Raw genomic sequence first — 58,922 nt, 5'->3', positions numbered from 1 at the left:
AAAGCCAATTCAAAGGAGAAGGAATAATCTTTTAAATCGATATGGCAGCAGCTCTTGGGTATCCACGTTTTGTTTTGTTTTAAGTACTCTGTATGCCCAGGGTGGGGACCAAACTCATGACCCGGAGATCAAGAGTCACATGCTCTACTGACAGCCAGCCAGGTGCCCCTGGGCATCCATATTTTTTTTTAAAGAATGTCCAAAAATTAACTGAGAAAGGCACATAAACATCAGTAAAAAAAACTAAAAAAAACTCGCAAAAAGAAACATAGGAAAAATTGTCTTTATATTTGGCAAACTTTTTTTTTCACAAACATTTCTTGTACACAAGATCAAAAGGATATTCAGTGAAAGAATGGACAAATTCAACTTCATTAAAATTTTAAAATTTTTTCACAAGAAAAATGATTGAAAAGACCAAAACATAACTGGAAGAAATACTGGCAAATATTTAAAATAGAAGACTTTCATCAACAATCCACAGACAAATGTCAAAACTCAGTAATTAAGATGACAAATTATACGAACAGAAATTTCAAAAGATATGATGGCTGGAAATTAACACATGAAAAACATCTAAACATCACATCATTAGGGAAATACAAATTAAAATCACAAGGTGCATTACACACCTATTACACCACTGAAATTAAGAAGCCTGACCATACCAGGTGTGAGTAAGGATATAGAGAAACTGGAACTCTGGTTCTGGTTTTTCTGGTGAGAATGTAAACTGATACCAACATATCAGATTATCCCTTAGTAAGTTAGACATTCATCTACACTGTGACTCAGGAATGCACTGCTACATACTAATTACAAAGCCCTGTAGTCTTTCCCAGGATGCCTTAGGAAGCAATGCAAATGAAGCCAAAATAGGACTAAGAAATATTTTCTGACTTGGGGCGCCTGGGTGGCTCAGTCATTAAGCGTCTGCCTTCGGTTTAGATCATGATCCCAGGGTCCTGGATCAAGCCCCGCATAGGACTCCCTGCTCGGCGGGAACCCTGTTTCCCACATTGGCTGCGCTTATAAGCCACTCCCCCTGCTTGTGTTCCCTCTCTTGCTGTGTCTGTCAAATAAATAAAATCTTTTTTTTTTTAAAGATTTATTTATTTGAGAGCGCGAGAATGAGAGAAAGAGAGTACATGGGGGGGGAGGGTCAGAGGGAGAAGCAGGCTCCTCACCGAGCAGAGAGCCCAATGCAGGACTCGATCCCGGGACTCCGGGATCATGACCTGAGCCGAAGGCAGTCACTTAACCAACTGAGCCACCCTGGCGCCCAATAAAATCTTAAACAAAAAAGAAATATTTTCTGACTTGTACTGTGCCTCTGACATGACACTGACTCACAAAAGCTGTTCACCCCTTCACACTGGCAAACCACAATTCTATCCTAAACCTACCCCCAAAGTGCACATAACCTCCACACTTCAACGTGGCTTAAACAACAAGGTGTTTGTCTACTACTAAGGACTTTCTCTACTGTGAACTTTCTGGCGCCTGATGAAGCAATATCTTCCACTGAAATACTTTCCACATTTGCTGCAAATAGGCTTTTCTCCAGTGTGGACTTTGTGGTGCTGAACAAGTCTATTCTTGAGGCTGAAGGCTTTCCCACATTCATTATACTCAAAGGTTCTTCCTCCAGTTTGGATTCTCTGTGCTCAAGATTTCTTTTGTAAATGGAGGACATCCCACATTCATTACACATATTCAAGGCCTCTCTCCAGCATGAACTTTTTGGTGTTGAATGTGAGCAGATCAATGATCAGTGTCTAAAGAACTTCCCACATTCATTACATTCATATGGCTTTTCTCCAGGGTGAACTCTCTGGTGCTCACTGAATTCAAACCTTTTTATGAAGGTTTACCCACACTTGCTGCATTCATAAAACTTTTCTCTGATGTAGATTCTCTGGTGCAAATCTTTTTTTGTGGATGTAAGATTTCCACATTTACCACGCTGAGATGGCCTTCTCCGTTGTGAACTTTCTGGTGTTTAAGGAGGGTGGAGCTGTGTCTGAAGAACTTCCCACATTGGCTGCACTCATAAGGCTTTTCTCCAGTGTGAATTCTCTGGTGCTCAAGAAGTCTGCTTTTGTAGACAAAGGACTTTTCACATTCGCTGCATTTATAAAGTCTTTCTCCAGTGTGCATTCTCTGGTGTTCAAGAAGTCTCTTTTTATGGATGAAGGACTTCCCACATTCACTGCACTTATGAGGCCTTTCTCCAGTGTGAACTTTCCAGTGATGATTAAGGCTAGATTTGTGTCTCAAGAACTTCCCACATTCGTTACACTCATAAGGCTTTTCTCCAGTATGGATTCTCTGGTGCTCAAGGAGTATTCTTTTGTAGAAGAAGGACTTTTCACATTCATTGCACTTATAGGGCCTTTCTCCAGTGTGGATTCTCTGGTGCTCAAGAAGTCTCCTTTTATGGATGAAGGACTTCCCACATTCACTGCATTTATAAGGCCTTTCTCTAGAGTGAACTTTCCGGTGATGAATAAGGTTGGGTCTGTGTCTAAAGAATTTCCCACATTCGTTACACTCATGAGGCTTTCCTCCAGTGTGGATTCTCTGGTGCCTTATAAGTATTCTTTTGTAGAAGAAAGACTTCCCACATTCACTGCACTTATAAAGCCTTTCTCCAGTGTGGATTCTCTGGTGCTCAAGAAGTCTCTTTTTATAGATGAAAGACTTCCCACATTCACTGCACTTATAAGGCCTTTCTCTAGTATGGATTCTCTGGTGCTCAAGAAGTCTGCTTTTATAGATAAAGGACTTCCCGCAGTCACTGCACTTATGAGGCCTTTCTCCAGTGTGAACTTTCCAGTGTTGGTTAAGACTAGATTTGTACTTAAAGAACCTGCCACACTTGCTACACTCATGAGGCTTTCCTCCAGTGTGGATTCTCTGGTGCTCAAGAAGTCTTTTTTTGGAGACGAAGGATTTTTCACATTGACTGCACTTATGAAGGCTTTCTCCAGTGTGAGCGCTCTGCTGCCCCATGAATTTAACCTTTTTGTGGCAGGCTTGCCCATGTGTGCTGTGCTGCCGTCGCCGAGTGTGAGAAACTGCCCTGCTCCCGCTGCCTCTGTGTGGATGCTCTCCACTGGGGATGGTCTGGTGCTGGAGAAGGCCCAGGCTGCCCAGGGAATAATGCTCAACCTCTCCACAGGTGAAAATATTGTCTGACATGAGGACTTTGCTCTTCATGAACAAAGCCCCGTTCTCCTCCCTTCCAAGGTCCTTCTCTCCATGGTTCTGCTTCTGGTGCTGGTGTAAGTAAGAACTAAACGAGCAGAGTTTTCCACAAGGCCCACAAGTGCATGGTTTCAGTCCAGCACATGTTCCTTCGTGCTCAGCAAGGTACAAGACGCCTTTCTCCGCTAGGACACACACAATGCAGGAATGAGCCTTTGGGATAGACAGGCCTGGGTCTGGAGTCCTGGCCTGTGCCACTCTTTCCATAAAAACACACTGCTCAGAAAAAGCTTCCTCAGCTTTTACCCCATGCCAACAACCTGAGAGCAGAAAAATGCTGGTGAAGTGTATTATAGACTTTGGTGCGACAGGACAGCCCATTACAAATGTGTGTAGGACACAAACAGGACTGAGTCCATGGGTTTGTTTTCAGGACAAAGGAGCCAGGATCAGGTGAAGGAAGGGGACACGGTATAGCACTTGGCCTCTGATGGTTACAGAACAGTGTCTGTGGGGATGGGGGCCTCACAACTAGCAAGAAAGTCGGATACACTGCTGCGCCAGCAAGAGAGGTCTGGTACAACTCACTCCTCTGCCAGGGGTTCTCAGCAGGACCTTGTCTGCTGGTGACAAGTGTGTGCTGTGTAGAATGTGTGTCCCACCCCAGAAAAAGGCAACTGCCTTTTAGCTGGTGGTCCACCATTTAGGGCTATGTGCACACATCTCATGACACACAGTGTAGGCTAATGCTGCAGAACATTGCAGAGAGAAAGAAAGGGGAAAGATGTGAGGGACATAGATGTAGGGGATAGCCTGCAAATACTGACCATGTAGGTGTCTATAATTCCCGACACAGGCAGTACACAAAACAGAAGAGGGCAGAACCTGTGACACAGATCTTCCACAAATGGGAACAGTCAACAAAATAAGGAGGGGCAAAGCTAATCAGAATTGATCGGGCAGGTCCAAGACTCAGAAACCAAACCCTTCTGTGAGAGGCTTCAAGACAGAATATGTTGGGGTTTCATAAAGCCCAGGCCCAGCAAACACAACACCTATGCCAAGAAACCAGGAAAGGAAGCAATGCCCATGGCCCAGCTCTGGGAAGGACAAAGACCCTTGGTAAAAGGAGAAGAGCAGAGCCTCATATAAGGCAATGGTGTGGGAATGAGGGTCCTTACCCAGGGAGGCTATCAGTGCCAAGTTCTCCAGCATCACGGTGTGGTACAGGTGTCTCTGAGCCTCGTCAAGGAGCGCCCACTCCTCCTGGGAGAAGTACACAGCCACATCCTCAAAGGTCACATGGCCCTGTCATGATGAGGGCAGAGCAATGCATAAGTAGCCTCTCTAACCAAGACCCTCGGGCCATGGCCCTCCTCCCCAGCTCCCCAACTCAGAGGAGATACCAGGTCCTGCTCCGCTGGTACCCGCTCTTCCTCACGTCAAACTCCTCACTGTTGCCAGTCATCAGTAGGAACAGATGGGGAGAGAGGCAGTCTTACCTATGCTCTAGGCTGGTGTAGAGAGTCCCTGGCACTCTCTTCACAGTCAGCTCTCCTGGGATCATACTGATCATGCCCCGTATGTCACTTATGTTCAGCCTTCTGGCTTAAGCCCTGAGTACAAGGACACTGAGTGCATCCTCACACTCCCTCCGCATTTGCACAACACAATGGGATCACTCCTCTCTCATGTGCCAGGCCACGACCACTCATCCGTGACATCACTGCCACCTCTGGTCCTTGTCCCAGGCCATCTCTCTAGTTTCCCCATATGTCACTCTGCATGTGGCACCCAGGCAGTGTTTGCCAAATGCAACAGGATCCAGGGCTACCCCAGGGCCTCTGATGGACCCTCCTCCCAGAGGCAGTCCTAGCACTGAGGACTGCCCCACCTGGTCTGGCTCTGTCTTCCAACTTCAGCCACCCTAGCCTGTGTAGGAGTCGGACCCCCCAAACCCTCCTCCTCAGTGTTGCTTGTGCTGTCCCCACACCAGTCACACCCTTCCTCTCTCCACCTCCTCTCAATCAAAGCCCAGCCCCACTTCTCCTACCGCAGCCCAAGAGACTCTCAGCTGACCTCCTTTTCTCTTAAGCTAATCTGTCATCCCATCTGACACGCTTCAGGTTCCAGCAAGAGCTGTCACAAAACTGAACCTGCGGAGGGAGAAAAGTACCACGCCTTACACAGTGTCATCTGATCTCCATTACTGCTCTGCCTTTCGGTAAATCTTGCATCCAGCCCCTGGGAATCCTGTGCCACCACGTGGACTCCCACCTGAGGCCTGTTGCCTCATGCGACCCCCACACACACACACTCATGGTCACTGTACTTCCTCATGTCTTAGTAATGACAGCCATCCCTATCCAGGTGCCCAAGCAAGTGAGCTAGTCCATGGAGAATAACCTCCCCATCCTTCCCCTGTAATGGCATTGCCACCATGATCTGCAGAGTGCACCCTCTTAAATGAGACATGGTCTACATGCCTGCCATCGCTGAGGGGTGTCTTCAAACCTGAACCCCTTCCCTGAAATCTAGATGTTTGCTTCTAGATGCCCACTTGCCACCTCCACTCAAAGGTCCCTGCAATATCTCTGACACAACATGGCAAAAACCTAACTCCTCAGAGTGCTGCTGTTAAGTACTCCTGCTACGGACATTCCATCTCAGCAACAGCACTTCCACACTTCCAGCTAAAGCCAAACATCCTGGAGTAATCCTAGATTCTCTCTCACCCTGTACAGCGGAAAATCATCCCTACTTACAAAATAAACGGAAAATCATCCCTACTTACAAAATAACCTAGAAACAAAACAGTCTTCTCCAACTATGGAGCCAGTGCTATGATCCAGCTACCATTAACCTTTGCCAAAATTGCAGCCTCCACTGGGGTCTCTGCCTCCAACCTCACCCCCACAATCTGTCCTCCACTCTGCAGGCAAAGTAGTCTGATTAGACCTGAGTCAGATCACTTCCCTTCTCTGCTCCAAACCTTCCATGGACCTACTGCCCTCAGCAGACCCAATTCCTCAAGCTGCTACTTGAGGACTGGCTCTTGCCCCTCAATCTCTGTTCCCAGCAGATTTAATGTAGTCCTGCAGTTCACTGAACACTCCCATGTGGACATGCTGGTTCCCCTTATGGACTAGAGAAATGGGACACCTCAACAGAACTTCTGGCCTTGATTAAGGACCCTGCACCTAAGATGACCCCAGGGCTCAGAACAAAGGGCCTGAGGATGTCACTATCTCTTTTATCTATGTGCCAGTACCATGGGGATAGGGATCAGGGCCAGTGAGCACAACCTCCCTGCACTTCTTTTATTTCAATGTGTTCACCATCCTGGAGGCTCCCTGAATCTCACAGCTCAACAATTTTTATACCTCCAGCTCCTCTCCCATCTGGGAGGTGGGGGGGTTGCTAAAAGTTGAAGTGTCTTTAAAACAAAACAAAACAAAAAAAACAAAAAAGACCATTTTATTCATTTTTAAGTAATCTCTATACCCAATGTGGGGCTCAAACTCACGACCCCAAGATCAAGAGTCTCACGCTCTTCCATCTGAGACCGCCAGGCACCCTGAGAGTTTAAACTTCTAATCACCTGGTCTTTCTGGTGACCAGCCCCAACTTGAGGCTATCTAGAAGCCCCACCCCAAGTCACTTCATTAGAATAACTCCTGTGGGATGAAAGGAGACAGTTATGATAACAAAAACCACGCCTAACACCCAGGAAATTCCAAGGGTTTTAGGAGATCTATGGCAAGAGTCCAGACAAAAATCCAAATATATTATATACACACACATTCTGTTACAGAGGTATACTGCTATTCCAATCAATTATTGCTTGCTTGCATAAGTTTAACTGACTAAAGTCATACTGTTCTGAACTTGTACTTCCTGCGAGAGCTGAGGCACCTGTGAGACGTTCATGAACCTGGGCTCCTCCACCAGCCAGGCTGGGCCTTCCCTGGCTCCACAGGGAGTAGACAGTCGGCTGAGTCTTCAGAGCAGAGACTCTCACGTGCCCTCACCCCTCCATCTCCCATCCCAGCAGGGCTCCTGACTCATTACACCTTCCTCTCCCCCACCACCTTAAAGCCCTGGACCACAGGACCCTCCCATCTGTAGGCACTCTTGCCTGCCCTCCAGCCCCAGCCCTCTCTTCCTTCACCTCGGGGCCTATCTCAGAGAAGTGTTCAGATCTTTCCATCCTAAATCTGAGATCCAGGCTTGGTCCTGGTCCAGGACTTAGGCTACTACTATATGGACATCACGGAGCCAGCCTCCGCTGAGTCCAGAGCAGAGATTCCAGCCGCCTGTATGTCACCTCTACTTTGGGAGCTCGGAAACAGTAAGTCCAAAATCCAACTCGTAAGCTCTCCCTGAAACCTGCTCCTCACACCAGTTTCCTCGTCTCAGCGCGTCCAGATATTCAGGCAAAAGACAGACTGCATAGTCTTTGGTCGTGTCCTTTTGCTCACAGCCACCCTCGCTGCAGCAGGAAATCCTTCCGGTTCTACGTCTAAGATCATCAGGAAGCTTACTGTTACATTCCTCCTAGCCGCTGCTCTAGAGGTCCAGACCCCAGCACGACTGTTTCGAGTCTCGCAGCGGTCGCCCTGGCTCCCCTGAGCAGCCTGGAAAGACTGTAGAGCTCCAACCCAGCCCGCGTCCCTCTTCCACTCACGACCCTCCAAGGCCCCCAGAGCCCTCACCCCGACCGCCCGGCGGCTCCCTGCCGACTGGAGTCGGACCCCCGCTCTCCCGAAGGCTCCCGGCTCACGCGCGCCCCCACGGCTTCGCACGTGCTGGTGCCACCCACACGCCTCCCACGGGGGGCCCGAGGTGCGGCCCCGCCCACGAACGCGCCAGGTTCTGGGGACCTGGGCCTGGACTGCAAGGTCCTGAGCAGGAGACCCACCCCCTTGGGTCCGGGGCAGAACACACTCTCTCACCTGCGCCGGGTACCTTGGCCCGGCCGTCACCATAGTCATCGGCGGGCTCGACCGGGCCAGGGGACGCGTGATAATGGCGGAGACCGGCAGGAGGCCCCGAAGGCGGCTCCCCGCAGCCGTGCTCGCGCCGAACCTCAGACCCGCTCCGTGCAGAGCACACGTGCCCTCTTCTGCTCCTCTAGGTTCCAGTTCCCTTCGGCGGACGCAGGGCTACGAGCCCAAGAAGCACGGCATCCACGAGGCACAGGAGGGAAGCCCCGCCCCTGGCCTTTCGGCCTCTTGGGAACGCCCCGGCGTGCGCCCTCATTGGTCAGCGTGATCCGGAAGCTGGGAGCACAGTCTTCTGGGTAACGTAGTTCCTCTCAGCCGTGCCTCGGGGTGTAAGAGCCTCTCCCACCCGTCTGCACATTGAGGATCGGTGGCCCCTATGAAAGAACAAATTAAAACCACATCAGGGGCGCCTGGGTGGCTCAGTCGTTAGGCGTCTGCCTTCGCCTCAGGTCATGGTCCCAGGGTCCTGGGATCGAGCCCCGCATCGAGCCCCGCATCGAGCCCCGCATCGGGCTCCCTGCTCCGCGGGAAGCCCGCTTCTCCCTCTCCCACTCCCCCTGCTTGTGTTCCCTCTCTCGCTGTGTCTCTCTGTCAAATAAATAAATAAATAAAATCTTTAAAAAAAACCACACACATCAAATTAGAGTCAATAAAACCTGTTAACCTTAAAATAAAACTTCCAGTTAGTTCACCAGCCAAAGATGGGCCTATTTCGGGATAAAAGAGAATTGTAATCCAGGACGAACCAACTACGCAAAACCTTAGGTAAAGGACAAAGGAGAGGTACCCACTTTTATGGAGAAAAGAGGTAAGTTGGGAAGGCTGTTATAAACTAAAAGTCCATTGGAATAAACTGGGAGTTCGAAGTAGAGTGGCTTCTCATTGGCTGAGTTGTTGAGTTGGGGAATAAGCAAAGTTTTCTTTCTCCAGCTGGGATAGTAAAGTAGCATCCATCTGTTAGATCAAGTATATCTCTTCCTGTTGGGTCTGCAATGGACTCTAAGTGGTAGTGCATAAGAACTCCCCTTGCCGAAACCTCCTCACTACATTTTAGTGAGGTTTCAGTTATTAATTTTCATATATATGTGTGTGAAGGTGAATTCACTTAGCTGTAAATCAGCAGATGTGATTTAGAAGTTAGTGACTGAACATAGATTGGTTTAGAAGGATCTTCAGCAGGTAAAGCAGGGTTACCTGTCTGGGCTAGGGAAGGAGCAGAGGAGGGGGTGTCAGAGTGGATATCCATCTGACATTTATACAGAATTGATTTCTTAAAAAAACTGAAGTTTATAGTTATTAAATTTAAATTTTTATAATTTTTAAAACATCACTTAATATTGAAAAGAGAAATCTGGGACATAACAGAATAAAAATATGTAACAGAGAGGCGCCTGGGTGGCTCAGTCAGTTAAGCATCCAACTCTTGATCTCAGCTCAGGTCTTGATTTATGAGTTGTGAGTTTAAGCTACCTGTTGGGCTCTGAGCTGGGCATGGAGCCTACTTAAAAAAAAAAATATGTAATAGACCTAGGACAGTGAAGTAAACTAACAAAAAAGGAAAGATTTGTGATCTTTTGGAAGAGACATCATAAAATAAATTTAAATCTTTTTTAAAAAATAAATTTAAATCGGGGCACCTAGGTGGCTCCGATGGTTAAGCGTCTGCCTTCGGCTCAGGTCATGATCCCAGAGTCCTGGGATCGAGGCGCGCATCACGCTCCCTGCTCCTTGGGAGCCTGCTTCTCCCTCTGCCTCTCTCTCTCTGTCTCTCATGAATAAATAAATAAAATCTTTAAAAAAATAAATTTAAATTGAAAACACTTAGGTAAGAAGATGTAGTATGGGAATTAATAAAATTTGCTCATATAAAAGCCCACATTAGAATCTTATAAATCTGAAATTGCTGTGGTTACTGATCATCCAGCCCTTAAAGACTTCAGAAATATAAAGACAATAAAAGATCATGATATTCCCATAATCATAGAGCGTTGGGCAATAAAGGGAGGATCCGAATTAAGTAACTCCTGCTCTTAGAAAGGGGGACATGGGGGCGCCTGGGTGGCTTAGATGGTTAAGTGTCTACCTTCGGCTCAGGTCATGATCTCAGGGTCCTGGGATCGAGTCCCACATCAGGTTCCCTGCTCCATGGGGAGCCTGCTTCTCCCTCTCCCTCTAGTGTTCTCCCTGCTTGTGCTCTCTCGCTCTCTCTGTCAAATAAATAAATAAAATCTTAAAAAAGGGGGACATGAACTTCCCCATCAAACGAATTCTCCAGGGGAGCCTACCTGGCTCAGTTGGTTAAGCATCTGCCTTCAGCTCAGGTCATGATTCCAGGGTCCTGGGATTGAGTCCTGCATTGGGCTCCCTTTTCAGTGGGAAGTCTGCTTCTCCCTCTCCCTCTCCCTGTCCCCCTCCCCCCGCTCATGCTCTCTCTCTTGCTCTTTCTCTCTCAAATAAATAAATAAAATTTTTTTAAAAGAAGATACAAAAATTATTTTAATATAAAAGTTTGTAGTAATTTTCTATAAAAGATTAATGCAAGCCATAAATTTAAAATAAGAAAACAGTGTCTTATTGGCATAATGGCATGGAATTCAAGTTCAAACCTAGCAGAGTAAATTATAAAGGTTACAAAAAAGCACTCACATATTTAGATTCCTCCTGCAAGACTGGGCTATGTTGGTGCTACAGAACATTGGAAAATGGCTGCTTAAAAAAATTGTTCAGGGGAAACAGGGTGTCCAACTGGTTAAACTCAGATTTTCATCTCTGCTCTTAATCATACAGAAAAATTAATTTCAGATAAAGAAGGCTTAACAGGAATAAAAAAATACGTAACTCTTACAAGATCGTGGAAGAAAATATATTTGTGAAATGATAGAACAGGATCTCTCAAGCCAAATATAAAAATTATCAAAACTTATACACAGGGGCACCTGGGTGGCTCAGTTGTTAAGCATCTACCTTTGGCTCAGGTCATGATCCCAGGGTCCTAGGATCGAGCCCCACATTGGGCTCCTTGCTCAGCGGGAAGCCTGCTTCTCCCTCTCCCACTCCCCCTGCTTGTGTTCCCTCCCTCACTGTGTCTCTCTCTGTCAAATACAGAGTAATAAATAAATAAAATCTATAAAAAATAAATAAAATCTTTAAAAAAACCAAATACACAAACTATATGAAAATAACAGGTTTCTATTATCAAAAAACCCATAAAAATTAAAATAACAAGAACACAAGTGAGAAAATATTGAGTCATCTATAATTTTTATTTTTTTTTTAAAGATTTTATTTATTTATTCATGAGAGACAGAGAGAGAAAGAGAGAGGTAGAGGGAGAAGCAGGCTCCCAAGGAGCAGGGAGCCCGATGCGGGACTCGATCCCAGGACCCTGGGACCATGACCTGAGCCGAAGGCAGACGCTTAACCATCTGAGCCACCCAGGCGCCCTCATCTATAATTTTTAGAGTTAATATATAAATAATACATTTAATAAGTCCTACAAATTAACAAGAGAAAGATTTAAAACCAGAGACTGCAAAGCTCTTGCATGCCACTTTAGATTAGAATTACAAAAGGCAAACAATAATTTTTTAAAAATAATCTTATTGGCGGGCGCCTGGGTGGCTCAGTTGGTTAAGCGACTGCCTTCGGCTCAGGTCATGATCCTGGAGTCCCGGGATCAAGTCCCACATCGGGGTCCCTGCTCAGCAGGGAGTCTGCTTCTCCCTCTGACCCTCCCCCCTCTCATGCTCTCTCTCTCAAATAAATAAATAAAATCTTTAAAAAAATAATCTTATTGGCACTCAGGAAAATGCAAAGGACATTTGCCTGGTATGATTTGTACTCCGTCCTGAAATCATACCTTCTCCACAGTCCAGACCCAGGACTCCATTAATCTTTGGAGATTTGTCCATCCTGCCAGGCACCCAGAGCTCCCCTCTAGCCCCTGGCTCAAGTTGGGTGACTAAATGGGACCTAGAAGATGGAAGTTCGAAGGGAAAAACACAGCAGTTGAGTAGACAACACTAGCCCAGGGTGTCTCAACCCGTGACACCACTGAACAAAACTGATCACACAAAGAACCTTGAAGGGGAGGCTTACTGTAACAGCCTAGTGCTCTGTGCCGATCATGACCACTTAAGTGCCTGTAATTCCTGAGACAGGCAAGGTCCAAGCAATATCTAAAAAAGGCAGGAGCAGAAATTGTGATGTGAACAGTCACCTTACAAGGAGGTGCAAAGCTAAATGCACTGGCAGGACAGGCTACAATACTCAGAAACCAAACCCTTCTGTGAGAGGCTTCAAGACAGAATATGTTGGGGTTTCATAAAGCCCAGGCCCAGCAAACACAACACCTATGCCAAGAAACCAGGAAAGGAAGCAATGCCCATGGCCCAGCTCTGGGAAGGACAGAGACCCTTGGAAAAAGGAGAAGAGCAGAGCCTCATATAAGGCAATGGTGTGGGAATGAGGGTCCTTACCCAGGGAGGCTACCAGTGCCAAGTTCTCCAGCATCACGGTGTGGTACAGGTGTCTCTGAGCCTCGTCAAGGAGCGCCCACTCCTCCTGGGAGAAGTACACAGCCACATCCTCAAAGGTCACATGCCCTGTCATGATGAGGGCAGAGCAATGCATAAGTAGCCTCTCTAACCAAGAACCCCAGGCCATGGCTCTCCTCCCCAGCTCCCCAACTCAGAGGAAATACCAGGTCCTGCTCCACTGGTACCCGCTCTTCCTCACATCAAACTCCTCACAGTTGCCAGTCATCAGTAAGAACTGATGGGAAAAGAGATTGTGTCATCTACTTTCTAGACCTGGCATATAAAGTGCCACCACTCTCCTGACAGTCAACTGCCCTGGAGTTCCTCAGATCGTGCCACATACAACCAAACTTGTGCTCACCCTCTGCTCAAATGCTGAGTACAAAGACCCTGTAATCCATTCATACTCTGTCCCCATTTGCACATCACTCTTGGGACTGCACCTGCTCTACCTTCATATCATGGCTGCTAGATCCCCAACACCACAGCCACTTTCTAGCCCATGTCACAGGCATCTCTCTGGCTTCCCCACACTCTGCATGTGGCACCAGGGCAGTGCTTGCCAAATGCAACACATCCAGGGCTACCCCAGGCCTCTGATGGACCCTCCTGCCAGAGGCAGTCCCAGCACTGCTCTGAGGACCACCCCAGCAGGCCTGGCTCCTTGTTGCATCTTCAGCCATCCAGACCTTCCATGGATCTCAGGTAGCTTAAACCCCTCTTCCTTTTCAGTGTTGCCTGTGCTATACCTACCCTAATAATATCTTTTCTTGCCACCTACACTCATTCAACGTCAGCCTCATCTGCTCCCATCACATGCCAATGACTCTCCCAGCAAGTATCATTTGCTCCCAAACTAATCTGTCAGCTTGTCTGAAATTCCTCTGGCTCCATCAAGAGTTACCCTGCCAAAAAAAAACCTGGGCCTGGAGATGGAAGAAAAAACACCAATCCTGGGCTCTGCATCATCTGACTCCCATTACTGCCTTGACTCTGAACAGATGTCATAACTTCGTCCCCTTGGAAGCCTGTGCCAGCAGCCAGCGCTCTCCCCTCTCACTACCACACAGCCATGGTCAGTACTCTCCAGCTTCTGTTAATGAAGACTGCCACCACTATCCGGGTGCCCAAGCAAGACACCCAGTCCTCGGAGAATACCGTCCCCATTCTTCCGCACTGCCACCATAACCTGAAGAGGCCTCCTCTGAAGTACGACATATTCCACATGCCGCCCACCTACTCACAGATATCGTCAATCTCAATCCCTCCTTTAAATTCCACATGTGTTTCTAACTGCCAACCTGACACCTCCTCTCAGGGGTCCCCAGAGTATCTCAGACCCAACATGGGAAAAACCTAACTCCATATGGTGCTTCTGTTAAGTACTCCCACTACTGACTTTCCATCTCAGTACCCAGTGCTTCCACGCTTCAACTGCGAAGGCCAAACATCTTGGGGTCATAACTGACTTTGTTCTCTCATCCCACATAGCAGAAAATTGTCCCTGCTAATAAAACAGATTGAGAAACCAACCTCTTCTCCCAACTTCAAAGCCATTCTTATGATCCAGCTACCATCAACACTCCCCTGTACTGTTGTAGTAGCTTCCCCTGGAGTCTCCTGATTACCTCAGGCTGCCATTCCAGGACTGACTTCTGCCCCCATCCCTCAGTTTTCTGTGCCCAGCAGACATAATAGAGACCTACAGTTCATTCCCTGAACACCCAGCTCATTGTCATCACTAAGCATCTGAACACACTTGTTCGTGTGGCCAGGTAATCTTTCATTTTCTCATACCACTGGTTGAGTATTGCTCCAGAAAGTGAATCCTATCCCCAACCCCATCTCAGATGATGGTTTTTCCATCCTTGCAGGTGCTAAGGCCAAAACCCCGCAGTCATCCAGCTCCCAGAGATCTAGAATCCAACCACCTCCGCCACTTCCATGGCCACTCTTCTGGTCCAGCCACATTCAGCAGTGTTTCAGACTACTGCAATTTTCTCCTTCCTCACCCCCACAATCGGTTCTCCACTCTGAATTCCCCAGAGGACTTGTTAATGATGAGTCAGATCACCTCTCTTTTCTGTTCCAAATCTGTGGCTCCCCAGACCCTCAGAACAGAGGCCGAACTGCTCAGCCAGTAGTTCCAGTACTGAATACTGCCCCCCACTGCCCTCTCCATTCCCACCAGATATAAAGCAGACTTGTGATTCCCTGAACACTATCAACTCAGCCTCATCTCCAAGCATTTGCAGACACTGTTTCCCATCCCAGGGACAATCTTTGGCTTCACATTGTGTTGGTTGCCGGAAATGTGGACTTTATCATATAAGCCCCGGACTGGATTCAGGATTCAAGAATCCAGGCTGAGGAGAGCCCTCAAGGTCCCCAGACCTAGAAGTGGGAGCTAGGAAGGCGAAGAGCCCATGAAACCACCCTCCCTCAAACAGGGACCACGCAGGTGGGGGTCTGGGTGAGGGAGGGCTTGCGGCACGACCCTTGCCTGTGCCAGTTTTGTGTGAACTGAGCAGGGTGGGGCAGGGCGACCTTGGCTGAAGGTCTCAGTTCTGCAAAATGGTAACCCTGCAGTCCTGGGAAAGCTCATCCCAGCCCTCCATCACAGATTTGGTGCAAACTAAGCTCTTTTTCCTTATAGTGCAGTGATGCCCCTTCAAGTTCCCCCTCCACGTCCTGGATCGGAAGTTACTTTGTGTCCCTTTTCCTTCCTTCACTGCCCTAGCTAAAACCTTTAGCAGAGAGGTGCCTGGGTGGCTCAGTTGGTTAAGCGACTGCCTTCGGCCTAGGTCATGATCCCAGGGCCCTGGGATCGAGCCCGGGATCGAGCCCCGCATCAGGATCCGTGCTCGGCGGGAAGCCTGCTTCTCCCTCTCCCACTCCCCCTCCTTGTGTTCCCTCTCTCGCTGTCTCTGTCAAATAAATAAATAAAACCTTTAAAAAAAAAAAAAAAACCTTTAGCAGAATAGCTTCCTCTAGAGAGAACTGGTTTAGCAACATCTCAGAAATTTTAATGTGTTGTGTAATTTTTTGCATAAGGTAGAGTTCATTTGCTTGGACTGGAAGACTTCAGTCTTAGGTCTAGGAACTCTGGATATCTGGCTCTGAGTCTTTGTTGAGATAGGGTGGTGGGACTTATTATGTGCTGTTTAAAGTCCAAAGCTCCCATGGGGGCACCCACGGCCAGTTTGTTTACTGACGGTTTTCAAAATGGCATAATTGATTAGGTATCCTAATTTGACTTTTAGCAGAAGGGATAAAATCCTTGCTGGGAATTCTGACTCAAATTATCCTTCATTTGAAGATGAATATTATCCATGCACAAATAAGGACTCTGCAAAGCTGTGCCTGGGTGACCCATGGTCCCTTTATTTTGCTACAGTATGTCCTTTACATTCCCCCCTCCCCATAGGCTTCTCTCTCTCTCTCTTTTTCAGTCTCAGGTGTAGAATTTAGTGATTCATCACTTACATAGGACATCCAGTGCTCATCACAAGTGCCCTCATTAATACCCATCCCCCACCCCCATCCCCTCCAGGACCTTTTAAGAAAAACCTCACATCCGGATGCTCTGAAGACTTGTGAGTCTTTTCAATTATCCACACACGTGAAATTTTTGCAGTTTGTGATACAGAGAGGTTAATTCATATGATCCTCAACTCTACTTTAAATAATAATGAGAAGGTAGTATTAGGGAGAAGGAAAAATGGGCAGTACTGGGTGGTGGGTGAGGAACCACTGTTGCTATCTGGATGGCTTCTGGCCATTTCTGGTTTGTGGTTGTTCAAGGACTACAGGCTTGAGAAGGAAAGTATAAAAATAGGACCTAGGTTCAGTAGGTGCAGGACTGGGGAGATTAAAATAAATGAATGTCAAAAGATTTTGAAACTTAGGGAAAGTCATTCAAGAATACACAGTCTTGGCTACTTTTCTTTGTTCTAGGGAAAGTGAAGGCAACAGAGAAGCTACTACAGCTGAAGAGTTATGGGTGGTGATCCAGTATGATACTAAAGCTTGTCTTAACTATGCCTCTGATCCAGGTGATTCTTTTTTGTTTGTTTGTTTGAAGATTTTATTTATTTATTTGACAGAGAGAGTGAGAGAGAGCACGAGCAGGGGGAGCTGCAGAGGGAGAGGGAGAAACAGGCTCCCTGCTGACCAGGGGGAGAAGCCACTGAAAAATGTGCCCAGATACACTAGATATAAAATCATCTGTGTGTCTGGCTTGCAGTAGCATGTGCCCTAATGGTTATAGCCCATGTGTTGTGGATAGAGGACAAGAACCAAGGAAAACAATACTTGCCAAATAGTGTCAGAGAATATGTGGGCTTATATGCTTAGTAATAATAGCCCCAATGGCCACAGTGTGTACTTATGAGAAACTCACTGGCATATGCAAACTACAATAGAATTGAGGATGACTACTTCCCATATAATGTCCTAGGGACAATGAGCATTTTAGGGCCCATAAAATGTATTCAGATATCACCTCAGCAATAAGCAAGCTATGGCTGGGGTGCCTCGGTGGCTCAGTCCGTTAAGGGTCACACTCTTGGTTTCAGCTCAGGTCATGATCTCAAGGTTGTGGGATTGAGCACCCTGCCGGTCCTTGAGCTCAGCATGGAGTCTGCTTGAGAGTCTCTCCTTTTCCCTCTGCCCCTCCCCTTGTTCATGTTCTCGCTCTCTCTGTCTCTCTCTCTAAAATAAAAAAGTAAAATCTTTAAAAAAAAAAAATCAGTCTATAGGGTGCCTGGGTGGCTCAGTCGTTAAGCGTCTGCCTTCAGCTCAGGTCATGATCCCAGGGTCCTAGGATCAAGTCCTGCATCGGGCTTCCTGCTCAGCCAGGAGCCTGCTTCTCCCTCTCCCGCTCCCCCTGCTTTCGTTCCCTCTCTAGCTGTCCCTCTTTCTCTGGCAAATAAATAAATAAAATCTTTATAAAAAAAATAAGCAGTCTGTGGCAAAAACAGATGTGTGGCCAAACCATAATTGGCCAAAATGCTCTAAAAGAGCCCTGTGTGAAATTGTCATGGGTCTAGCTGGCCTGAGATAACCAGAATCGGTCTTTACTGAAGAGAAGATACTGAGGAAAAGTATTCATTGGCCATACTGACCACACCGAAGGTATCTGTTTTCCACGAAGAAGAGAAAAGGTTTGTCATCTTCCATGGGGCTGCTGTAACAGATCCCACAAACTAGGTGGCTCAAAATAAATTTGTTCTCTTTAGTTAAAAAAATCAGAAGTCTGAAATCGAGAGGCTGGCAAGGTAGGTTCCTTCTGGAAGCTCTGAGGGAGATTGTTCCATGCCTCTCACCTAGCTTCTGGTGGTTTCCAGAAATCCTTGGTATCCCTTGGCTTGTAGATGCATTCTCTCCAGTTTCTGCATGCATCTTCACGTGGCCTCTTCCCTTGTGTCTCTGAGAATATCAAATCTCTTCTCCTTTCTCTTATGAGGACATCAGTTATTGGACTTAGGGCCCACCCTAAATGCAAAATGATCTCTTCCCAAGATCCTTAATTAAATTATATCTACAAAGACCCTATTGTCAAATAAGTCATTTCCCAGGTATCTGGGATTCAGATTTGGACATAATCTTTTTCAAAAGACACTACTTAACCCTGCTCACAGATGGTGAGCAGCTTGAAAAGATAATACAGCTTCAGAAAAATGGATAAAACAAATTCATCAGATAGTAAGCACACTAGAGAACACAGATGGAAAGAGCATTCACGCTGACCCAAGAGGAACAGTCATATTTGCTTCTCCAGATGGAAGCAGAAGTAGATCAAGGACAATAGCCTGGAATCTTGTCAGCTGAAACAGCCATGTACCAAGCAACTAGGGACCACCTACAAAGCCCAAAGCCTAAAATTACTCATACTAGCCAATCCGAAATTGTTCACCTGGCCTGCCTTGCCTGTCCCCCAGAAACCCAAATAAAGGTGGTACCCTAAACCTTCTCCTTGTTTCTGCTCTTACCTCCTGACCACCCTGGTGTCTTTCCCATGTGGCCCTTTGTGGTATGCTTCCTGTTTCGAGAACATGTGAGTATCATAAACTTTGTTTTCCTGAGCCCCTCCTCTGTCTCCTCATTGACCATTTCTTAAAAGAATGCAAAATAATGAGGAAAAGAATTTTTATACATTTTCAAAGAATCCTTCCTCTAATAACTTACAATTATACCAGAAAAATAGTAACTTTTGTGTAGGGAGATCAGAAGGACAAAGTGAAAAAGTTAACCATAACCAATAACAGGAAAACAGACATTACATGCCTCCTAATACAACACACTGAGAAGGACAAAGCAATACTTCTGTGGTTTCCTTGCCACAAAAATGCCAAAACTCAATTAATCATTAAGAAACCTCATGACACACTAGCCGAGGTAAATTTTACAAAATAATTGGCCTGTACTTTTTAGAAACAACAAGAAAAAACACTTCTGAAGAGTGAGAAACTGTTTCTGATCAATAGAGAATAAAAGCAAATGAGAAATAAATGCAATTCTTGATACTGAACTTGACTCTGGACTGAAAAAATTAGCTGTAAAAGGGCATTCATAGAACTGACAAAATTTAAATATGAACTATGAATTAAATAATACTATTAAAGCAATATTAAATTACTTGGTTTTGAATATTGAACTAGGTTATGTAGGATAATGTCAATTTATATAGGAAATATACACCAAAGGGTTCTTTGGCCAAGGGATACAACGTTCCCAACATACTTTCAAGGTGTTCAAAAAACAATATATATATGTTCACAAATAACACATATGTTCAGAAATTATATATCTACATATGTATACACATACATGAACGTATATGCATATAAGGATATAAGACAGATCTTCTTTAATCTTATAAATAATACCTTTAATCTTTAATTTTATAAATAACATAAATAACAAAAATACTGTTGCAAATATCATAACTCAGGGCTCATTATTAAAATATTCCCATGAGATTAAAACAAAAGGAGGATGGCTGCTCTTTGCCCTCTTAGCATTTTTCTGAAGATCCTATTTTGTGCAATAAGGCAAGAAAATAAATATATAACAATTGGAAAGGAAGAACATGTCTTCCTGCATCATGTAAACTATTTCCTCAGATGTTATCTTCACTATGAGTCCAACTATTGACAGCCAATCACAACTTTAATCCATCTGAAATCCCTGATCTTTTTATCACCTGTACCCTGCTCTTCTTGTTTCTAAAGGACCCATCACCTTCTAATGTACTATGTGACTTAGTAACACAGATGCATTGTTTGTTCCTTTCCATCAACTACAGAGTAAATTCCAGGATTTCTATTTATATTTTGTGCACTGATATATTCCATATGCCTAGAAATGTGCCTGAAACCCATAAACTACACAATAAATGTTTGTTAAAATACTGAACAAATAATCACACCACAATACCCTATTCATTCACACAACTCCGGAAACACTTTCTCCCTCCGCCTACACTGTTTTTTCCTTCAATTTCACTGCCCTCAGTGCTCTCAGGAATGAGAAGGAATTATCTTCTGTAAACAGAGCCCTCAAACTGACTAAGAAATTTGATCAGCCTCTTTCTTTCACTGATTAGATAAAATGGTACTCTTTCACATTCTATTAGAACTAAATTATTTCAAAAGTAGATTCTTCCCATCTGTTTCTGCCACTCTCTTTTAAACAAATTTTTAAAAAGGATTTTATTTTCTTCTGAGCCAAAGTCAGACACTTACCTGACTGAGCCATGCAGGTGTCCCTCTGCCACTCTTAACGGCTTTCCTATTAGCACTTTTAATAGCTTTCAGAAGTTTTTGCAATCCCAAATATTTTTTAGTTATTTTGGGATTAATTAGAATTAATCTCTACTCCCCATGCAGACACTGTCACTGCACTTACAGGTGAAATGATAATCACTTCTTGGCAAGCAGATGAGATCACGGACCAAACCTCTATCTCTGGCATAAGTGTGCTATTGAGATACTTCGCAGATGCTGTGGCGGCAGTCCTTGTCCTGGGGGCAAATCTAAACTGTGTAAATAGCTTTTCTTTTCAGGTAAGTATCATATTCTTAGAAAATACTTATCTCAGGAAATCCAGGATTAGACAGTAGATGGATAGAAAGATGATAGAGAAAGAAAGAAAGGAAGGAAGGGAGGGAGGGAGGGAGGGAGGGAGAGAGAGAGAGAGAGAGAAAGCAAGCAAGCAAGCAAGCAAGCTAAGAAGACCAAACACATAGAAACAGGAAAACATTTGCTGAGGAAACCAGAGGCATGTCGCCAGTCTTGTCAAACTGCCTCAGGGCTGCCCAACATGTCCCCTCTCCTCAGTTAAATTGTTTTGAAACTTCTCTCACTTCTTCGCACGAAACAGAGTGACCAGAACAGCATTCACCCTAAGGGCATCAAAATACAGGGTTGTGAGTACTAACATAATAAAGGCGAGCTCCCACTCTGAGTAGACACCTAGTGTCTGTGTGATAGCTGCTGCTGGTGTGTGTCTGTGCATGTTGTTTTGGTGTTCTGTTCTGTTTTGTTTTAAGCAGGGGTATGCTGTGCTAAATGGAGTCTTCAATGACGTATCTCTAAATTTCTGTCAAGTTCAGGAAGACTGTTCACCGTATTTCTCATTTAGACCAGTGAAGGCTCGTTTATCTGTCATGTACAGAAATGCAAATATTGTGTAAAGATAAACAGGGCAAAAAGATTATGGGGATATGAATAAAAGAATATAATCCTGTAAATGTTATCCTGGAATTTAAACAGATTTTAAAGTGCCTCAGTTGTCTTGTTGTCACCCTAATCTGACACTCTCTACCCTCCAAGGACTGCTCTGTGGATTGATCCGTTCCTGTATTTCTTTATCTCACGATGTTATTCATATGCTTATGCTCACGATGTTTCCTAATTTCTCTCTCTTTTTTTTTAAGATTTTATTTATTTGAGAGAGAGAGAATGAGAGATAGAGAGCACGAGAGGGAAGAGGGTCAGAGGGAGAAGCAGCCTCCCTGCTGAGCAGGGAGCCCGATGCGGGACTCGATCCCGGGACTCCAGGATCATGACCTGAGCCGAAGGCAGTCGCTTAACCAACTAAGCCTCCCAGGCGCCCGGTTTCCTAATTTCTCAATCATGTTGGGAAAAAGACTGAAACAATACTGACCAGTTCAGTATACAAAGATCTCCTGACCTCATCCCCACAACTGTTGAGAACTGCGTGCAGTTGTGCCCTCATTCGATCACCCACAAACTTATAGATGGACATTGGGGTTATTTCTTTTGTTTTTGTTCATTTGGCAGAGTTTTCTTTCTCTCTCTTTCTTCCTTCTATTTTAATGGACTTTACTTTTTCACTGAAATATATTTGACATATAACATTGTGCAAGTTAATGTGTACAACATGTTAATTTGATACATTTATATATTGTAATATGACTGCCATTTAGTGATAATTAGCACCTCTATCATGTTACATATCCTTTCATTTTAGTTATTGGAATAATTAAGTTATAGTCTTTTAGCAAGTTTTATGATTTTCAGAGGCTATTTCTTTTTTAAGATTTTTTTATTTATTCATTCGAGACAGAGATACAGAGAGAGAGAGAGCGTGAGCAGGGGGAGAAGCAGACTCCCCACAGAGCAGGGAGCCCGATGTGGGGCTTGATCCCAGGACCCTGGGATCATGACCTGAGCCGAAGGCAGACGCTTAACCATCTGAGCCACCCAGGTGCCCCTATCAGAGGCTATTTCTAATCCAGTTCGTCAGTGAATTGCCATTGCACACACACACAAGCAGCATAAAATTAATAACCACTTAAAGTGAGAAAATAAGTTTTAGAATAAGTGCTGAAAAGTACTCTGCATAGTGTTGACAAGGCATTTATTTCTGCTTTTTTCCTCTCATTCTTCTGACTTCAATTAAAATCAGCCCCTAGATGTTGATGCAATGGGTTCTGGCAAATTGGAATTGGGCATTATCTTCATCACTCAGACGGGAGTTGGGATCCTAGGAAATTCATCCCTTCTTTGTCTTTATACTTTCTCTTTGCTCACTGGACACAAGTTGAGACCTACAGACTTGATTCTTAATCATCTGGTCCTAGCTAACTCCATGGTCCTTTTTTCCAAAGGGATCCCTCAAACAATGGTAACTTTTGGATCCCGATATTTCCTGAATGATGCTGCCTGTAAACTTACCTTTTATTATTACAGAGTGTGCACTGGGGTTTCCTTCAGCACTATCTGTCTCCTCAATGGCTACCAAGTTATTAAACTGAACCCTAGTATTTGTAGGTGGATGGAGCTCAAGATTAAATCCCCAAAGTTCATTGGCTTCTGCTGCTTCCTCTGCTGGATCCTACATCTCTTGATAAATTCATTTATTTCTGTAATAATGAGTGTTCCACCACATAGCAAAAACCTTAGTGTGGAAAAGTAATGGATACTGTTCCTGGAATAGGGTATTGAGATTTAACATATTATATACAGCCATACATTTTCCCCTTGACTTTATGAGTTTGGGCTTCATGGTATGGGCAAGTAGCTCCATGATCTTCATCCAGCTCAGGCCCAGGCAGCAAGTACAGCACATTCGCAACAACAGCCTTGCCCCCAAAACGTCCCACGAGGCCAAAGCCACAGGAACCATCTTGGTCCTGGCGAGCTCCTTTGTTACTATTTATTCAATCTATGCTATTTTGACTGTTTGGATGACTGTGGTTGCAAATCCAGTGGAAAGTGAACAGCACTATACTCCTCTCATCATGTTTTCCAGCACTGAGTCCTTTTGTGCTCATGGTCAGTGACACTTGAGTCTCTCAGTTCTGCCTTGTCTGTAGGGCAAGGACAAATTGTTTTCCCAATCTGGTTAAAGTGCTGAGTCTGTTTTAACAGCGTTTAATCATTCATTTAAACATTTGTTAACATTTTATTAACTACTGTGTGATAGGAAATTATGACATCATGGCAAATAAGGTCAGGAAAAGCCCATTGTCTTATAACAGAGGTGCTGAACACCATATATTTAAGGTGCTAAAATGAACACCATATATTTAAGTACACAAAGATTACTCATTCTGTGTTAGGATCTTCAAAGGAGAAGTTCAGAGAATTTTGAAATAGTGTAAAAGAGGGGCGCCTGGTTGGTTCAGTTGGCTAAGCATCTGACTTCAGTTCAGGTCATGATATCAGGGTCCTGGGGTTGAACCCCACACATGGGGCTCCCTGCTCAGCAGGGAGTCTGCTTCTCCCTCTCCCTCGCTCTCTGCCCCTCCCCCCCACTCATGCCCTCACTCTCAAAAAAAATGAATAAAATCGTTTTTAGTTTAAAAAGGGGGTGCCTGGGTGGCTCAGTCGTTAAGCGTCTGCCTTCAGCTTAGGTCATGATCCCAGGGTCCTGGGATCGAGTCCCGCATTAGGCTCCCTGCTCAGCAGGAAGCCTGCTTCTCCCTCTCCCACTCCCCCTGCTTGTGTTCCTGCTCTCGCTATCTCTGTGTCAAATAAATAAATAAAATCTTTAAAAAATAAAAAAAAAATAAAAAGTTTAAAAAGGAAGGAAATTTCTAAGTTTAAGGAATTTGGGGGAATCTCTCACCTTGGTCTTACAAAAATACATGCAAGTGTTTTTTAAACATATTTTTGAATCATAATTGAGTTCAGTTCTTTCTGACAGAAACAAATCACCTGGAAAGATCCTATGGAGCCTCAAGTGATTGGAAGAAATCCTGTGTGTTTAGATTGTCAAGAGGTGGGGAGAGCAGCCAACTACGAAATAAGAAAGGATGGTGATGGAGAGTTCTGAGTGAACACTTACAACAGGCCAAGAAAGCTGAACATTTGTTTGCTTGTTTTCAATAACAGGTCAGTATAGGAGTTCAAACTATGAGTAAAAATGTCAGCTCTCCTTATTTAAAATTATTAATAAGAATTTAATTTTAAATTTGCTTGCTTAATTAGTAACTCTTTAAATATTATTACAGTTTAAATTACATCAAAAAGAATAAAATACTTAGGAATACATTTAACCAAGGAGGTGAAAGACCTATACACTGAAATCTATAAGACAATGATGAAAGAAACTGAAGAAATTGATGGAAGAAATTGCCATGTCTATTGATATACCATCTCTTATTTAAAATCATTTTATGGTGTCTATTCCCAGTGATTCTCAGTTCTTCCCTTTTTCTAATTTTTTTGCTTTTTTTGGTTATAGTTCTATCATATATTTTTGTTATACTTAGTGATTTCATAAATTTAGTCTTGTTAGTGTTAATTAATTAAATTAGTGTTAAATGACTTTTTTCTATAAATATCTTGAATTGACTCATCTATATACAAAGTTAAAGTGAATATTCATAGTGACACACTACCCCACTTCTCCCTCCTCATTTCCTCAATCCAAGGAAGGAACGCTGTCTGCAGTTGATGAAGATTCTTCCAAAAAGATGATAATTTAACCACAAATATTGTGCAAGGTCTCTCTTAACTCCCCTCTGCTGGCCTTCCTGCTGAGCAAATTTTTTCTGAATTCCCCTCTCAGAATTTATTACCATGGATCATGTAGGATCTCTGTCGGTGAGGTCAGTGCTTCCACGTCCAACAGCGTCCACTGAGGAAGTAACAGTGGCCCTGAGTCTTTCTTCTTCTTCCCAGCCCTTGACATAATAACATTCCTTTCCTCACACATCACACCAAAGCTGTGATGGTCAGCCAGTGCTCAGCCCACAGGTGAAAGGACAAGGGAAGGATCAGGGAAATTAAGGGGCACATGAAAGAAATGGAGTCAATTGTGGGAATTTAGGGGGTCAGAGGTGGTCATAGAATTAATTGCTGCCATCTCTTTTATCAGTGGCTGTCCTTGGCCCAATATATCACCCTGGGTTTGGGAATTATATTGTGGATTTGGAAATTATTGTGCTGCCTGGACACCATAACTGGGTCTTTGAGAAAAGAAAGGAGTAGATGGAGGATGTGTAAGTGAGGAAGGTGAATATTCAGATATCTGATACTCTACCAACCTTCAGAAGTCAGGCTGGTTTCTAACTCTCTTATATGGTGACACTTCACAATTGATGACTGTAATTGGTAGTCTACTCAACAGACTATATATCCCTGGCTCAGCTCAATGAAAACCGCTTTGTAGTCCTGGAGGTCCTTTCCAAGCCTGAGAAATTCTGCTCTCTCCCATTTAGCATATTTCTAATGCTAGGAACTCTAGTACCCAGTAGGAAATGGAATCACTCTCTGTAATAGAAATTGACCTGATGATACACATTCATTCTTCTTGTGTGTGACTTCACCTTATAAAAGAATCTCCCTGGGGCACCTGGGTGGCTCAGTCGGTTGTCTGCCTTCAACTCAGGTCATGATCCCAGGGTCTCTGGATCGAGCCCTGCATCGGGCTCCCTGCTCTGTGGGAAGCCTGCTTCTCCCTCTCCCACTCTACCTGCTTGTGTTCCCTCTCTCGCTGTGTCTCTCTCTGTCAAATAAATAAATAACATCTAAAAATAAAATAAATACATACATACATACATACATACATAAATAAAAGAATCCCCTATCTCCAGGAGACCTATCTAGGATGGGATCTTGCTGCTTCAAGAAGTAAGATTTTCTTCCTTCCTTTACCTGGGTTAGAGGTTTCATTCTCCACCCTGTACTTTCTCTTGGACCTGCAACGAGCCTTTCAGGAAACATAGGCTGCAATTAACCATCCACAGAGTGCTTTCCTATTCGTAACCACCTTCAGCGTCTTATGTTACTGCACTAATAGCAATAATGATTTTCAGACCCTTCCAGGTATTGTTTTAAAAACTCTATATATTTTTGGGATGGGTTAGCCTGGTGATGATGGGTATTAAAGAGGGCACGTTCTGCGTAGAGCACTGGGTGTTATGCACAAACAATGAATCATGGAACACTGCATCAAAAGCTAATGATGTAATGTATGGTGACTAACATAACAATAAAAAATTTAAAGAAAGAAAGAAGAAAAAAAAACTCTATATATTTTCACTCATTTAATCTTCATTCTTACTTTGCAATCCTTGAACAGCCAAGACACTCAAACCATGTCATTTCAAAAGCACTTAGGCAACTTGCTATCAACACAAATGCTTAGGCTCTTTTTTACCTCAGTGACCGAGGGGCTTCTGTGTTCTTATTCCTCCAGTGATTCTGATGTACCCCTAAGGTTTGAGAACACCTGCACTAGAAGGAAATGCCAAAATTAAAGAACTATCTAGTGTAAGACACAACCATTTGAGATCTGCCTCAGACATGAAGTCACACAGCAGAGAACACCATGTCCCCTGCTCATCAGGTATTGAGGAGGGAAACAAGCACTCCCCCACAAAGAGATTCAGCAACACATTCTAACTCTCCTCTAAAATTGCAGAGCTTTGTTCATATCAGGACACATTTAAGCAAGTTTTCTTGATCTTCCTTGCTCGTCTTGTTATGGAAAAGAAACCTTAATATCCTGGGTATACTTCACCTGATTATATTTTAGGTTTTCACCAGATGTGTCCTGTCTGAGGTTGGGTTTTGTAGAAGCAGAAGCTGGCACAAGGTTCAATGACATGTGATTGATTGAGGAGAAATTATCAGGAAAAATTAAAGGTCAAGGAATGAGCATGAGGCAAGGCAAGGAGTCACACGAGGGTGTGGCCTCATCTGGAATCAACACCAGTCTGATCTCACACACAGCTCTAGAGTGTAAACGGTACCACAGGTGGTCCTAGTTTGAGACATAGGAACACTCCTTTTGTTACAGCAGGTCAAGCAGTGTTTAAATACTTCCTAGCTAAACCGCTTCTATATTTACTTCTCTAAAATATTGGACTTACCTATAACTGCAAAAAGCCATATATGAGACATTTTACTTTGTGTTATTTCTGAGCATTAATTTCTTCTTCTGTCAAGGAGTCTGGATTGCAGAGCTATGAGCATTCTAGAAATCAATCTATCAGTGAATCAAAATGCTGACATTTTTTACAAAAAAAGACCCCTACAGTTCTATATTGAAATTTCTACAGTCTGCCTCATTTGGATGCTTAGTAGATTCAAAAGAGGCTCAAAAGTGAGACCCTCATGTTTCCAAGCTCCTCCATCTGCACGACCACCGCCCCTTCCCATCTCAGTTAAGGACAAATCCATCCTTCCAGCTGGGGCACAACCCTTGAGTCATCCTTGACTAAGCGTGACATATAAGCTGACCAGTGGAGGAGAAGCCACATTCTTATCTAAGGACATGGAGCGGTGTGACCACAATCACGTGCAACTTCTCATTAATAAAGATGTGATATGATGAGAACACTGGGTACCTTCTCACAGTGGATTTTCATTGAATAAATGTGAATGCATAGCATGAGGTAATTAGTAACCTCGTGCATAATTTTGCTAGGAGACTAAAACTGGTAGGCAGTAACTTACTTTTCACAAATGGTTTTCAGAGATAATTTCAATTCCCCTGGTGCATACTCTCATTGCAATTATAGCAAACAGATTGAGATCAAGAAAACCCATTTATCTCTGGGTTCAGACGGTCAGTCTGCACATTCTCTGACCATGACCGTTACAGTCACCATCCCAATAGAAAATGAAATTTGACAAATACCGCTCCTTTTCAAATAGATCTCAGGTTTCATACTACTGAAAGAAATAGGATACACCTTGGAATGTGCAGTAAGAAGTACCCCACTGATGAGACGCTGCTGCTCGCTGGGTTGGATAGGGATACAGTCCGTGAGTATCCGGACAGGAAAACAACGTTTTCTGAGGGAAAAGGAGACACTGCCTTGGCCATGCGATTTAAGGCTGTCTGACAGTTCTGCCCTCTTCCCCCCTCAACCTGCACCCCGGAAGCATTTTCTCTCTCGTCTCTGACCATCACCGAATTCCACAGAATTGACTCTCAAAACTTCAGTCTCCCCGGAACTGAAGAGTAGCAAAGACGGTGCGCATTAGGGCTAACCTTGGAGGGGCGGACTCTCTGCTACCGCCGTCCGCCGCGTCCCTCTGGGAGCCTCAACTTGGGGCACACGTGAAACGATACCGCGCAGCACTTCTAATCGGAGAAGCTGTGCCCCAGAAACGCGGCGGTGCCGATTAAGAAGGGAAGCAGCCTGGCCCCACCCGCAGAGCGTGATGACGTCATCGCCAGAGGCCCTCAGGCAGGCGCCGCGGCTTCTTTGAGGCGCTTTCTGGAGGGAGGCTCTTTGAGACGGCAGGCGAAGCGGCAGCAACCGTATTACCCAGCAGGCTCAGCGGCGAGAGGCGGTAGTGCTGGGCCAATCACAGCACAGGGCTGGGATCCCGCATCACGCGAGACCTACGGCGCCGGCCTCCCGGAGGCCATATCGCGTGTTCCCGGGTCTGTTGGCGAGGTCACGGCTGCGGGACGCTCAGTGGGTTTGAGGCCGCGGGCCAGGGAGGCTTGAGAAGAGGCGTCGTGTCCCCTTTGCACGGAGGCAGGGCTGAGGGTGTGTGGGGCGGGTCAGCAGAGCCCCTGGGCCCGTCCCTGGCCTCCCACTCTTCGCGGCCCTCGGTCCACGCGCAGGGTCCCACGGAGGCAGCGGAGGAGCAGATGGACCCGGCACAGGTGAGTGCATGACCCCTCAGGCCCTGGGGACCCCCAACCACGAGCATAGTGTTGTCCTGGGTCTCATCACTTCCCCTAACTGTGCCGTTGCGTCTGGGGGCCCGCCCTGATACGGAAGGGTTCCCAGCTCCGTCCATCAGTGAGGCGTGCAGGGGTGTCCCAGGCACGTGCACCAGGAGGTGCACATGCGGGGAGCGGAGGCTGAGCTGGACAGACTCGGCAGCTCTCCGTGTCGCCTGGTGGGAACAGAGAGCACCGAGATGGGAGTCAGGTCTGGAATGACAGGCTGAGGAACTGGGCCTCTTTGAGGTTGGTGGGAGCCATGGAGGATGTGGAGGAGAGGAGGGACGTGATTTGTGTCAAGTCTTAATAGGCTTTCTCTAGCTATAGAGTGGAGAGGAGGCAGGGACAGCAGGGGGAGGGCTCCCTGCAACCCCCACATCGTACCTGGAATTCCCCGCCTCACCCACAGCCGCCCTCGCAGCCGAGGCACGTGCCACAGGTGTGCAAAACGAGTTACACAGCCTACAGCCTGGGTTCAGCTCCAGGCTCTGCTGCCGCACCGCAGTGGGATACAGTCAGCTTCCTTGGCTGTGAAATGGGCTAATTGCAGTGTCTTCCCTCTGGGGTCCTGGGGGCAGATGTGGGAGGCAGAGTGTGAAAAGCAGCACAGCACATGCAGGGAATGCCCAGTAAATACCGGTCGTGACCATTCATTTCTGTGATCTCAGGGGTCCAAGGAGGCCTTTGCCCTGGTCTTCTCCCTACGGCGGTGTGGGCGAGAGAGAAATGGGGTTTCTTGGAATCCTCCCGTCCCTGCACCGTCTGAATGAACCGAGCTTCAGGAAAGCCCATTTAACAATGTAGAGACTTCAGGGGCCCTTCTGGCTATGCCCTTCCCAGGGCTGTGAGCTTGAGTAAGTCTGATCAGTGCTTTTGTCTTCCATCTCTCGGGTTCAATGGGCATATTGACATTTCCTCCCCTTGCCTTGAGGGGGTCAGAGAGGGCCTGTGTGTGATGTATGTCCTCCATTGTCCAACACTGCCCAGGTAGCATCACTCTGGACACTGTTCTCAGGGAGCAGAGCCCCTTGTCCTGTGACGATCTTAGGGACTTACCCCAGGGGAATCCTGCCCTGGGGTGTCCCCTGTCTCAGGCTTGTATCCAGCCGAGGACTAGGGGAAGAGAGAGCCTAGGGGCAGACTCACAGTGAGAGCAATATTTTTGGAATCACTGCTTCTCTGCTAGGATGAAAGGGGCCCTCGAGGGGCACCTGGGTGGCTCAGTTGGTTAAACGCCTGCCTTTGGCTCAGGTCATGATCCCGGGGTCCTGGGATTGAACCCCGTGTCAGGTCCCTTTCTCAGCGGGGAACCTGCTTCTCCCTCTCCCTCCGCCTGCTGCTTCCCCTGCTTGTGCTCTTTCTCTCTGTCATACAAATAAATAAAACCTTTAAAAAGAAAGAAAAGGAAAGGGCCCTCAGGCACTGGGAGCCAAGAAGGTTACTGGATTCATCTTTGTATTTGCCGTCTGTTTATTACAAGTAAAGCTGGCTTACCACTTATAAGACGTTTACTTTTATGCGAAAAGTAGATGCATTAAAGATTCAGTGGTGGCAGTGTGCATTTAGATGTAAACACACAACGGACCCCGGGTTTCTCTCCGGTACATGTCCCCCTCCCTTCATTCCAGCCACGCCAGTGCCCGCCTTCAGCAAGGTCATCCCCAGCTTTCCTTCTGAAATGAGCCCATCTCTCTAATCTTGTCCCCTTTTTTCTTGGCCTCAGAACTCTTAAGGCCATCTGCATCACCTTGCTCAGTTATTTAGTCCTTGTTGGGGATCTTTCTCCAACGGGGGCTGTGGTTCCTTTTTGAAGCTCTGTCGCCAGGCGTATAACAGCACCAGAGCTGTAACGGGACCTTGTTAGCTAGTTGGAGAATGAGACTCCCCACAGTGGGCTCTCATCACACTTAGAATCTACGTTCAAACCCTCTCCCCCCATTGCCTGCTGCACCTGTCCCTGCAACTGCTCTGTGTCCACCCACGTATCTTCCTTTCCTTTCTTCCCCATCGGCCCTGCAGCTATGCCATCCTCCACTTGCCAAGCTCTTGCTCACTTGCCAGTTCCCTCTGCCCAGGACACTGTCTCTGGAACTCTGCAGGGCATCCCTGTGCATTCCTCAGGCCTCTGCTCAAATGCCACTTCTTCATCTTTCTAGTTCTAGCTAAAGTACCCCTAGTACGCGCATGCTTGGGAGCTAGCATTTTTGTGCAGAGTGGAGTGCCAGGTTGAGATTTTCCAGGGTGCTTGAGGAGCGAGGAGGAAAAATAATCATAACCAAACAGTGGTAATAGCTGGATTTCACCGAGCCCTTGATTTGCTTTGAGGGACAGTTATTATGTTTCATCTCATTCAGTTCCCATCTCCTCAAAGTTAGGTTCTGTTATCATCCCTGCTTTATAGAAGAGGAACTAGGGGTCAGAGACGTTAAGTTACCTACCCAAGGTCACACAGCTCTTAAGTAGTTGAAACTCACATACTGTCCATTAGCTACCAGAGCCTATGTTCCCAACCACAGTGGGCTGGGGAGGCCTGAGGATTTCACCTATATTAAACTTTGTAAGGTGGGCAGGGCTTTCTCCTGCTGGTGAGCTTGGGAACAAGGAGGGGAAGAGGAGCCATCCCAGACAGGGAACCTCGTGGACAGAGGCAGTGAGGACAGAGTTTAAGGAGGCACGAGAGGGCCTTGTGACTGCCAAGCCCCACCCCCCACCTGCTGAGATGTGTCTTGGGAAGGGGAGCATGTGTGGTCATTTGCTGGATGTTCACCCCGCCCTCACCCAGGACACACATCACAGCCAGTCGGAGGCTGCTGCCTTTGTTCTTATGGCCTCAGTGGCATTGTTCTCACCCACTTGGGTTCCCTGGTCCTTACGGTATTCGTGACTCAGGGACACATGCTGTCAGGACTCAGGAAGGGGAAACTGACTGATAGCTCACCGTGGAATCTCCTGGGGAGTCCGAGAAGGCTGGGGGACCCAAGTGGGTGTGGGGAGCTAGCCCAGGCCCTGGCACTCCCAGGATGAGTGGCGCCCCCTTCAGTGCCTCTCCCATGAGGAGGGTGAGGATGGCTCCCATCCTCTTGTCCATGTCCATGGAAGTGTGGTCAGGGATCTAGAAGCAGATTAACAGCAACAGTCATTAGAAGTGCTTCACCTGGGGCGCCTGGGTGGCTCAGTCGTTAAGCGTCTGCAGCGTCTGCCTTCTGCTCAGGTCATGATCTCAGGGTCCTGGGATCGAGCCCCACATCGGGTTCCCTGCTTGGTGGGGAGTCTGCTTCTCCTTCTCCCTCTGCCACTCCCTCCACCACCTGCTCATGCTCTCCCACCATCTCTCTTTCTTTCAAATAAATAATCTTTATTTAAAAAAAAATAAAAAAGAAGGGCTTCACCTGCAGTAATGGAGGAGTGTGAGGGTTACTACAGACCTGGGCCGGAAGGACCTAGGTTCAAATCCTACCTCTGCTGTGTAGGCTGGGAACTCTCAGGTGACTCACTGTAGCTCCCCGAGCCTCAACTCAGACTGTGATGTGGAGCTGATGATGGCATTTATCTTCATGGTGATAGAAGGATTAATAAATGTACAGAGCACTGTCATGAGCCAGAGACTCTAGTGTTGGCTTTATGAATGTTTTCCCTTGGATTCTCAAATAACCTGATAAAGTGAGAGAATTATTATACTGACAGGGGAGATTGAGGCTCAGAGAAATTAAATGGCTTCCCCAAGGTACACAGCAGGCCAAGTGTTGATTCAAGGGGTTGAATCCAAACTTGGGAGTCTGCTCCAGAGCTGTGGACATTTAATCCCTTTACCACAGCATGTGAAGCCCACAGTCCAGGGCAGGCACATGGGAAGGACCAGGGAGGCTCAGCTTTGGCTGCTGCTGTTCTTATTGTTGGAATTATCATCATGATTATTTCCCCGTTCCTCTGATGTCCCAGACCACTTACCATCTGCTCCCACGTCCGTGTCATTCTCCACTGTTTCCACCATGGAGGGCGTCTCTGTCAGCCATAGCTGCCTCCCCCTTAAGCCCAGCTCAGAGCTCGGCCCTCAAGAAGCCTTAGTGATTCAGGGGGACCTCTGTGCACCTTCACCAGAGACTTAAGTTACAGGCTCTGATCCCACCCAATAGCCATAGAGCACATAATGCTACTGTGTTTGTCTTTCCAGGCACTGCTGACCTTCAAAGATGTGGTTGTCACCTTCACTCAGGAGGAGTGGGAATTATTGGACCTGCCCCAGAGGACACTGTACTGGAAGGTGATGAGGGAGACCTGCAGGCTCCTGGTCTCACTGGGTAAGTCTTCTCCTTGCCTCCATGCAGGGACATGCAGCCTCCTTCTTAGTTTCTTCCTATCTTTTGAGGCCTGGCTGGTGGAAGAGGCCTTTGGAGCAGCATGCCTTCCTCCCCACGGTCCCTGCCATGTTCTGGGCTCACTTCCTCCTGCCTGCTCTCCCTTTGTCTCCATCAGGAATCACCAAGATGGTTGCTCTTCCCTTTTTGACTTGTCAGATTTTTTTTTGTATATTCCTGACTGCAGTTGTATTCTATTGGAGCTTAGCTTTTTAGAAATTTTCTTTAAAGCATCTTTTGATTAAAAGAAATTCATATTTTTTTTAGTCAGATCAATTTATCTTTTGTTTTATGATTACTGCTTTTCATGTCTTGCTAGGAAATCTTCCTCACACCAAGGTCAAATTATATTCTTTTTCTGTTGCTTACTAACCTGGAATTAGCTTTGTGTATGACATGCGGTAGAAATGCAAGAATTTTTTCCTGCATGTAGGTTACCAGTTTTTCAGCTCCACTGGTTATTTAGTCCCTTCTTTTCACACTGATCTGCTGTGCCACCTCTGCAGTCTGTGAAAGCTGTATGTATTCATAAGTCTGTTTCTGAGCACTGTTGCGTCCTGTTGCCAGTTTTCCTTACGTCTATGCCAACACCATGCTGTCTTGATGTCTCTACTTTCATCATAACCCTAATACTGGGAGGGCAAGCCCCATCTCCTTATTATTCTTTCTTCAGTGATATTCTTAGCCTTTAACATATATACAAATTCTAGAATCAACTTGTTGAGTTCATGGAAAATCATGTTATCTGGACTGGTGATGAACTTACAGATAGATTTGAGGAGAGTTGACAACCTTGTTATTAACTTCTCCATTTGTACAGCTTCTCTTTAATATTTGAAGTAAATAATTCAAATTTCTCTACTAGCTTTTGTCTGTGTTTTAGTCACTTAGCTGTTTCTTACACACAGTAGATTTAATATGTCCCCCTGACAAGTCCTGCTCACCCTCAGCCTTGTAGATACTGTCCTGGGAGTGGCAATGGCTGTACTTGCTCTCACCCTTCCGAACTCTGGAGGCTGCACCCTGTCTGCATCTCTAGCCACATCTCCACCAACCTCTCATGCTCTGAAGTTCCCTCAGCATCCAGGATTCTCTCTAGACTCTGCACCTCTGTACACTCTGCCTCCTTTGGCAGCAGGACCCTCTCACTTTCTCTGTGTGGTAACTCTTGCTTCATTAGGACTCAGATCTCAAGACCCCTCCCAGTTGTCTTTCTCTCATTCAGGCTGGGTTAGATGCCCCCTTCCCTGTGTTCCCTGTGACATCCTTTCTTAGAACAAACACAGCACATGGTGTCATCATTTCTCTCCCCTCTGGATAGTAAGGAAGGGATTCTTCTCTGGCCCCTACCCGAAATTCTCCCCAAGGTTGTCCCTTTAAAGATGTCAAGAATTCAAGGACGAGCAAAAAAAAAAACAAAAAACAAAGCTGAGTTTCAGAGATGTGAAAATCCAGCAGGTATCAGTGGCCCTGTTTCCATCTTCCTTTTCCCACTGGCTTGGTGATTTTGTTCCTTCTATGTTGGCATTGTTAATGGGACTTTTTTGTGTATTGGATTCCCTTCAGATGACAAAGCGAAAACCAATACCACAGAGCCTTCTGCTTCTCAGCCAGGCTTGTTTGAGGGATGCTCACCCCACAGGTTACTGACTGAGGACGACTCCAGTGTTTCCACATTGGGAGAAGCCCGGGAACAAGAGAGACCATCAGAAAAACAGGGAGGGTACCCAAGGACAGGGACAGTCCCCTACAAGGAAACCCTCCCTGGAAAGGTGAACCCTGAATGTGATGATTTGGGAACAGGTAAAAATCTGTGCACAAAAGATTTACAGGAGCAAGTCTCTCCAGGAGATGCTCTCCTTGAGTGTGAATCACATAGATCAAGGAGAGACCCCTTGATTCATGGAGGGAAGAAATCCTACAAATGCAAGGAATGTGGGAAAGAGTTTATTAAGAATCACTTCCTTCTTCAACATCAGTGGATTCACACTAGAGTAAAATCCTATAAATGCAAAAAGTGTGGGAAGGCCTTTCTCAGGAAGGCAGATCTCACTGGACACTACAGCATTCACATTAAGAAGAAGCTCTATGAGTGCATCGAGTGTGAGAAGGCCTTCAGCCGCAGGTCACACCTCACAGAACACCAGCGGATTCACACTGGGGAGAAGCCCTATGTGTGCATCGAATGCAGGAAGGCCTTCAGCCGCAGGTCACACCTCACTGAGCACCAGCGGATTCATAGTGGAGAGAAGCCTCATGTGTGCAGTGAATGTGGAAAGGCCTTTGCCCGCCACTCTGATTTTATTCGGCATAATAGAACCCACACTGGAGAAAAACCCTTTGAGTGCAAAGAATGTGGGAAAGCCTTTTGTAACAGCTTTTCTGTAACACGACACATGAGGTGTCATTCTGGGGAGAAGCTCTATGAGTGCAATGAGTGTGGAAAGACCTACAGCTACAGCTCAACCCTCACTACTCATCAAAAGATTCATAGTGGAGTAAAATCCTACAAGTGTAAGAGATGTGGGAAGGTCTTTGACCAGAAGGCAGGCCTCAGTCAACATCAGAGAACTCATACTGAATTCTTCTTAAAGAGACCTTCTTAAAGTAACTGCAGTGGCAAATTGTTTGACCGGAGGGAAAATGTAACTTGGCATCTGAGAGTTCACATCCAAGGCTTCCCTGCATACCGTGTCCTCCTTCATGTGCACAGTTTTGTGCTATGGCTGTGGCATTACCTTTACCTGTGGCTGAGCGCTGACACTACAGAGACTAGAGGCCACTCTCCCAAAACACAACGTGGTTCTCAGCAGAGGGACCTTCTTTCCACACCTGAGAGTGCTTTGCTGTCATGTGGCCTGCAAAGAGACCTGAGCCTCAGTTTGTCCCAAAGCAGACGCGATGTGCTTTGCAGTGGTTGAAGGGCCCTCTTCCCTCATGGTCCATGTCTCTCCATCCAACTTTCTGTGTTTACAGGGGCCTGCTATGCTCTTGCTGGTATGATGGGCAGGAGTCATGAGAACCCCATCCTTTGTGCCCATTACCCCGCATGTGCCCTGTGTCATGGAAATACATGGGTGACTGAGACTTGGGCCTTGCTGTCTAGAAGGGAAAAACACGTGATAATACAGAGGTATGATATAGCAACTCTGCTGCTAGACAGTAATGTGCCTGTAGGCCCTGTGTGGCATAATCAGGGTCAAAACTTAGGCATGGAGGACAGATGTCCTTTGGGAAGAGTGGTCCAGTGACTAAGGGCTTGGGCCCTGGGGACAGTTGGAATTCCAGCACTTCCAAGCTGTGCCTATCACCACCTGGGTGACCTCAGTCATGTCACTTCCCCACAGGCCTCTCTTGTAAAAGTGGGAAGATGAATGTTAAACTGTAAAGCATGGTCAGAGGAGCAGACAGTACCCAAAGGGTAAGATCATGCAGACCCATGAAGGATGGAGGAGCCCCAGCTATGTTCAAAGATAAGAAAGAACATTTTTGGCAAAGGAACAGCATGTTCCAAGACCCTGAGGCAGGCAAGAACTGGCCTTATTAGAGGAAACAGCTGAAGGCCAGTGTGTCTGGAGGAAATGAGTGGTGAGCACTGAGATGGACAGAACAGGGCCAGATGCACAGGGCTTTGTGGGTTTTATTCTGACTGTTCTGGGAGGCTGAGGAAGGGATTCAGCAGGGCAGTGGCATGGTCTTGTCTCTAAATTTGCCCTTGGCTGCTGCGTGGAGAGTGTACTGAAGAGGGAATAATTGATGTGGGAGAGAGAAATGAGGCCACTGGGTGGTCCAGGGGTCCACTGTTATTGGACTGGCCCATGATGGTGGCAATGGAGTTGGTTTGGGAGAAGATGACTTGGGACATGTTAGGAGGCAGAGCCAACAGAACGTGTGCATAATTAGGATGATGGGTGAGCCCTGGGGAATGACTTTCCCTCCTCAGTCCTCAGGAGAGAGCCCTTTGCATCCATGGGAATGTGACATGGACTGTCCTTATGTTCCAGGTTTTCAGTCAGCACCTAGTGTGTTGAGTGAGCAGGCGAAGCTGAAGATTCCCTTTCTTGGACAGGAAAAGGCAGAACTCCTTCTCCCCTTGATGGTTGCATGGGCAGCGAATTTGCCATGACTTTATTTCTGTGATGCTGAGGGGCCCTGGCCCTGCCCAGATGGGATGAATTTGAGCAGGAAGCCATGCAGGGCCGATGAGCACCCTTCTCAGCTGTGCTTCTTACTAGTAGCCATGACAGCACAACTCAGGGACTTTTTGGGTTCTCGGTCTCTTCCTCTGTAAACTGGGTGACCTAATATCCTTTGTGAGTCTCAGCTTCATTATCTAGGAAACAAGACTGTTGACTGACGCACCTCACCAAGTGGTTATGCAGGTTAAAGGATAGTGTTGAAAAGTGCGTGGTGTCTGCTTTGTGGATATTCTTAAATGTTAGCTGTTGTTAAAATTATTTTCACTAATGTTACCCCTTCATGCCATCCTATTCCTTTCTCATCAGGAGATGTGCTGATGGGATTTGTTTGTAAAAATATACTGCAGGTCCTGATGACTTCTCAGCTGATTTTAGACCTTAAGATGCTTGATTATAGATTTTGGTGACCCTCGGCATACGGTCTTGGTTCCCCAGCAACCAACGCCAGGACGTTCTTTGCCCCCTGGTGTCTTTCCCTGGTGGAGATGGGGTGGCTGAGGATGCCAGAGAATGTTAGTTGTTCTTTGAATGGAAATTCAAAACCTGCCCTAGAAATTTATTGATGAAGATTAAGTATCTTGTGAAGGGAGGTTTTAACCATCAAAAAGTACTGACTGTTAATTTATTTCCTACTTACCTAATGTAATATTTTACATATTTGTTTTTAAATATGTCCTCTTATTTTGTGGCTTTCTTTGCCTCGCTTGTTCTTTTTCTGGTCCTTAAAAAAAATAACTTACTTATAATCCAGATTTTTAAAAAATTCTAGTTTAAAAAGCTTATTCTGTTTGTTATTGTTTAAGCTAAAATTTACAAACACTTAAAAACAGTAGAGCACAAACTTATAAATGCTTTTCCTTCTCAGGCAAAATAATGGACTTAGAGGTTTAACTAGTATGCTCTGTCTCAGTATATGTGTTGAGATTATGCATGTTAATTCCATCAGTCTGACTGCAAAAGGAAATGTTATTCATGTTTAATGCAAATAATGAGCAGATGTATCAATCCACACAGGCATTCCCCTCTTGGGTCCCCATTCCTTCTATCATTGTAAATATTTCACCTGAGATTACTTTCCAAAGTTCTTAAATATAACCTTTAGAATTTCATTTTATATGTGTTAATCTTCCATTAAATTCTTCATTTTTGGTTTGAAATGGTCTTATTTTGTACTCTTTCTTGAAAGACGGTTTTGACATATATAGAAATCTAGGTTGGCATGGTTTTTTTCTTCAGATCCTTGACTAGGTCCTTCTAAATGTCACAGAACCATAATTATATAGGGAGTGAGTGGCAACAAGTAACTTACTTTGTGTATGGTTTTAAGTTAAGAATAGAAGTATTAGGGGTGTCTGGCTGACTCAGTCAGTAGAACATAAGACTCTTGATCCCAGGGTTCTGAGTTTAAGCCCCAGGTTGGGTGTAGAGATTACTTAAAATTAAAATCTTAAAAAAAAAAAGAATATAAATATTAACATTAAGATGGAGGCATGGAGTTTTGGGTTATCACCCAAAGGGTAGTAGTGTTGAATATGTAGGAAGAATAATAAAATGGATATCGGATGAATAGAAAGTGGGTAGATGCTCTCCGATCCAGTTTTCCCTTTGTGGACATACAGCTTCATTTGCATGAGCCATGTAAATGAGTTTGGGGCAATGAAAACTAGGCAGAAGTTATTATGAAACTATACCTTCGTTATGTCTTCTCATTTCTGCTCCTCCACAGGGATATCTTCTCCAGCCTCAGTGATTTCAGTTTGCACACACACCTCCCCAGGATTTAGCTGCAGGTTCAGGCATGGACTGAGGCCCTTCTGGATGCATTTTTAACATATTCCCGTGTGATGCTATTGCTACCGGTTTGGGAACCACTGGATTAGAGCACTATTTAACGTCAGTACACGATATGCCGCAAGTTATCTCCATATCACCTATTTTTAAGCCTTTTAAGTGTTATTTTTTTATATAGTATTGTTAACCGTAGTCACCATGCTGCATATTTCACCCCCAGGACTTACTTTATTTTATGGTTTTTAAGTATATTTTTTTCCTCAGCGGTTGAGGAGGCTTGCCTAAGGCCACTAAGGAGAAGTCTCCTGTTACAGCTCTCCCAGGATGGGGCTTCGCCCAAGGTGGCCACAGAAATCTGGGCACGGTCCTTGTATTTGGAGCCCTAGAGCAGTACTTCCCCAGGTCCCTCGCAGGACTGTTGGGCCGGGGTTGTGGAGCACGGGAAAGGCCCATCCTAACGTGTACGCGTGCAAGACAGAAACTACATTACCCCGCAGCCTGTGCCTCGTGAGTGGGCGGCAGTCACTCGTCCAGTAACAACCCAGGAGTGAGGTGTTCCCCTGCGGGCGTGGTGGTGGGACGTCAGGTGACGTCCCCGAGGCTGGGCCTGTTGGCTGAACAGGAGGCAAGGAAGGAGAGTAGGACCCGGCTGTGCGCCTTTGTGTGAGCAGCGGCCCTAACCCGGCCCCGCACTCTCCCGGCCCCACACCAGCCCTCCGTCCTCCGGGTGCCTGGAGGCGGCACCCTCGGCCTCGAGTGCCTTTGACGGGACAGCGGCTGAGGCTGGGATGGTCATGTCCCGCCTGGGGCCTGGCAAGATGGGACTAAACTTGAAGGGCCCAACCGGTCCCAGCCGGTTCACAGGCCCAGTGGGCGGCAGCTGCGGGGACCCTCGCCCTGCTGGTCTCGGAGCCCCAATACAGAGGATCCCGTGACCTGGAGCTTCTCGCTCTCCCCCGCCCGCCTCTGAGTTTGGGCTCCCGGAGGCGAGCCGCCCTTGGCCCACGGCCCTTCATCGAGACCAGAGTTGCACGGAGCACTTCCCGTTTCTGGAAGCCGGTAGGATGACGTGAGGACGGTTTTCCAGTTACAAGCAGCAGCATGAACGTAAGCTTGGACGTGGTACTGAACTGGGAGTGTTTGCAAACGCAGGTCCACACAGTGTCTTTTACGGTTCCCTACAAATTTTAGAATTGTTGTTCTAATTCTATGGAAAATGCCTTTGAAAAGTTGATAGGGACTGTGTTGAATCTGTCGATTACTCCGGGTAATATGGACAATTTAACAGCATTATTTCTTCCAATCTATTAGCATAGAACATCTTTCCATTTATTTGTGTCTTTTTCAATTTCTTTCATCAAAGTCTTGTATGATATTCAGTATACAGGCCTTTCACGTCCCTGGTTAAGTTTGTTCCTAGGCATTTTATTCTTTTTGATGCAGTCGTAAATGGGATTGCTTTCTTTTTTTTTTTTAAGATCGATTTATTCATTCATTCATTCATTTATTTATTTGACAGAGACACAGCGAGAGAGGGAACACAAGCAGGGGGAGTGGCAGAGGGAGAAGCAGGCCTCCCGCCGAGCAGGGAGCCCGATGCGGGGCTCGATCCCAGGACCCCGGGATCATGACCCGAGCCGAAGGCAGACGCTTAATGACTGAGCCACCCAGGCGCCCAGAAGATAATTTATTTCTTTTTAAAGTTTTTATTTACTTGAGAGTGAGAGAGCATGAGCAGGGGGGAGGGGCAGAGGAAGAGGGAGAAGCGGACTCCCCGCTGAGCCAGGGAGCTCAATGCAAGACTCAATTCCAGGACCCTGGCTGGGATCATGACCTGAGTAGAAGGCAGACGCTTAACCAACTGAGCCACCCAGGCGCCCCAAACCTTCCTTTAGCTCTTCATTATCTCTCAAACCTTTGTCATTATCTAAGTAGCCTGATTTATTCTTGGTAAGACTTTGTTGTTGAGGGTGTGCCAAGACCCGTAAGTATTCCAGAGGAAGGATAGTCAATAATCTAGTTTCAGGCTAATTAGAGGCTGGATCCTAAGGCAGCAGTTTTTAAGGTATGCAAGTACTACAGTCCACTGGATCATAATCATAAGCCCTACTGGCCTTGAGGTCAGGTGATCTACAGCTGTCACTTTGGTGACAGTTGCAGAAGTTGGGGTTCCCTTGTGGGAGGCACTGGCTCACTATAGCAAGACCAAGGAAGAGCACAAAGATGGTGTCCTCTGGCCTGTATTCCCGAGGAGCATTTCCATATCCTCCAGATGTGTGGTAAACCTGAAGCCTGCATCTCCAAGATTAGTAAATAGGTCTTCTCCACAGGAAGATGGGGTGTGTTTCAGTCTCCTGTCTGTGCAGTGCCCTGGGGGTGGTAGCCTGCCAAGAACTTTCTCTGATTGTTTCAGGCTTTGTGAGGCCCAGAAATGCTGTTTCCCTGGCCACCAGAGCCAGGTACTAAAGGGGTGTGCCCCCTGCGGGCTGTGCATGTGGTGTCCAGCCACCCTGCTTCGGTGGGGCCACAGGAGTGGGGCGGGGGCAAGGTTCACACACTGGTGCTAGCAGATTAGAAGAAGAGTATAAAGCTGGTGCCCACCAGTGCTGACACTAGTAAGGTAGAGGGAGAATGCAAAAATGGTGCCCACCAGTGCCTCCACCCCAGGAGAGAGTTCTAGCATGCTCCTGCTCATACAGCAGTTGCTTTAAGATTAACAAATATATCTCCTTCACGTATAGTCTTGGAGCTTTTCAAAACTGCTGCTTCTGTATTGGATCCTGGGGTGAGTGATTCTGCATGCCAGCCTTTTAAGAGTGGAATCTCCGGGCGCCTGGGTGGCTCAGTCAGTTAAGCACCTGCCTTCAGCTCAGGTCATGATCCCAGGGCTCTGGGATTGAGTCCTGCATTGGGATCCTTGCTCAGCGAGGAGCCTGCTTCTCCCTCTGCCTTTGCCTGCCACTCCCCCTGCTTGTGTTCTCACTTGCTATCTCTGTCAAAAAAAAGAGTGGAATCTCCATTCCCTATAACCCTGTGATTCTCCTAGATATAATGTCTATTCATGTCTTCTGCCCGTCTTTTAATTTGACTGTTTTCTGGGTGTTGGATTTTTTAAGTTCTTTATATATATAGGATACTAACCCTTTATTGGATATGTCATTTGCAAATATTTTCTCCCATTCTGTAGATCGCCTTTTAGTTTTGTTGATTGTTTCTTTTGCTCTGCAGAAGCTTTTTATTTTTATGTAGTCCCAATTGTTTATTTTTCTTTTTGTTTTCCTTGCCTCAGGGGACCTATCTAGAAAAAAAGTTGCTTTCTCTTTATTCTTTGTGTATTAGTGGGGTTTTCTTAAAAAAAAAAAAAGATTTTATTTTAGAAAGCGCATGAGAGTTGGGGGACAGAGGGAGAGAGAGAATCCTCAAGCAGACTTCCCGTGGAGCATGGAGCCTGACGTGGGGCTCTATCCCTGGACCCTGAGATCATGACCTGGAGCTGAAATCAAGACCCAGCTGCCCAACTGACTGAGCCACTCAGGTGTTCCTAACAAATTAGCTTTTTTTTTTTTTTTTTTAAAGTAGGCTCCACGCTCAGCATGGAGCCCAGTGTGGGGCTTGAACTCACAACCCTGAGTTCAAGACCTGAACTGAGATCAAGAATTGGACACTCAGGGTGCCTGGGTGGCTCAGTCGTTAAGCGTCTGCCTTCGGCTTAGGTCACGATCCCAGTGTCCTGGGATCGAGCCCCACGTGGGGCTCCCTACTCAGAGGAAAGCCTGCTTCACTTCTCCCTCTCCCACTCCCCCTGCTTGTGTTCCCTCTCTTGTTGTGTCTCTGTCAAATAAATAAAATCTTAAAAAAAAAAGAATTGGATGCTCAACTGACAGAGCCACCCAGGTGCCCCATGTTATTAGTGGGTTTTGATTTGTGGTTACCATTAGGTTTGTATATAACATCTTCTGCATATAGCAGTCTATATTAAGTTGATGGTCATTTAAGTTTGAACCCATTCTTTACTCCTCCCCACACACACATTTTAGGTGTGTGTTGTCAGATTTACTAGTTTTGTGTTTCCTATCTTCATACTGTCACTTTTGGTCTTTCCTTTCCAAAGAGTCCCCTTTAATAGTTCTTGCAGAACTGGTTTAGTGGTCATGAACTCCTTTAGTTTTGTTTGTCTGGGAAACTCTTTATCTCTCCTATTCTGAATGATAGTCCTGCTGGATAGAATATTCTTGGTTGCAGATTATTCCCATTCAGCACTTTGAATATATCATGCTACTCCCTTCTGATTTAGAAAGATTCTGCTGAAAAATCCCAATAGCCTTATTGGATTTCTCTTGAATATAACTGTCTTCTTTTGTCTTGCCACTTTTAAAGTTTTTTTTTAATCACTATATTTTGCCATTTTAATTGCAATATGCCTTGGTATGGATCTGCTTTTGTTGATATTGTTAAGGGTTCTGTGTGCCTCTTGGATGTGGGTTATCTGTTTCCTCAGATTAGGGAATTTTCTTTTTTAAAAAATATTTTATTTATTTGAGAGATAACGACAAGTGGGGAGTTGAGGGAGAAGCAGGCTCCCCGCTGAGCAGGGAGCCTGATACAGGGCTCCATTCCAGGCCCCTGGCATCATGACCTGAGCCGAAGGCAGACACTTAACTGAGCCCCCCCAGGCGCCCCAGATTAGGGAATTTCCAGCTATTATCTCTTCAAATAAGTTTTCTCTCTTCTCTTCCTCTTCCTTCTCCTATAATGCGAATGTTAGTACACTTGATGGAGTAACTGAGGTCCCTAAGTCTGTTCTTGTTTTGCATATTTTCTTTTTTGTTCATCTTGTTTACTTTCCATTACTCTTCTAGGTCATTAATTCATTCTTTTTCCAGCCGACTGTTCATTGCATCAGGTGTTTCTAATCTCATTTATTGCAGTCTTCATCTCTCATTGTTTTTTCATCTCCACGTTCAGGGTCTCACTGATATCTTCTCCTCTTTTTGGCCCCTCATGCTTTCCAAGCTTATTGCTACGGGTACTTGTTTCCTCTGTCCATTCCCCTCTGTGGGAGTGTCTCTTGCTCTTCTCCATCAGTGTGGCTCTCTCCCCACATCAACCACAATCCAGTTCTCTCCCAAATCATGTCTCCACACTTCCTACCTTCTTTGATGGAGCCTCTTCTCTATCTTTAGTTTTGGAGTTTGTTCTGCCAGGCTTCAGGTTGACTTCTGTGGTATTTAGGATGATTTGATATTTAGTTGCATTTGTGGGAAGAGGAGACCCTACAGTCCTCCTACTCTGCCACCATCATTCCCCCCCTCCAAAAATTTTTTTGCTAAGGTTTTGCTGTATCTATGTTCATGTGGATATTGCTCTGTAATTTGTTTTAAATATTATCCACATTTAGTATCATGTTAGTATTGGGTTCACTTAATTAGTTGGGAAGTGTTTGAACTTTGGTTTTGTGTTTTTTTTTTTAAGATTTTTATTTTATTTATTTGACAGACAGCGAGAGAGGGAATACAGGCAGGGGGAGTGGGAGAGGGAAAAGCAGGCTTCCCGCCTGAGCAGGGAGCCCAGGCAGGGATTGATCCCAGGACCCTGGGATCATGACCTGAGCCGAAGGCAAACGCTTAACGACTGAGCCAACCAGGTGCCCGTTTTTTTTTTTAAGATTTTATTTGAGAGAGAGTGAGAGAGCAAGCATGAGCAGGGAGGAGGGGCAGAGGGAGAGGAAGCAGCAGACTCCCCACTGAGCAAGAAGCCTGATGCAGGGCTTGATCCGAGGACCCTGGGATCATGAAGATCATGACCTGAACCGAAGGCAGACACTTAACCAACTGAGCCACCCAGGTGCCCCTGACCTTTGTTTTGTAAGACTTTGTATACAATTGGTACTGTTTTAGCTTTAAATATGCTGCAAAAGTTCCTATATGTTCGGGGTCAACCCTAAGCTGAGAGCCACAGAGAAAACACAAACATAAGTCGTACAACCACAAGGAACTGAAATTGTCCAATAACTCAAATGAGTAGAAAACAGAATTTGTCCTAGAGACTCCAGAAAAGAACACATCCCTGCGAACACCTTGATTTTAACTTATTGAGATCTGTCCTGTGTAGGACTTCTGATCTACAGTACTATAATATAATGTGTTGTTTAAGCCATAGGTTTGTGGTAATTTGTTAGGACAGCACTAGAAATCTAATACGTCGACATCATTCTGTGAGCATTTCTTAACTGATCCAAGAATATTTTCTAGGCTCATGTACCTTCCTGCACCAACCTGGAAATAGCCTCTAAGGAGTTCTGGTTCTTTTTACTGAAGAACTGTACCAATAACTGGGCATTAAATATGCTCATGCCTATTGGAATGCCAATTTTTTTTTAGGTTATTTTATTATTTATTTATTTAGCGGGGGCGGGGGCAGAGGGAGAGGAGAGAAAGAATCTTAAGCAGGCTCCAATGCGGGCTCGATTTCATGACCCTGAGATCATGACCTGAGCATTCATCAGAAGAGTTAGGGGATATGTACATAGGTAAATATTTCTACATACATTGAAAATTTTTATATACACTTAAATCCACAAAGATTTCATAAGCTTGGGTAAGGACTCATAAGACTCCACCATACTCCAATAAGGCTTTTATTTACAAGCAAAGATATAGTACCATAAAAGAAAAAATATAATACCAAACATGAAATCTCTAAAAATAAATAAATTGAACTTCATGAAAATTAATAAATTCTGCCCTAGGAAAGAGACTGTTAAGAAATGAAAATTAAAAAAAGAAAGAAACAGAAATCAAAGGTATAGACTGTGAGAAAACATTGGTAAAACATATATCAAATAAGGAACTTCTATGTAGAATATATGAAATCACAAAACAATAAGAAACCAACCAATTTTTCTAAAAGTAGGCAAAAAACATGAAAAGATAATTCACTAAAGAAGATGTATGGGTGGCAGATTAACACAAAGACTAATGCTCAACACTGAGTCATTAGAGAGACAGGTTAAAACCACACACCTACTAGAATGGCTGAAGTGAATGGCTCGTGTCTTACATACAAGGATAAGCAATGATGTGAAGAAACTGGAAATCTAATATAGGAGGAAATATGAAATGGCATAACCATCTAGAACACAAGTTGGCAAGTTCTTATAAAGTCAAATATTTAGATCAACTTCCTGCATGACAGTGTGAGCTCTGCAGGCCTGCTTCCCATTAAAACTGGGGAATATTATAAAAACACAAGTTAAAGTCTCTGGAAATGGTCCTACGGTATACAGCAAATGAGGAAACACTTAAGAACGTCTAATATTCAGTAAGAGCAGCAAGAGCCAGTCATATCTGAACTAAGACCATTCCCTCTCTCCCCACTCCAATGATAAGAGGTGGAATCTCCACTACAGACTAATACATCCAAGAACACAGGACTCCCTCTCCCTGGAGCTCCCAGGCAGAAGCTTATTTTCTCAGGAGGCAGTATGTCAGGATATTTGGATGAATGATGTTCAGTTGCTGGCTTCCTCATAAATGCTACTTTCAGAGCACCTCTCTGTTTTAAGTTAGGTTGACCAGGAAACTGCATGTGTACTGCACTCCTAAGGCCTCTCTCCAGTCTGAACATTCTGGTGCTCAACAAGTTTAAGCTTTTGGCTGAAGCCTTTCTTCACATTTACTATATTCATTAGGCCTATCTGGATTGTGAAGTTTCTGTTGCTGAATCAGAGTAGACCTCTGGTTAAAGGCTTGTCCACATCAGCTGCATTCAAGACTTTTCTCCACTGTGAACTTTCTGGTGTTGAATGAGGTTGAAACGCTGGCTAAACGATTTCCCACAATTGCTGCACTCATAAGGCATTTCTCCAGTGTGAATCCTCCGATGTTTAACAAGGCTGGAGCTGTGGCGAAAAAATTTCCCACATTCCCTGCACTCATAAGGTCTTGCTCCAGTATGAACCCTCTGATGTTTAACGAGGCTGGAATTCTCGCTAAAGAATCTTCCACATTCATTGCACTTAAAAGGCTTTTCTCCAGTGTGAACTTTCCGATGTTGCATGAGGCTAGAGCTTTGGCTAAAAAACTTCCCACATTCCCTGCACTCATAAGGCCTTTCTCCAGTGTGAACCCTCCAATGATTAATAAGGCTTGACTTGTGGCTATAGAATTTCCCACATTCACTGCACTTATAAGGTCTTTCTCCAGTGTGAACTCTCTGATGTTTCATGAGGCTTGAGTTAAAGCTAAAGAATTTCCCACATTCACTGCACTCATAAGGCCTCACTCCAGTGTGGATCCTATGATGCTGAACAAGCGTGGAATTATGCCTGAAGGCTTTTCCACATTCACTGCATGTAAAAGGCTTTTCTCCAGTGTGAACTCTCTGGTGTTGAATGAGATCAGCATTGCGGCTAAAGGATTTTCCACATTCACTACACCCATAAGGCCTTTCTCCAGTGTGAACTATTTGATGTATAAAAAGGTTTGATTTATGGCTAAATAATTTCCCACATTCACTGCATTCGTAAGGCTTTTCTCCAGTATGTAGTCTCTGGTGCTGTACAAGTAAGTATTTCTGACCAAAGGCTTTCCCACATTCACTGCATTTGTAATGCCTTTTTCCAGGGTGAAACGCCTCCGTACTCTTGGTGTTCCTCTGTGGCTCCCCTCCGCCACGGGTCACCTGATGGTTGAGAAAACCAGAACCGATTGGGAAGTCCTTTCCACCCTCCCCACCCTCTTCTCTTAAAGGTTTCTCTCCACAGTGCAGCTTCTGGTGTTGAACTTTTGCTTTGAGCACTCCTTCTATATAAACACTCTGCTCATGAGGTGCTTCCTTAACCTCTGCTCTACGCCGCCAACCTGAAAGCAAAGAAGTGCTGATGAAGTGTATGTGGACTTCAGTGGGAGGACGCAGCATGCTTACAAATGTGTCTCACACACCTAGTAAATAGTCCGTCGTATTGCGGGCAGAATCAGGCCTGAGGTTCAGAGTGAGGAAGGGCCTGCCGTGCCTGCGCTGGACCTGGCAAGCTCGCAGACTGGTGGGAGGCCTCATAAGCAGCAAGGACACAGGATGGAGTGCAGCTCAGGGAGGAGAGGCTGGGTCTCCAACACACTCTGCAGATGGCCTTCAGCAAGGCTGCTGATGACCCCGGAACACAGTGCAGAAGGGTGTGGTCAGGCCCAGAAAACAATCAGATGCAACTGAATAGCTGGTGTTCAGGGTTAAGGACATGTGCACACCTCATGACACACTCTGTGAAAGCCTGTATGTATCATAGCCTTGAAAACTTCGTATTCTGCTGCCTCAACCTCCCCCCAGGCCATGAATTCTGTGACACGTACACTAGTGTGACGCGGGCCCCTGCCACAAGTCCCCTTCCTACCCTCCCCCTTGGCTGGGACCTAGCACCGTTCAAATGCACCAGTGAGACCCCCTCACTGCCTTTCTTATGCATCCCACCCTGACTCCCAATGAAGCTACTCACCCACAGGTCCTCTCTGCTTCTCCCCAGCCTGGCTGAGCCCACTCCCTTGGGACTCCCTCCCAGGTGACCCTCTGCCCCTCTCATCATGCAATGACTATCTGTCTCGGACCTGTGAGTGTAATAAATTTTGTTATTCCTGTGCCTCTCCTGTCATGGCTGCACCTATTCTCAGAAAATACAAAATGACTGACGTCGCAAACAGCATGGTCTGATGCCAATCATTCACAGGTGGGGGAAGATTTAGGAAATGCCTCCTAACTGCTTGGCTTACTAACTGGCTGTCGACCATCTGGGAAGGCTGGGTGTCCTGCTAGCACTCCTGTGTGCTGCCTCTCTCAGGCATTGCCAAGGCTTTCCACCCTAAATTATGGAGCTCATTCTCCTCAAATACCCTGAGACTTCACTTCTGGCCAGCCCTGACTCAACAGGGTGCTGGTGAGGAGGGGGAGTGTTCTCCTAGTGCTCCCTGAATAAGGGACAGGCTGGTAGAATTGGCTAAAAACGTCATGAAGTCTCCACTAGGATCGAGGGTGAGAGTGGAAGGGTAATCTCCTTGCAGCCGCCAAAGAAGCACTGCATATCAGTTGTTGGCTATTAGCTGATCTGTCAACAGAGGAGGGCTGGGTAACCCTCAGGAGATAACTCCTGTGGACTCACGGCACCAGGACTGGGAGGTTTTTCGTGTTCCCAAAGCCATGTTGCTCCTCAATCCTAGGCAGGGATGCTGCATCTCCTTCATGGGAAGTCTACCATGGCAGCCTGTGAGGGTCCGTACTGCTGGCAACTCTTTCACTGCCTGTGTTGCTGCTGTGGCTCCTTGCCTCCCAAGCCCGTGGGCGTCAATGGGTCCCATTCTGGAGGTAAATGGCTCAAGTTCTTATGGCCTAGGATCTCAGCAGGAACATTTCATTCTAGCACCTCACAATAACCAGAGGAAGTAAGCCAATAATTCAAGAAAGGTAAACACCTTTGAAACCCTTCCAGGTTCTGCTTCGTGCCCCTGCCTGTCAACTTGCCAACTCTGCTCCCAAGATCTGGGACCAATCCCAAAAAGACATCCAGCCGCCACAGCTCTCCTCAGCGGATTCCAATCCAGCTGAGGTCACCTTAAGAGATGGGGCCACAGGAAGGAAGCATCTAATGTCTTTCCAGAACCAGCAGGTCAAGAACACAGATCACGAGGAATTAGAAACTAAAACTCACGACATCACAAGACTGGAAATCCAAACTATTCTGAAAGATTTCATGCAAAGAGATGGGGGAAAGGAGCTCATTGGTCACCAAGAGCATTTAATACCGGCTTGTAGCTCCTGCTCACAGAGCCCCAGAGATGAGGCAGCTGCTGGCATTACTAAAGAGCCTAAGATAGGTAATTTAAAGATCCTCTGGCCCGCCAAGTTCAATTCTCACATAATATTTTGGGCTAAAGGCACCCAGGAGGATGCAGGGCATCCCAAATGCCAGGGCAGGGATGACAGATGCCAAAACTTTTGATGAGATTATAAAAGCCTCAGATGAGGAATCTGAAACTTCTACCACCCCTCAGGATTCAGAAGCCCTGCCTTTACTGACTTGGATTTTCATGGCCTGGAGATGGACAACAGAAGCATCAGGAAGCCCTGATGCTCCTCCGCACAAAGTGGAATGGTTCAGTGGATCTTTCAGTACTTTGAACATTCAGACAAGAAAAATCCTGAGTGTGTTTTTAATCCAGAGGAGGCCGCCTTTGTCAGAGTCTAGTTGTTCTTGCAGGTGCCCTTCCCAATATAGGGTGGCATTGCTTAATTTTATTGACATGTCCCACACCAAACAGGATGGAACTGATTTCCTGACACGCCATAAGGGCTCCACCCACCCCAACTGACAAAGTCTGACTTACCACCCTCTGCCTCCTAGTATGCAGGTACCCCCCACCTATACCATTTAGTCTGTTCCTTTTTTCCCAACTTGCTGACACCCCTACTGCCTCCAGGTGACTTACTGACAACTGAGAGACCCCACAAACTAACTACTAGGCAAGCCAACCCCAAATTACAACAACTAAACAACAAATTACAACAACTAAAAGAAATACTAGAAGAGCCTCACCCATTATTACCCACAGGTCTGGTGGCTCAGGGAACCACTCCTCTGGAACCACCCAAGGATGCTTCCAGTTCCAAAAATGTCAACCGCCAAGGCCAAGCCAGTGAGGATTCAGCTAGTCCTCAGGCACTGTCATACCACCCAAGGGCAATCACCCACATACAATTCTGGTAATTCACAGGAACTCTTCAACATTTCCTAACTCTATGGGCTACAGGAGCCCAAGTCACCATCATTCCAAGCAACCCATTCAGATTTAAAGGGGGTGCCCCTTTTAAACTACAGGGTAATGGCAGTAAAACTATTCATGGCAAAGAAACTGCACTCAATGTCAATATTCTAATTGCAGCGGTTTTTATTAAATGGCTGCCTGTCACAGTGACCCCTACCGCTTTGACTTTTCCTATTATAGACAGAGATGCCATTGCATGCCACACACAAAGCTGGAGTAAGCCACGCTCCCTGGTCCTGCCAGTTATTCACCAAATGAGAACCTGTGGGGCTGCCCCTGCTGGTGAAGGTAGTAAACACACCACAGTATCACCTGAAACAAGGTAACTGCTGGCCTTCAGAGTGCTGTTCAAGATCAACTAAATGAAGGGGCAATTATTCTCATAATTTCTCCTTTCAATAATCCTCCTATTTGGCCAGTCTTCAAGGGCTTCTACCAACAATGCCACTCAACTACTGATTATCAAAACCCCAAAGCTTAAGTTCTCCCCATCAAGGCTCTAATACCTAACATAAATGAATTAACTGAAGATATCCAAAGGGTGCCCAGTGACTACTTTGCTGTGGCAGATCTGGGCAATGGATCTTATTCAGTGCCTATTACCAGTCACAGCCCCTGTTCACCTTTACTTTTCAAGGAACCCAACATACATTTATTGAGTTGTCCATGAGTAATTTAAACAACCCAGTGACTGCCCACAATCTGTACTGTCAGGACCCAGACAGGGTCCCCTCAAAGCACCTTGTCTGCTTACGCCCCCTGCCTTTGTTCCCAACTACACTCACCTAGGATGGCTGCACCTTATAATCAAGTCACCCCCACAGGCTTACTGCTTGTACCCAGGAGCCAACTGCATGTTAGTCTTTTGCCCTCATGCTAACTACCTCACGGGCACATTATGCTTTAAATAACAGCACCTCAGGAGCGCCTGGGTGGCTCAGTCCGTTAAGCATCCAACTCCTGGTTTCGGCTCAGGTCATGATCTCAGAGCCATGGAATTGAGCCCTGTGTCAGGCCCCACGCTCAGCGCAAAGTGTGCTTGAGATTCTCTCCCTTTCCCTCTGCCCTTCCCCCCACTCGCACACTCTCTTTCCCAAAAATCAATAAATCAGTAACTAACAGTACCTCTGGATTCTACTGCAGCCCGAACTCATGGGTACGGCACTTTATACACTTTCCCCTACTGACACCCAATGAGTCTGTACCCCAGTGTGCAGTGGTTACACCGAGGAGCCCCACAGTTCTTTATCTACCAGGTACCTCCCCTTTGCTATCAAACCCAGGCAAAACAGGCAAGATTTATTTCCATCTTAACAGGACCCCCCATAGCCACAGGCAACACCAGAGCTGGCCCCAGTAGAGCAGCCTTTGTGTCAAACGAGATTGTATCATGACTGCCAACCAGCACCTCCTGGCGACCCTCTCAAGGTCACACACAAAGGCTGCACTACACACTGTCCCTTTATGCAACAGGCACACAAGTCTCTAAGCCCGAATGGTCGTGGATAACACACTGGCTTAACTGCTTACTAGCCAGGAAAGGAGGCGTGGGTGCTATTCAGGGTACCTCCTGCTGTATGTAACTCAGTAATTCTAGATAGCTACAAGCAAAACTATGAAGATTAGGCCAAGAGGTAAAAATCTTTCATAACATAACCAAAACCTTCCAGTAGATTCCCTTAAACCAAGGGGTATATGACCTGTTCTCTTGGCTTTCCCCCCACTAAATGCAGGCCTGCCTAAGGCCTGGGTTTCAAACCCTCATCATATCCCTAGGAGGACTCCTCTCAGCTGTCACCTGTGTCAAAGACTGCCTTTCTATGGGTAGACCAAGCTATTCCAGTCACCTTTAACGTCTCCACAACCCAGGTGGCAAGCGGTACCTATCACAGTTGGTCCTGTTAATGGTGTTGAGACGTCGCAGGGCTCATTGTATTGTAACCTTTTAAATTTCATATTTTCCTGTTGCCTCAACATCCCCACAAACAGGCTGTGAGCACCCCACCCAGGTAACCAGCTTAACCAAGTGATAAGGCTGGTTCCTATCACAAGTCCCCCTTCTTGCCCTCTCCTGTGACCTAGTGACATTCAAATGTTCCAAATGAAATCCACTCACACCTATTCTTGTGTACACCCCCTGACCCCCAGGAAAGGCACTTGCTCATGGGTCCTCACTCACTCTCTGCTTCCCCCTGCTTGGTTGAGCCCACTCCCTGGGTGCTCCCTCCCCTGTGAACCACCTCACACACACATCCCCAGTGTGTCATGACTGTGTCTCTCTCAACCTGCTGAGCATAATAAACTTTGTTTTTTCCTGAGCTGCTCCTGTGTCTCCTCCTGTGGCCGTGCCTGACTGACCAACTCACGAGGATACAAAGGCAGGCCACTGTTGGGGAGCATTGCAGAGGGAGCAGTAGGAAGGACAGAGGTGGGGGAGAGCCCTGGTCAGAAATCAGAGTAGACATAATAAGTGCACAACTGAGAAAAGATGGACATCAGCCTTGAACCGTGCCTTGGCACCGAATCATCAGGGCCCAGCAGAAGGATTCCTGGTATGACCTGAGTCCATCCCTGAGTCCACACCTGCCCAGCTCCGCCCTCCAAGTACCTCTTGGCATGGCTGCAGTCACGACTCCACAGGGAGGCAAAAAGGGTTCTCTCCACCACTCCAATTGGGTGATTTCATGAGTCCTGGAAGATGCAAGTCCTAAGGGAGAGATGACACGACACAGGTGGGTCAAAGTGACCCACCCCATGACAGCCCACAGGAAAGAAAACTAAGTATTACAGAAGAATCTTGGAGGAGACTCTTGTGAGAACAACCCAATGAAGCAGTTGCCATGTCGGTGCCTCAATTGCTGGGACAGGCACATCCCATATGTCAGCCAGAGGAAGAGAGCAGAACCTGGGGCACAAAGCTGCCAGGGATCTTTATGGCATTCCCAAGCCACGGAGAGGCCAACAGGGTGTGATCCGTTAGGCTGACAGCAAGACTCCTGATCCCACAGCTTCTCCTGCACGGCTTTGGGGCAGCAAGTATTGAGGCAGCTCAAGAAGGGAAGGGGTGGTACACACAGCCCAGGCTATCACAACACCTACTCACGCGCACAGGGAAGGAAAAAAATGCCCGTGGTCCAGCTCTGGGAAGGCGAGACCTGTCCCTGAGGTAAAGGGGAAGAGCAGAGCCCAGCCCAGGACACTGGAATGGGTTGTGAGGACCTTACCCAGAGAGGCCATCAGTGCCAAGTTCTCCAGCATCACATCACGGTACAGGAGTCTCTGGGCTTCATCAAGGAGCCCCCACTCCTCCCAAGAGAAGTAGACAGCCACGTCCTCAAAGGTCACATGGCCCTGTCAAGATGGGACAGTTGAGTTGATGTGTAGCTTCCTTTCCCAGGACTCCAGGCATCCTCACAAATGTCCACCCTCCTCCAGGGGTCCCCCACCTCAGAGGAGATACCAAGCCCTGGTGCCTGCCACTGATCCCACCTTGCTCCTCACTATTCAGTCCTCAGCAACAACAGGTGGGCAGGTCTGGGCCTGCCAGACAACTGACCTGGCGTCTCCCCGATTGTGCTTCCCAAACACGACTAACTTTGGGCCATTGTTCTCCCTTCAGCCCCCAGTACAAGAGCCTGGAGCCATCAGTTTACACTCCCACCCAACATGCACATCATTGTACCACACCTCCTTTCACTGCCACCAGCACCCCTACACCACATCATGCATCTGCCTGGCCTCACCACACGCTGGTGTACATGCCCGCCAGAGGGTGCTTGGCACATGTAATCAGAATTCCATTCAGTCCTAGAATTCCAATGACCCTGACTGCCAGAGGCAACCCCAGGCCTACTTTCAGGGCCTTCCTCCCTGGCCCATATCCTTGCTTCCTCCTCAGCCACCAGGAACCACACACAGATTTCAGACACCCTCAGCCCTCTTCTACTTCTGTGTTGCAAAGGTGTCCCCTCACCTGTCTGTTTCCTCTGAGGCTTATTCGAAGCCCAAGTCCACTTGTCTCTCCCACTAGGCCTACAGTTGTCCCAGAGGCTCCCATTTTATCTTGGGCTAATCCCCTGGTCCCAGCAAGGGTCAGAACAAGAGCCTGGGATCCCAGAGCTAAATGAACTGGCAGTGGCACCAGCTTCACTGTCACCTCACTGCCTTGTCTCCACATGTATCTCATGTTCACTGGCCACCGGCCAGACCCTCTTCATGCCTACACCCTGACCGCAGGGACACCATTCTCCCTCATGTGTCTTTGTGAAGCCCACTACCCCATCCAGGTGTCCAGCAAGACTCAGTCCCTGGCCCCACACTCTCCTCCTTGTTACTTGATGATGCTCCTGCCAAATCTGATCCACAGCTCTGTCCTGGTCCACACACCATCCGTACTGTGGGTGTCTCCAATCTAACCACTTCGCCTCAGCTCCACAGTTGTGTGTCCAGGTGCCCACTCAACACACCCACTTGGGGGTCTCTGAAGCATCACAGTTCAAACACAGCCCAAACCTGACTCCTAATATTCCCCGTGAAAATGACTCTTACCACCAACTCTGACATGGTAGTACTTGCCAGCTTCTAGCTACTACAGCCAAATATCTAAGTCACTGCCGACCCTTCCATGTCTTTCTCCCACCCTCCACATCAGAAAGTCTGCTTGGACCTACTGAAAAAACAGACGCAGATTCCAACCCATGTCCCACCCCCACAGCCACCACTCACACTCACTTGGACTACTGCAGCCGCTCTTCCCCAGTTTGCTCTCTGCTCTGCAGCAGAAGCAGCTCATTAAGTCTGGTCCTATCACGTCCCTCTTCTGCTCCAAACCTTCCCTGGCTCCTGCCACTCCAGAATAGAGGCCCAGCTCCTGGCTTCCATCAGGTCTAATTTCTGTTTCCTACTGTTTCCACCAGACATAACAGAGACCTAAGGTTGCATAAGCATTCCCGGCCCAGCCTCACCTCTAGCATTTTCTAATGTTTATCACCATGAATATAATGTCTTATAAATGTCATGCCACTGGTTGCCAGGAATGGGAACCAATCCATGTAATTCCTGGTCTGGACTCAGGCCTCTGACCTTAGGTGATCATCTTCTAGGGATCTATGATGGAAGAGTAGGGAGAATAGCAGGCAGGCACAGAATCCTGCAGCCCACGCAGGTGGGAACTGAATAGGAAGAGGATTTGGGATACCCCCCACTTACCTCTGCATGGTCTGGAAGCAAATCTGCAGCAATACAAACCTACAGAAAAGCAAAGCCATGAGAAGCAGGCAACAGTGTTGGGCCACAAAGGCCCACCCAAGTCCCTCATATCATCTGGGCCTCAGTCCTCAGGGATGCCTCTTACCAGCTGTGTGACTTCGGATAAATACACAACCCCCCTGTGCCTCAGTGTTGTCATCTGTAAAATGGGGTAATAGTGGTGCCCACCCCGTGGGGCTATTATCTGTACTGAATTCCTTCCTATGTGTCAAGTACTAAGTAGTAACTCTTACTGTCCTCATAATTAACACCTTTTGTCAACATTTTCAGTGCAAATAAACTGACAGGTATCAAAAGTGTGTTTTGTACATGCCTTTTAACTAAAAGCATGTGATATTTAAGACATTTAATTTTAGGGACGCCTCCGTGACTCAGTTAAGCATATGCTTTCAGCTCAGGTCATGATCCCAGGGTCCTGGGATCGAGTCCCACATTGGGCTCCTTGTTTGGCAGGGAGCCTGCTTCTCCCTCTGCCTGCCGCTCCCCCTGCTTGTGCTCATTCTCTCTGACAAATAAAGAAATCTTAAAAAAAAAAAAAAGATTTAATTTTAATCAGATGCTTAGAAGTATATTAAAACTTCAATTATTAAGTGCTTACATCAATTTAACTTGTTAAACCCATGTTATTTTAATGCCTACGTATGTATATACACACGTGGAGACGTATGTATACAAACATACGTATTTTTACCAGTTAATGTTTAAATAAACACTTACTTCATATAAACTCACACATTAATAAGCTGGGGAATGGGCCTGAGGAAACATTAGAGACCAGTCCTCGTGGCAGCCTGGCTGCTTGCTACACACGCTCCTATAGGCAATCCTGCTGGGGGCCTTTCAAGCACCGAAAGGGGCTGCTCCACTCACCTGACTGACCTTTCCTTTTCTCCACAAAAACTGGACTTGAGGGCTTGCTGAGCCCAGAATGGCAGGCCTACACCACTGAACAGCTGAGTCTCCATTCCGGTCCCAGTCCTCAGACCCTATAACCTTCCACTCTTGCATACACCACCCAGAACCACTTGGGATTACGGGGATCACCCTTCTGAAAGCAGCGCCACCCTTCAGGCCCATCTGAAATAAGAACTTTAAGATTCGGGCGCCTGGGTGGCTGAGCTGGTGAGGCGACTGCCTCCGGCTCAGGTCATGGTCCTGGAGTCCCGGGATCGAGTCCCGCATCGGGCTCCCTGCTCGGCGGGGAGTCTGCTTCTCCCTCTGACCCTCTTCCCTCTCTCTCTCTCTCTCTCAAATAAATAAATAAAATCTTTAAAAAAAAAAAAAAAAAAGAACTTTAAGATTCTCCGTCCCAAGTAGGAGTCCCAGGCCTTGCCCTGGTCCAGGACAAGACCCACCACCTCTTGGGCATCTTCAGCCCAGATCCCTCCCCAGGACCTCGGATGTGAGTGCGCAAGCTACCCATACGACACCTGCACTCGACATCACCCTGTCCCAAATCCAGCTCCTGCTCTTTTCCCTGAAACCTGTTCCCTGCACCGACCTCCCCATCTCCATCCTTCAGGGTATTTTCAGGAAACACTTAAAAAAAAAAGGGGGGGGGGCAAACAAACACAGCCGGCCCTTCACTCCCTTCTTTCTCTCTCAGCCACTTCTGATGCGTCAGGTAATCCTGTCCGGTTTTTAAAACTCCCTCCGGGACCCATCAATCCTCCCGCTCCGCTGCCCTCAGCACGGTCCTGTCTCCAGGAGTCTACCGTCCCCGATCCCTTTGTGTTCCCGGAAAAGCCCCGGAAAACTCCGAGCAACGGATGGGAGTCCCTGCTCTGTTCACAACCCTCCGTGGCCATCAGCGCCCTCAGAACGAAGGCCCAGCCGCTCCGGCTGCCTCTCCACTGTGACCCGTCCCCTCTCAGCCGTTCCCTGCGGACACGAGACAGCCCCCAGGTTTAGGACTCCAGCTCAGGCCCTGTCCCTGTCACCCTCCCGCGCCCCCTCACACTGGCTGACAGGAATGGGGCTGCGGACACGGGCGCCTCACCGTCCCGGGCCCAGGCGGACCGCTCCTTCGGGGCTCAGCTTCAGCGGGGTTCAGTTTAAGCGGGGAGGGCCCGGGTAT

General features: G+C 46.5%; 3 protein-coding genes and 1 long non-coding RNA gene across 4 annotated transcripts in view; 2 read left to right on the top strand and 2 right to left on the bottom strand.

Moving 5' to 3' along the window:
- Positions 1-268: 268 nt before the first annotated feature.
- LOC112806445 (uncharacterized) lies at positions 269-28,893 on the bottom strand. Its single transcript, XM_073889002.1, is given in 6 exon segments — positions 269-2,066; positions 2,068-3,530; positions 4,392-4,518; positions 8,166-8,590; positions 28,434-28,536; positions 28,736-28,893. Coding segments are annotated over 4 exon segments (1,737 nt in total). The 5' UTR covers positions 8,205-8,590; positions 28,434-28,536; positions 28,736-28,893; the 3' UTR covers positions 269-1,958.
- LOC112806446 (vomeronasal type-1 receptor 1-like) lies at positions 22,709-23,575 on the top strand. Its single transcript, XM_073888935.1, is given in 2 exon segments — positions 22,709-23,193; positions 23,195-23,575. Coding segments are annotated over 2 exon segments (858 nt in total). The 3' UTR covers positions 23,568-23,575.
- A 322-nt stretch (positions 28,894-29,215) lies between the features above and the next one.
- Positions 29,216-35,482, top strand: LOC141371792 (uncharacterized). The gene is made up of 3 exons (XR_012377025.1): positions 29,216-29,362; positions 33,597-33,723; positions 35,347-35,482. It is a non-coding gene; the product is annotated as an uncharacterized lncRNA (long non-coding RNA).
- Positions 35,483-45,441: 9,959 nt separating this feature from the next.
- Positions 45,442-58,922, bottom strand: part of LOC112806863 (uncharacterized) — a 13,726-nt gene continuing 245 nt past the window's right edge. The window contains exons 2-5 of the mRNA XM_025849357.2: positions 56,786-56,824; positions 54,802-54,928; positions 54,186-54,284; positions 45,442-48,631 (exon numbers count right to left, since the gene is read on the bottom strand). Of these exons, the coding sequence (XP_025705142.1) occupies positions 47,538-48,631; positions 54,186-54,284; positions 54,802-54,928; positions 56,786-56,824 (1,359 nt within the window). The 3' untranslated portion in view covers positions 45,442-47,537. The remainder of the gene's footprint in view (positions 48,632-54,185; positions 54,285-54,801; positions 54,929-56,785; positions 56,825-58,922) is intronic.

Source organism: Callorhinus ursinus, unplaced genomic scaffold (genome assembly GCF_003265705.2).
Source record: "Callorhinus ursinus isolate GAN/ISIS: 27379988/994484 unplaced genomic scaffold, GSC_fseal_2.0 scaffold100, whole genome shotgun sequence".
NCBI classification, from domain to species: Eukaryota; Metazoa; Chordata; class Mammalia; order Carnivora; family Otariidae; genus Callorhinus; species Callorhinus ursinus.
This window is presented reverse-complemented; position numbering and strand designations above follow the sequence as displayed.